The sequence below is a fragment of the Theobroma cacao genome, chromosome 5, assembly GCF_053813885.1.
Source record: "Theobroma cacao isolate CCN51 chromosome 5, ASM5381388v1, whole genome shotgun sequence".
In the NCBI taxonomy this organism is placed as follows: domain Eukaryota; kingdom Viridiplantae; phylum Streptophyta; class Magnoliopsida; order Malvales; family Malvaceae; genus Theobroma; species Theobroma cacao.
The window spans coordinates 34,557,102-34,626,791 of NC_142643.1; the positions used below are offsets into that span (position 1 = coordinate 34,557,102).

The window sequence follows — 69,690 nt, forward strand, 5'->3', positions numbered from 1 at the left end:
AACCAAACTAAAAGTACATTGTTAAAATCATTACACTTGTCCAAATTTAGACTTCATTAATTGAAAAAATAAAGAGTAATAAGATTTGCATATAAAAACGGAGTCGTATGGCTTTTATGTTGGTGCATAGTAAATTTTGTCAAGGCTTGCTACACGTAAGATAGGATGATAATTAAAGGACGGTTAGGCCAGTGACCCAACAAATACAATATCGAAAACGATCACTAAAAAGGGCATTCCCATTTTATTAGCGGAACTATATCTTTTCTCCATTTGCGTTTTTAATTCCTTTAGCTTAGTTCCTATCTATGACATCCTATTAACTTTCAACATTTTTAGGTAATTTGATCATTAATAGTGATGTACACATTGTTTAATAAATAAAAAATAGATTATATAATACTTAAAAAAATTTTAAACTATTTTAAAAAATTTAAATAAGTTTAATTTTTTTACCTTATAACAATGATTAATTATATATTATTAATTAAAATATTATTTATCATTTTTATATTATGTAACGTCGACGAGTCATGCTGACACGTTATAGTGGATGAAGATGTTGCATGTTAATGTAACATAATAATATGATCACATTTAATATCATGTCAATGTCATATGAGTATAAAATTATAAGTGACATTTGAACTAATTATTTTTAATCAACTATTAATTATGAAGATCTATTTAATGTAATATAAAAATATATAAGTTCGATTGAACGTAATTAAGAAATAAAGATTTATATGATTTTTTTGAATAGTTTAAGAATTTTTTAAAATATTATGTCAAAATAGGTTAGTGAATATAAAATAAAAGCAGGTCGTCGCAACCACTAAGAACATAATTTTGCAATAAAATTAAGAAGAAGATATCAAAATTAGGAAAGAAAAAGGAAAAAAAGAAAGAAGATTTGTAATTGCAAAGGAAGAAATGGGACAGAGAAGGAAGTGCCGGCCATTTGGTATGGTAGGCGAAAAAAGTGGTGAGGACCCCGAAAAAGGTCGGTCGCAGGCTTTACATGCTCATCCACACCTTTCGCAATAGAGCAAATCCAGCCTGAACATGGACAACCAAAAGTCTTTCTTATTTATTTACTTTTTGATTTTTTAAATAAGAAAAAGATTCTTTTAATCAATTAGAATGTTCTTTTTTTTTTTTTTATCAATTAGTGATGACAGCTTATTTTTACTTATGCATATAAAATCGCCAACTAATTAAGTATTTGACTTGACAGGATTTCAGGATGCAAGGATTTGGACCGGAGACCATTTTCAATAAATTATCAATATTCATTCGCGCAAGTCATCTAATTTTAAGAAATAAATACAGTTTTGAATATTTTTATAATTATTATTCTATACATATCAATAATTGAGATTTTGAGCTCTACAAATGAGTTTACTAGATTATCAAGTATCATTTAATAATTATATTAATTGATTATAAAAAAATAAAATAAAATTGTGACATAAATTTAAATAAGCAAATATTTAATAATTTAAGAAGGAAAATATGCGCTATTCAAACAATAGTGGCAGCACAGCTACTCTACGAGTCTAAATGAAAAACTAGAATTGATTCAATTGAAGTTGGGCTGGAGTTGAAGCCTCACCAATCCAAAATAAAGATACATGTGGGTCATTTCAACTGCTTAACTTAAACCTGTGTCTGGCTTTCCTACTTCTGCTAGGTTGCCTGCCACCTTGCAGCTAGGAGGTTGGAAGCCCGAGTTGAACACCAAATGTAACACTAATTATCTTGCTGATGCTAGATGTGGCATCAGAAATGGAATTATTTCTTGTGTAGATATTGGATTAAAATGTTGTACCATTCATAAGCACGTAAAAAGGGGTTGATCCCAATGACTCATCTCAATTGATGGAACCGAGTCTTCAACTAGTCAATCAAAACGTGAGCAATTTGGCCCCAGTTATATATATATTCATTTTATCTTCTGAGCCAAGTTGTCCCCCCGTGATCACTCGTCCTTGTACCACTGCATTTTGTATTTCTCTTTCTTGGCAATAATCCCATTTCATGGTTTCTCAATACTAAGCTGAAGCTGAGAGTGTGGTGCTCAGGCTGTAACTAACGGCTGGGGAAATTCTTTGCATCGTCCTACTTCATTCTACTGTGATGGTTTGTCGTGTTATTTAATAACTTGTATGCTTAAATTCATCTCTTTAATTCTTACTCTAGAAAGATGCATGGAATGGATTAAGGCCAATGCCGATATGTAGAAATAAGGTATAGGAAAGGAATATGAAGAACCTTTTATGGGATAATTAAACTTGTAAGAATTCTTAACCCCTTTTGCTGCTTTAGGAAGCATACTTAAAGCAGCAAAAGGGGTAGGGAATTAATACTCTACGTCATCTGGTTTCATGCCTCCCATGGAAGAAACACCCAAAGGTATCGATTTAAGTCATTTTTCATAGTTGGTTTCATTCCAACCTCACAATCAAGAAATCAAACACAAAAGTTGAACAGAGATATAATAACCCACAGTCGTGTTTCCCTCTGCCTAAAAGACAAATGGCTGAATCCCTCGCATTTACCATCGGTGAACAACTCTTGGAGAAACTACTAAATCTCCCGGAAAAATTAGGCACCGCCGCCTACCAAGAAATCTGCCTAGCATGGGGCATCAAAAGCGACTTGGAAAAGCTTAAAGGCACCTTAAGCACTGTCAAAGCGGTGCTCTTGGACGCCGAAGAAAAACAGACTCACAATCATGAGCTGCGGGAGTGGCTAGCAAAGCTCAAGAATGCCTATTATGATGCAGAAGATGTGTTGGATGAATTCGAGGTTGAAGCATTGCGGAGGCAAGTCCTGAAACAGAGGAGCCTTGGAAGAAAGGTATGCCATTTCTTTTCACGCTCAAACCCTGTTGCATCTGCTTTTAGGATGGGCCATAAGATCAAAAGCATTAGAGAAAGGTTTGACGAAATTGCAGCTTTGAAAGTTAAATTTCATCTCGTCGAAAGAGATGGCCCTGATCATGAGGACAGCAGGAGTCTCCTGCAGATGAGGGAGAGCGACTCTTCGCTTGAACCGAATGTCGTTGGTCGAAATGAGGACAAAGAAAAAATAATAGAAATGTTAATGCATCCTACTGATGGGATTGGGGAGGCAGTCCCCGTCCTTCCCATCGTTGGAATCGCAGGTCTTGGGAAGACTGTCCTTGCAAAGTTGGTGTTCAACGATGAAAGGATCGATAAACATTTTCGACTGAAAATATGGGTGTGTGTATCAGAGGATTTTGATTTTAAGCAATTGATGATGAAAACCATTAGATCTGCTACAGGTGAAAATTGTAGTGACATGACTAAGGAACAATTGTATAAAGTTTTACGACGTTGTCTGGGTGGGAAAAGGTATTTGCTCATACTGGATGACGTCTGGAACGAAGAAATCAGAGATTGGATTGATCAAGCTTTGTTAATGGACAGAGTCAATGGAAGCAAAATCATAGTCACTACACGTAGTAACCGAGTTGCTGCAATTACAGGCACACTTCCCCAATACAACTTAAAAGATCTTCCTTACGAGGAATCATTGTCTTTGTTTCTCCAACACGCCTTCAAAAAGGGCAGTGAGAAACAACCTTTGAACCTCGTAAAAATTGGGGAGGAAATTGTTAAAAAATGCAAAGGGATTCCTTTAGCCGTGAAGACGCTAGCAAGCCAACTTTGCTTTGAAACTGCAGAGGATGAATGGAAACGAGTTAGAGACAATGAGATATGGGAGTTGGAGCAAGAGGGAAAGGGCATCTTTCCAGCCCTAAGGCTAAGCTATGACCGACTGCCTCCACATCTGAAGCGGTGCTTCGCTTATTGTTCTGTGTTTACAAAGGACTATGTAATTTCCAATATTCAAATGGTTTCATTTTGGGTGGCACTAGGTCTTCTTAAATCTTCAAAGGAGAATGAAGGGCTAGAAGCTGTTGGGAAACGATACTTGAGAGAGTTGTGGGCTAGATCTTTGTTTCAAGAATTCCAGGAAACACCTTTCTTGATTAGATTTAAAATGCATGACCTTTTACATGATTTTGCACAAAGGCTGGCAAAAGATGAGTGCTCCGTTGTGAAATCATGTAGCCAAGATTTGAGCCAAACAGTTAGACATTTGTCAATTGTTAACCCACATCTATTGCACCAAGGTGCTCCTAGGTTCTTAGATAAAGCTGGTCGTGTGCAAACACTTTTCTTTCCAAATATGGAAAAATTCAATAGTGTGTCATTCATTGAAGAATGTGTCTCAAGATGTTCTCGACTACGAGTGCTAGATTTGAGTGTGTCTAGCTTTGAGATACTGCCAAGAAATATAGGTAAGTGGAAGCATCTAAGGTATCTCAATCTAAGTGACAATATCAGCATCAAGAGACTTCCGAATTCTATCAGCAAGTTGCAGAGTTTGCAAACGTTGTTTCTTGCTGGATGCACGGCAATCGAAGAGCTGCCCCGAGGTATAAGGTACATGATTAGTCTCAGAATGTTGTTCATAACTACAAAACAGAGGGTTTTGCCAGAGAATGAAATAGGATGCCTCAAGTCTCTTCAGTTTTTGTCATTTTCTGAATGTGACAACTTGGAGTATTTGTTCCAAGGGATGCAAAATCTCACATCCCTTCGAACTATGTTGATTTTGTTGTGCCCAAGCTTGGTTTCATTGCCGCATGGCATCAAGTACCTGACTGCATTACAAGGTCTGGTGATTTGGGGCTGTGAAAAGCTCAGTCTTGATATGGAGTTGGAATTCGAAGGGAAACAAGATGGCAGCCTTCAGTCATTAGCAATCGGAGAACTACCAAAGTTAGTGGCATTGCCCAAGTGGCTTCTTCTAGGATCCACCAAGACTTTGCAGCAGTTGATCATCATGGGATGCGAGAATTTGACAGCATTACCAGACTGGTTCCAAGATGTCGCAGCCCTTCAATTGCTGAAGATTGCGGGATGCCCCAAACTATCATCCCTGCCAGATGGAATACAACACTTGACTTTCCTCAACCAATTGGCGATTCAAGCTTGTCCTACGTTGAGCAAAAGATGCAAACCAGGAATAGGTGAAGATTGGCCCAAGATTGCTCATGTTACTAAGATTGTGCTTGACGGCATTGAGATTTCACCTGCAAATGACCATTGTTAGGAGGTTAAAGTCAATCTTTCTCCATTTTGGGGTAGATATTATATGATTTTTTTTTCTTAATTTGGGTTTGAATTATATAAATGGAGGTAATTGTTTCTGATGTTTTCAGTTTAAGCATATATGTTTATACTATTCCATGCAACGTAAGTCTTTCTCCTTTTGTCTGTGCATAGACTACTAGTTCATCCATATATGTTTTTCAAACTCAAGTTAGGTTTCAAGCAATATTGTTTGTTTTATTAATTGGCAGGGGCAGGAGAGCTTGTTGTTCTGGAGTTCCCCGAGGAAGGGCGTGGACCCAAATATTTAATGTAATTTAATTACAATTTTACCTTTATATTTGAAAAAATGTTGGTGTATTACAATTTGTATTAACCAGTATGAATAAAACGTACAGGATATCTGTGTGCCTTTGTAAATTTTATGTACCCCGATATAACATTTCACGAAGGGTATCCGAGCACTCACACCATGTTGTTGTCAGTAGTCCGTCTGATTTCATCCACTTGGCTTTTACAAAGAGCAGGATGCTTCTGTGGTCTGTTTTATTAAAATGTAATGTAAGATTTAATCTTTCTATTATAATTCACATAAATTGAGTAATTGTACTGTTAACTTTTAAAAATCCAACAAATTTCACATGAACACTAGTTAACGTCACATGTCAATGATCAATTCCTACCTCATCATCATTAATTAATGTCGCATAAAAAATTTAATGATAAAAACGATTAACAAATTCTAGATCTATACGAATTATAATAAAAACATTACATTTTATAACAACATTTTTTCTTGTCACTTCTCTGTAATTCTACGACGACAAAGAATTATAGACCATATACTCGAAATGCTCAATAAATGGTTAAGTGCTTACAGTTTGCATCAGTATCCTCTTTGATCTTTCACTCCTCTGGATATCGATGGAACTGCAGAATACCGATGATTTCCAACAACCTTTTTATTACAATTTTGAAGAAAAACAAAATTAAAACATAGCATAACAATTTGGAACATGGATGAGGGATAATAAAGTAGTAGAATGAGAAAAAGATCATTCCAAACTACAGTACCAAATTGCCTAATTGAATCATCCTTTCATATAACATAAGATTGCAATGGAAAATAATACTACTTGACACTGGAAGATTCAGTAAGGGAAAAGAGATTAGCATGCCATTTGTTTGATTTTCTTTCTTTCACTTCCAAAGTATGATCAACAACAACAACTACTACACACAAATAGCAAACCCAAATTATGAGCAGAAATTCAAAGCCTTTTATTTTTCTTTACTGATTTGAGGCTTTGCTTGGTTGGGAGGATGGGAAGGAGGAAGGAAAAACTGAAAAAGTTTTAATCCAATGGCTAAGCTACCAAATAGGAAGGTAATTATGAAACCTAACCATTATAGTAAAAACTATTCCATCCTTCCCCCTTTCCAGCCCTCCTTCGAAAAAGCTGTTCAACTGCAACACAAAAATAGACATGTATTTCAAGAGAACATTGTCAACAAATATAAAATTATTTATTGAAAAAGAAACAAGGGATACTTTGCTTAGCTCATATTACCCAATGGAATTTCTTATTATCAAACTTTATAACCACCTACATTGCAAGATTTGTAATTTGCATCCATTGTCCATACCATTTCTTAAGAGCTGGACATAACAAAACTATCTAATTCTCACAATAATTTTGTTTTTTTACAAATTATAGCATGAACTTGATGGAATTAGCTTTGAAAAATAGTATCAAGTCAGATAAGAGACATCCACTAACCTCTCTGTGTAAGTCCTATGGCCAGATATCCAAGAGAAAACCTTAGACCTTAACAAAACATTGAGAGATTGAGACATGAGGAACATCGCGCATGCACAAGATCACACATGACACATTTTTTTATAGAAAATTAAAGAAATTGTAACATATTTCTAGATGTTGTGTGCAGAGAGCAAATGTGGTTCCAGAATTCTAAAGAATGCTTTTAAACCTCTGTGCAATCATTGCATTTTAGCAGTTTAGACCCACAACCAACTGTTTTCTCACGGCTTTTCTTATTTACTATGAATAAAATGCTATTCATTCAAAGTGCTCTTGTCATGTGCCATGTTGGTTCTCCAACATCCATTAGAATTACCCTCATTAAAAGTTTTTTAATAAAATTCCCATATGTACATGACACCAAAATTCTTGTAGCGCCAACAAAGCATAGCTTTATATGACCTTAAGTGCAAGGTATGGGGCCAAAACGTTGAAATCAAATCTACTAACCCAGTGACTGCAAAGTCTCATTCATCTTCTCTTTCTGCTGACACTTCTTCGACAATATAAGTATTCATTTTGGCTCAGAAAACCTCAGCCATGTAATAAAAGTATTCACCAAGTAGCAGAGATGAGGTTCATAACTGGAAGATATTCCAACACAGTTGTCCAAAACAACAGCTTGCAATCAAAGTTGAGAAGCATATAAGCTTTTCGCTCACATTTGCAGTGACTTCTAGTCTGCATTCATGAAAATGTGACATCAGATTAAGAAATGAACGCTAGCCATTCTATCCGGGTAAAATATTAGCAACTTTTCAATAGTCAATACCAATAAACCAGTAACATTACATAACAATCCTTTTATTTCTCATTTGAGGAAGTTTTAGCATGAATCATAGACAAAGTGATAACAGTACAGTTCATTTATAAGCATGGTGTTACCATAAGAGTTAACTTTTGCTAGGATTGTACTTTGACTACAAATATTTAAAAAGCAGTTCCCACTACAGGAAGTTAGGCACTTGATTAGATTGACTCATTGCAATTTAACAATATGATTTTACCTGTTACCTTCATGTCAGTCCTCAATTTTAGCACATGATTATATTTATAGCACTTTGGAAATTCAAATGAAGAATCAACTTTCTCATACAACTACTGATTTATTATCGATCAGGTCTCTTCATTCAAGATCATCCAAAATGAACAAACCATTCAATGCAAGCTACATTAGATTATCCAATCAAGATCTCCAAGTAAATTAATAAGGCTCCATTTAATTGTTACTTTCTTTACAACATGTTTTTTGTATCCTCAAAATGCGAGTAAACAAGAAGTAAATTATGTATATTTACCTTTTACCTCTGGAATAAAAAGAGTAAGTATCAAACTCAAAAACCAAACAAACAATCAGAACCAGAGCATAAAGAAAAGACAAAATCCACTAACCAATCTTACTGTTCCCCTCTTCTTTGTGCTTGTTCTTCTTCAACATCTTAGTCCTAGGCTTAACAGGCTTCAAAAACCCAGCTTGCAATCTCACCATCTCCCTCAATATCCCAATCAGAACCCCTTGAACCTCATTTCCATTAGGCTCAATGACCCCCAAGCACCTAGCCACAGCCTCCAAAGTGGTAACACACCCACCAAAGGGCTCTTTTCTTAAAATTAATTCACTATCATAAATACTCCCGCCCACCACACTCTCATCAACTCCATCTAAACAAACCCGTAGAGCAAAACCCTTCAAAACCCCTTCACTGGCCCCCACCATCTCCTTAGCATGCTTCCACGTGGCATCAAAAACAATTAAGAGGAGAGGGGTAGTTTGGTAATTGAGGAGGTTGGTGGATTTGAGTTGGGACAGTGTGACGGCGGGCGTGGAAGGGGAAGGAGGGAAGAGGTAGATGGCGGGGGGGGATTGGTTGGCAAGGTGGTGAGGGAGGAGGCGACGGGAAGAGATGGTAGTGGCGTTGAGGAGGGTTTTGGAGAGGAGTGGGGTTGTGTTGAGCTTGTGGCGGGACTCGTGAGGGTGGCGGATGATTAAAATTTTGGTTTTGGTTTGAAGTGGGGTGGTGGGCAGAACATGGCAGAGGCAGACTGGAAGTGGGCGGTCACACTGGGTGCATAGTTGGCGGCGTTTCGGCGGCGGTGACAGTGGTGGTGAGTTGGTTGCGATGATTGGGTTGGTGTCGTGTTCTGGTTCTTCCATGAGCTGGCCGTGGAGTTGTCAACTTGGGATGCCTTCACGCAAAGACAAGAGAAATTCTTCTGTGACTAATGGGCGGGCGACCCACCAAGGCCTTCTAGCCTGGCCCATTGATTCGGTCTAGTTTTGGTTCATGAAGTAAATTTCCTGGCAGGCCGACTAAATGAAGTAATTCTTATTCCGATGAAATTTAAATTCAAATACTTACTATATGAATTTTATTATTTTCAAATAAAAATTAAAAACCTTGAAACCTTTGAAACAACGGAAAATGAGCATAAATATATCCTAAATAACATTAAATTATTCAATACCAAATTAAAAGAAAATAATACTAATGATTGAAATTAAATAGTTACTATTTGTCGCATTTTGATAAACAATTTTTAAACTTTAAACTTCATTGGAAGATGCTAAGTGGCCTCCTTTGCTAGTTAGAGAAAATGAAGCCGGTAGGATAAAGTCGGTCTAGCCCACGGCTACTCCTGGCCCGAAATGCTCAAACGATGTCAAGAGAGACTCAGCTCTAACTAGATATGGGTGAAGCTCTAGGTTAGGGAAGTAAGGTAGGAAAGAGGAAGAAGATAACCTGCGTTAGCCCTTGCCACCCAAGGGCGGCTGGCTGTCGGCAGCACAAGTTAGAACAGAAGAATGAGTATGTGAAGGAAGAAAGGTTTGAATCCCACTATCAGCAAATTTTGTCAACACTATATATAATATTAATATATTACGTATAATCAGGTTTAAGATATCGAAAGAAATTAATATAATCAAGTTCGGAAAATAGTTATTCTAAAAGTGATGTCGGAAACTTACCCGAATTCAAAATAAGTACTCAACTCCTATGTTATACATCCCCACTTGTCACCGATTAAAGTGGGCTCCAAGCCTTGGGTTTAAATGGGAGTCTGAGGCCACTCAAAGTGGGTTAAGTGTTTTGGACTGGAATTGGATTTTTATTCCTTAAGGATTCGTAGTATGAGATTTTGGCCCAGTAATGGCTCGTTTATCAAAATACAAATGCGACCTGCCTATGGCCTAGTGCTTTGGGCTTTGACAAAATTAACATATTCTCATATTGTTTATTATTTTATATTAATCATTGACAAAAATATACTAAAATATTCTAAAAAAACTCTAAATGAAATAATTTTTAAATATATATATATATATATATATATTTATAGAACTTAATTAACTAAAATATTGAGAATTATATATCCAAATCCAAATAAAAAACCATGCGTATAGAGTATAGCATACCCTCTTAGATGGCAATTCATGGTCAAAAGAAGAGAGAGTAGGAGAGACCATCAAACAGAGCGAGATGACGACTTTGGAATTACAGCAGCTAAATAGCTTGGACGCTTCTGACTTCAATCACACTCCCTGTTACTGGTTGTTTTTTCTCCCTGTGTTTCTTGCTTCCATTACTGAAACTCTTTCAATGTTTTGTGACTCATCCCTGGAAATTCAACTGACTGTGTTTTTTTTTTTTTTTTAGTGAGGAGAATGTGTATTTTCTTTGCAAGAAACTTTGCTCTAATGGGATAGCCGATGCTCAAGGGTCTGATCTTTTCGTCGTTTTCATTTCCAATGACAATAAACAGGCATGTATGTTTTCCATTTCCTTTTTGGGTTTTCATTTTTTCTTAGTTTTTTCGCTTGCGTTGGGATTGTTTCTTTAATTCAGATAATGGGATTTTCTTTTTCCTTTTGAAAAGCTCGAAATTTTATATCATACCCTGTTGAAGTTTCAAGGTGTTTCCTTGAAGAAAGAATGGGAAACCCATCTCTTATACTTTACAAAATTTATGATTATTGAACAATCTGTAAAGTGTATTCTTGTAAATAATGCATTTTATTGTTGAGTAATAATTATTCCTTTCCTTTGTGAATCGGGGGCATTTTATGAAATGGCCTTTCAACAAATTGACAAGTGACCTTTTTGTTACAAGTCTAATTTGTAGTAGATTGGTTTCAGCGAAGAATTCTCTGGTTTATAGTTTTGGCAAATATTGTTGTGATGTTTTTGATAAAACTTTGTAGATTCCACTGTGGCATCAAAAGGCTAGCAATAGGGCAGATGGTGTAATCCTCTGGGATTACCATGCTATTTGCATTCAGGTGAGAGCTGAATCTTCAGTATTGCGAAATCAGTTGGCTTAACTGGTAAATTTGTTTCCATTCTCCTGAGCTCTTGGATCAGTTGATGAGTTGACTTATAATTCATGGTTGCCATTTGTCTCCTTTTAGAGAAAAAGAGATGGTGACACTCATTTAGTATGGGACTTGGATTCAAGTCTTCCCTTTCCTTGTCCTTTAGCTACGTATGTGTCTGAAACTGTCCGGCCATCTTTTCAGCTCTTTTCAGAATTTCAGAGGTAATGCTTAGTTTTTTGCTGCTAATGTTTGTATAGAATTACCTGTTGTTGTTGAGTACCTGGATTCGGCTTAAAAGTATTTGCTAATATTTTGTATTTGTGGAACACATATAAAGTTACCTGTGCTTTTTTGTCTTCTTTTGCCTTTTCAGCAAGAAATAATGTGATGATGAAACTGTTAAATCCATGCCTTTCCTTGTAAAACCTCCCATGGTTAATTGATATGCGCCTGAAGTATATAGGTTCTTCAATATATTTGGTGTTAGGATGATGTGCTTATAAAGAATTTGAAGCAAATTATCACACAGTATATATGCAGTTTTAGGAAATTCCTAGGAAGCTTCCTTAGACATATGACATCAAATAAAGGAGGCTCTCGGTCATCCCCAGCAGGGTGTAGATGAAATTTCAAATATAACTTAAACTTAAGAATGTTGATGTCACCAAGTTTTCTCTATGCCTATAGTTGCTTTGATTGATATTATTTTCATTATATCATTATCTTTACCATTGTAATATAATGTGTTTCCAGTAATTAGATACTCTTCTAATTGTATAAGAAACATGCAAGTTGTCATTGGTAGTTCAAAGTCCTGTCTAACTCAACATGAAATGAAAACATTACCGTTTGTAAATTGTCTTGCATTGAACTATAGAAGCATTCTGGTGAAGCTTTAAACTCTTCATTTATTGTGTAATTGCCCAATGTTGGAGCTTTTTGCAACATCATTAGAAACACATCTCATTTCTACCCTTTTCCAATTTGTTGTTCTAAATGAGCACAGAAAAATTGATGCCTCATGTGTTCATTGACGTAGGATGTTCACAGTCTAAGCATGAATTCATGCATTTCTTCTGAGAAACTTCCCTTTTTTGTTACCCTCTTTTTTTTTTTCCTATCATCAGGTTTTTCCGGGTTGTGCATGCTCCAATATTCCTTTGTCACTTTGCATCTGATAGAAGACACATGAAAGATTCTGAAGGGAATTGGACCGCTCAACCTCCTACATATGAAACCATAGTTGCTGAAGGTACGGTGCTGGCAACCATATGCCAAGTATATACCTATCAATTGCACATCTGTTCTACTCCTATTGGGTTAACACTGCATAATTATCAAAATTTCCTCAGATCTTGTCTATAATGTCTTATCTGGTTTTGGGGCATGTAGAAGATTAATTAGTCTCAGAGAGTAATCACTTTTGTCACAATATTTTACCAAGCTAAATCCCAAAGAGATTGGCTGCTTGTTGAGCCTTTTATCTGCTGTATTTTTCTTTTTGTTTTGCTCTTAGTCTCTTCCTATTTGTCTGTCTGCAGTTTTCGCTCTTGTAGTTCTGTATTTGTGAACTCCTTTCCCGTTGTTAGCAAATAATAATAAACTGCTAGTTGGGTACAATGGATTGACTGTGTTTAAACTGTAACTTTTTTAATGACCAGAAGAAATTCCTATGGGCTGGAAAGTGAGTTAATAAGTAAACTGAGAATGCCTTTCTGCAAATTTTAGAGGTTTTGAAGACTTCAGATTCCAAACTTCTGTAAGCATGAGTGCATTGAGAGCTATTAGACTTCTGCTAGAGGAGTTTTCTGTTGGATCATACCAAAAATCAAATCACTTCTTACCTTTTAATGGATTATCCGAGGAAGAAAGATAATACACAAATTTCTGTAAATTGTTTACTGGCGTATACCTTGTTGACTCCATGTTCTCTGCAGTCCTTTCTTTCTCATGCATAGTTACTATTGTTGATGTTAGACTCTACACTGTTGATTAAAATTTTGATGTAGGATTAAACTCCGCTTTAAGGTATTGGAAGAATATGATTTATTCTAAGCAATTTCTATAAGGCTTTTGCTTTAGGTTTTGTTTAACTCTTGTTGGCGATGTGCTTATGTAGATGGATCTGTGCACAACTTAAATGAGTACATTGAGATCCATGCTGCAGATGTGGGAAAAAACCTACCAGCTGATTTGACCAGTGCTGTTTATAGTCAGAAGCATGGTGTGGTTATTGGTGAAGCACAGCTTGAGGAATTCTTTTCTCAAATTTCTTGATTTGGTGGATATTTTTAGCTAGTAGAAGCCAACAACTGGCACGTTTGATGCATCATCTTCAATACTTAGAACAGCCACTGTACGAATGTGTTTTGATAGCTGTATGTGTTGTTTGCACCAGACTGCAAAAATGACGGCAAGCAAACTTGATGGAATATTGTTCATATATATTATATACAAGATGGAGTAATCTTACTTCATTTCATTTTCCATTGGAATGAAATAATTTTTGGTCTTTGGTAAGTGCATTTTTAACTCTTTGTTTGACAGTCTAATAGTTGTTCTTCCTTCGGCTCTTTCCCAGCGAATCTATCCTTGCCCCATGGCATTATTATTATTTGCAACTCCAATGGGTGGATAGGATTCAAGAAGGCTAGGTAGAATCGAGTATCCTGAGCTCTATGGCTTCCCACCTCGGGGGTATTTGACTCTTAGTCATAAGCCTTGAGGTTTACTTGTGAATTGTGATGTTTCTTGATGGCTGATGGGGTATGATAGCAATAATAAGGATTAATGAATTTAACATAAAGAAATTCTACAACAATTTTGTGCCTGATGCACGTTCTAGTTAGATGGATCATCAACACGAAGATGCACAAGTCCTACATGTTAGAAACCTCTCAACCAAATAGTTTAGATCAAATCAATATCTTCCCATTTCTATAATACATGGGACGTTCATTTTTATTTAGTCAATACTTGAAAAAATGAATAATGCATAATAATTATTATTATCCTCAACACATCAAACAATGATGCAGGCCTAGTCCTTGCATACATATTTCACATCACAAATGAAATATGAAAGGCATGTACCTAATGCCGTTAACTGGCAAGTAGTCTTAGTTGGTGGTTCTTGCCAGCAAAGGCTGTATCCCCGTGGGACTGCCTAGCCATTCCCATTCAAATAGCAGCAGTAATCCAAACACCAGTAGTGAAGAACTTCTGAAAAAAGATGGTGACTACCCTGTGCACGGGCAGGCCTGATTTAGATTTCATCCTCGCCATCTGAAAGCAAAAATTCTTGTATTTGCTCCCTAGAAACAGGAACGGAGAAAAGGAAAGTTAAAAAATTTAAAGAGGTAATATGATGCTACCTTGTATAACTGCATAAAAACTATTTGTACATGCACCATGAACAGGAAAGCCATGATTTCTGGCAACTATTACAGAAAAGTTTTTGCAGTAGAATAGTACAAGTAAACATGTGCACGATAGACAATGTTTGCGTACACATTGGACACATATATGTGTACATTAGTTGAAGATGATGGATCAATAATCTGATATTTGTATGAAATGTATGTATTTATGAATATTTAAGTTCTCACCTTAACAAACTAAAATCCCCTCGATCACCATGCTTTGCTCTGGTAATCAAAGGCTGGGGTAGGAGGGAAACAAATTGCTCCATCAATGAGGGTTCTTTAGGAATTATCTGAAACTGGCAACTTGAACAAGCAGCAGCAGCAAAAATATCTGAATTTTCGTTACTTTGAAGACTTCTCAAACTTGATGAGAAGTTTGATTTATTGAGTGGACTATTGCAAATAGGACAAAATGACTCTGAAGAGAGAGATCCATTAGGCTTGATACTATGTCTCTTTTGACGTCTACGAGTTGCCAACGGAACACTAGAGTCATGGATATCTGGAATCCTATTAAAGTGAAATGGAGTGAGCTTTCCAGCTGTTCGTACAATCGTGCACTCTCGAGAAGGATTTTCTTCCTGAAAAAAAGCATTTTAAATAAGGAACTTGCAGGAACTTCAAGAAAAAAAAAACTGGCAGCTGGCCACACTTTTTTAATGTCTAACAATTACCAACAGGAAGTTTCTTTCCAAGCAAAATAAGCTCCTGTATAGCATACAACTTAAACAGGTTAAAAGAACACCTCCTTCGTGGTTTGAAGAGCAAAGGTGAGATTGAACTGCTCAATGAGGCACAGCACCTTGCCTACCCACAAGCCCTCCCAACCCCAAGGAGGAAGACAACAGCAAGACTCCCTATGCACAGAATATGCCCCCAAAAGACACTAAAAGTAGCAAATACTGAATAAAAGAATGTGAAAACTCCAAGAAATTCTACCTGCAGTACTTTAACAAATGATGATACCAAGCCATTGATACTGGAGCATGGACCATTAAGCAACTCCACTATCTTGAGACTGCCCTGCCAGAATGAGTTCAGGCCAGTCATTCAGTTATAGAGAAACTGATTAGTCAGGTGTATCATAGATATATTTCCATGAAACTATATGGTTGCCACATAATGGATAAATAAAAAGAATAAATCAGATTAATTCAGAACGTTCAACTAATAGTTATATATGCACAAAAGAAATTCATTTATGAAAGTAAAAGATGAGATTACAAACCCATCAAGGCTGCAAAGGGTGTTGAGCTCTTGTGCAGGACAATCACGGAGAGGAAGCACAACAGGGACCTGCCATCTTGAATCAACGTACTGTATGTCTGCAGATAAAGAATAGCCCTGACCCTGAAAAGGCCAAGGTGATCAAATAAGATAGGTAGTGAATTATAATGAGAACTTAAAGAGCAAGAAATTATGAATAAATATCAAGGATAACCAATGAGGGGGGAGGGGTGGGCTATGCGACTAGGGCTCCCTGGTATGCTTATTTCACCCCTGGGTAACTGCACTAAGATATATTATTTTTACTAACCATATAAAGTACAAAATTAATTTATTAGGAAGAGAAAATGGCCCTTCAAACCTCTTCAAGTTATATTTTTGTTTGCAGTTCCTAGCACAATGACCTCTATCTCATGCATGTTTCTCACTCTAACCTCATAAAACTAGCACAGATGACTAATGAGTTAGGAATAAAAGCACAAAAACTTCTAATTTCTAAAATATGTTCAAAGATGAACAATTACACTTGTTGTGTTAGACGTTGCTCCAATTGAAAGCAACTCCTCTAGTCTACCTAGCAAATTGCCACTTCACATTCTACATCACAATGTGTTACCAGTTTAAGATTTTGACCTGGGACCAACCTCAAAACTCCTTCAGACAACAGACAACCCCTTCACAACTTGAGCTGAAGACCAACAGCTAAATGTTATCATATTGATAGAATGAATGAGTTGTTTTCACCATAGACAATAGAACTAGCTTTTTTCCAATAAAAGACCAATTTACCTTCACCGTGGCAGAAATGACATGGCAAGCAATCCTCGATGTGCACGATCCTAGCACAACTCTAGTGTACCTATTTTGAGAAGCAACCTACAACAAATACATTAATCAATCCTCCATCTCTTTCTCCCCATATTCACAGTTCAAACATAAAATTTAGAGCCAAACCCTTTGCAAGGACAACATCCGTAGATGTATGAGAAGATCTTCTTTCCCAGTAACATCACTGACAGCATCTAATAACTTCTTCATTCTCTCCTTACCATCAATATTATCTGAAGAGAAAATATTCTCAATTGGAACAACATACAACTCCTTTTCCGGTGGGGCTAAATTCGACACAATTGATCTAATATCCTCAATTGCCTTCTCAGCGTCTTGAGAAGCAAATGAATGAATAGAACTTTCATCAATAAATGCAACTCCAACACCAAAAACTGGCAATGACCTATCTTTACTTGCATCAAAATTCTTCTGTGCTCTACATTGCATCTCATGTACAAATTGCAAAACCACCCTAAAATCCCAACAAACATAAATAAACATTCTTAGAAAACATGTTCCAAATTGTTAACACATATATATTAAAAAAAAAAACAGAGAGAAAAACCTGGAGGAAGGGCCACCAGAGAAAGCGACGAGAACTTTGTCTGAAGGAGTAATCATAGCGTTATAACTAACAGCCTGCTTGAACTTTCCGTACAAATTGGTCTTAAAGCAATCCTTGCAAAATCTGGCATCATCCCCACCGATGCCGCAGCAAACGGGTTCGTTGGACTTGCACTTCACGCACAGATTTTGGTGAGTGGTGGCGCTTCCATTTATTCCTCCTCTTGTCGTTGGTTGTCGCTGTTCCTCCTCAACCTCGTACTCTTTGTAGCAACCGGACGAATTGCACGTCGCCGAATTGCACGCCATCACTCACTTTTTTGTTCTGCCCTGTTTTCGTCAATCACCGTAGCTTTGTCCTTGGTAGGGTTTAAGGACTTCGCTTAAGTATAAAAAATAAAAAAAAAAATTAATTTTGTACTTTCAGCTGGTTCTAATTACCGAACTACCCTTATTTCGCTGTAAAAAAAAAAAAAAAAAAAGGGAACTTTCTAGCACTAAGCCCTCGCTGTTCAGCCACTTTCGCTCCTCGAACGAAAACTATCGCTTCTCTGGTGGAACGTATCGCCGTCGTGGCCGGCCACCGCTTTGATAAGGTACCGGAAGCCATCTTTTTTTTTTTTTTTTTCATTCTTTCATGATGACTTTATATTAGTTTTTGTGTTTTTTTTTACCTCAAGTTCAAGAGGGCTTTTTTTTTTTTTCTTTTTTAAGAATCACTCCGACAAGAACACAACCGAAACCACACCTAACTATTTAATCCCCTCCACCGTTTTGGAGACCCCTTTCTCAAGTTTCAGTGGGTTTTAACGGGGTATTTCATCTTTTGCTTCTTTGTGTGGTGGGTCTTTGTTTCTACTTTGTTTATTGCTTTCATTCTCATTTGCATGAATGTATATTCAAATGTTGAGTCTGAGTATTACATTTTACCGATTATGCTAATTTAATAGAACTTAGAATTATTTTTATAGAAAATTATGGTAAAATTAGAACAAATATTCCCGGTGTTTCATATTCTCTTTTTTGCATAAAGCTGTTTTTTTGGCTTGTTGTTTTGTAATGAAGAACGTTTTGTGTAGAAAACTATGGGAAACAACATTTGATAATTATCCTAAATGTTTCTCCCCTTTTTTGATCAAAAGCAAATACAGTGAGGATGGGATTACCAAATGCAAGTGGGGACTTGTCAACGGAAGTGGAGGTAGATGCTTTCAGACGCCTCTTTCCTCTTCGTTTCTATGAGAAACATCTTTCAGAATCTATACGCCCTGATGCTCGGCCACTTGGAAGAGCAAGAGATACCACTATTGCCCTTGGTTAGTCAAGAAAAAGAAAAACCGTCTTTGAACTGGTCTGTGGCATGATTTTTCTTCATACTTGAATCTGATTTCTTTAAATCTCTAGGGGCTGTGGCATCTGCTAATGGTTCAGCACTTGCAAAGATTGGCTCAACTGTAAGTTTCTCACTTTCTCTCGATACATACAGCTTTAGATTGGCGAGCAGTCAAAGCCTGGAGTTTAATGATTTGTTCCTTGCAATCCATAGACAATGTTGGCTGCTATCAAAATGGAGGTCATGACCCCCTCAACAGAAACACCAGACGAGGGTTGTGTAGGTTAGTTGCCATAAGCGGCATGCTTTCTTGTCTCTCTTTCTCTTTCTTAAAACATATCTCTTCTCTTTCACTTTTTATTGTAATATTTCTTTTTCTCAATTTTCAGCTATTGATTTCCACATGCCTCCAATTTGTTCTCCAATTGTTAGGCCTGGCAGACCGGCTGAGGCAGCACCAGTTGTGTCAAAGCAGTTATCTGACACTATTTTAAGGCATGCCAATTTATTTTTTTTAATTGTGTATCGCTGCTGAGGTGCACTCTACTTAAGTCTTTTCAATTTATATTTAGTTGTGATTTTTGTTTGTTCTCTAAATTATCTCAAATGAAGAGGCTATAATTTACTATTTTCCCCTTCTATAACTTATTTTCTTCTTCACATACATATTTACATTTGATTATTTATGTAGTTAACTAGGTATCAGCCTTGAATTTGAAACTCGAGTTCTCCTTTGTGTGGCTTTGTACTTGCTGAAGCACGCTGCTCAATTATTTATCTTGATTTGTTGGTGGTTTCTTTTTCGTTGATGCTCCATACTCTTAAACTATGTTCTGTTTCAAAATCTTCCACCTTGATTCGATGCTTGACACTTATGTTCTCAAACAACTCCTCACACGTGTAATTTCAGTTCTGGCATGATTAGTCTGAAGGAACTTTGCTTGGTTAGTGGAAAAGCTGCTTGGATGGCATATTTGGTAGGTGGTTGTGGTTTAAAATGTCTTCATTGTCCATCTTAGGACTTTCAAATTTATTTAAGACCTCAGTCTGGCATCTGGTGTTATACAAGTTAATGTCAAAATTCAGGCAGTGTCATAGTGCCTTTGTTCTCCTTGAATAAAAAAGTGACAGAGTCTTCTGCTCTTGCAGGACATATACTGCTTGGATGCTGATGGTGCTCTTTTTGACACTGCATTACTCTCAGCAGTTGCTGCTTTTTCTCATTGTAAGAATTTCGCACTTTTCCGTCATATATTTCAATAGCAACCAACTAATGGCTCTAAACATAACAATACTTGCTCAAAACAGCCAACCCTTCCCAAGGAAATAAAATTGAAACATAAGGCAAAGAAAGTTTGCACTGGTGAAAGGCCTTTATTAAAGATGAAAAAGTTATGCATCACATGAGGAATTCCTCCAAGGTAAGGTGAAATAAAAGTAGCATATGAGCCTTTATTTATCAAGAGTGCACGGTTCTGGGCTGACAGAACACTCTTGAAACAGAAGGCTCCTTTTCTGCCTGTTCTTGTTAAGGATTTTTGTGATAAATTACAAAAAAGCTACATCCACCAGATGAATTAGCATAAGTCCCCAAAATGTTGCTTGATTTTGTTTCAGGGCCAACATTTGGAGCATCATACATTGTTCATTAGTGTGTTTGAGGATCTTGTGTTCTATATACAAATTACTTTCTATGGTTGTGACATAGGATGGGCTTTCTACAATTTTTAGATCAGATGATTTGGAAATGAATTTCATTTATTAGCAGAAAATGTTCAAGTTGGCTTCTGAGGGGAATATTTTACAGATGTGTCAATTGGGCCAATATTCTATTACAAGGCTTGTCATCTAAAAAACTCTTTCTAGTGGTAGTTTATATTTTATTGACAAATGTTTTACTTAATGATTAATTAATGTATTCAATAATTTTTTCTATTGGCATTTCCCTATGTGTTTCTGTATAGACAAACAGGGAGGTTTAATAATGTTTCTATTGAATTAGCCCCACTCTTTGATCTTTACATTTCTAAGCCATTTTAAATCAAAACTTGGTGAATCCATATCCATCTGCAGAATCTGGGGAAAAAGAATATGCTTGCTGACAATTTGCTTCCCGCATGAATAGGTGCATTAGCAGGGTGACTGTCTGTAAACCTTGCCGCAAAACAAGGGTAATTAAGACTTCAGGATTTAAAATATGAAGCAAGGTCAACTATCTGCTAGGCCTGCAATTTTCAATCCATTTAATTAGAAGTTTCAAACTTGACACTTTTTTTTTTTTGAAAAGCAAATTTGACACTTATATAATTCTTGCCCATCTTGATATCCCATGCAAAGCTTTTCTATATCTTCAGATCTTGATATTCTCTTTGCAGCTACACTGTTGGCGAATAGATTGGTTTTGGAGTGTCTAATACTTTGGTTTTTTTTCCTTACTCTCTGTATTTACTTATTATTCTAGAGCGAGGTGTATTCTGTTTTTGTGTTGGACTCTGATATACTTTTGATTCAACTCGGGCTCTTATAAACAATTATTCTGTAACTATATTCTAATTGCTTTATTTTTATGAAAATTTTCTATCTTACAGTGGAAATCCCAGTAGTTTCTCTCAATGATGATGGAAAAATAGTTCTTTTGTCTGAGGAACAAGAAGGAATGTCAGAAAGGGAGCCAGTCAATAAGGAGAAGAGAAAACTTACTCTATGCAGCATTCCATTCTCATTGACATGTATACTTCACAAGAATTACATTCTGGCAGATCCGACTGCAGAGGAAGAATCTATCATGGAAACTCTTGTAACTATAGTCTTAGATTCATCTAGTCAACTTGTGTCGCTCTATAAACCGGGTGGACCAGTTCTTGCATATACATCAGCTATCCAGGTCAGTTCAATTTTAAGTCGTGGTGGCACTAAAATGTTTAATTAAATGCAAATTATTTGGCAATGCTTTAGCAGCATAAGGAATTTAAGTTTGTGTTTTTATGATGGGATAGCTTTAACAGAAATGTTAGACCTAAAGGACATTTCTTTATATGAGGAAAATAGTGTATATGAATGTGGGTTGACATGTTCATGGTTGTAATAAAGCTTTTGGCTTCTGTCAGTATTTCAAGCCCTTGGAGAGCAATTCTCTTAATAATAGAAAAAAAATTTCAGATTTGTTGGTGTTCTGAAGCATTTTCAGTATGATATGCATCTGCATACCCTATTGAAATTCTAACAAATTTATGGGCTAAAAGCTGGTATGGAAATTGCTTCTGTTGTTGCAGGATTGCATTGCCATAACACGGCAAAGAGTGAAGGAACTTCAGAAGATTCTAGAGGAAGCCATTACTGTAATGGAGGTTGACTAATCTTGGTTTTTACTCATTTAAGGGTTTTGTCAGTCAATTTGTGCAGTTTAATGGTAGTGATTCTCATTTTAAATTATCATTGTTCATTCTATTGTGTTTGTTTAGTGACATTACTGGTTCAGGACAGATTTTGGGAGAGAGAGTGTAATGAATCAATTCTGATACGTAAGTGGAAAATTTTGTTTATTGCCTTTTGATATCTATTGATACGCTTTCCGAGAGGGATAGAACATGACTAGTGGACTGATGCTTTGATAACTTTAGTGCTGTGAATGAAGGCCACCCTGATCTTGTGGTAATTGTAACAGTGTACCCTATGTGACTTAACGCAGACCCTTTGCAAACTTGCAATTAATTTTTTTGTATATAGTTAGAATTGTTTTTTTATGTTGATTAAATCTCCTTCAACGGAAAGGTCCAAACTGTTTGGTTTGGCTTAATGGAATGTGTCTCAGAGAGCCGTTTCTGACTAGATTCCAACTGGATTCTCTCAACCTTGAACTGACAAGTTGTGCGCCAGCCGTGTTTCAATTTTTGGTCGGGGACGAGGTAGCTCTGGACTCTGGTGGCGGCTGCAAGGGCTGCCATTCCAACCTCAGTTTTCTTTGTCCCTCTGAAGTAACCTTTTCTCCTCATAAGGAAATCAATGGAGAACAGAACCTAAAATCCAGCTTGCTATGGCAATCCCGAGGGCCCCAAAAATCTCTTTCCCCTGGACTTGTTGTCAAAGAATTTCGTATCTTTTTCTTAGTGGGTTCTGTTGTTTTATTAACAAGCAACAATTAAAGGTGCCTCTTTAATTTACGGTATTGGGAATGATCACATTACTTACCATCCACTATTACATCTAATGTGAGGATATTGTCATGAACACTATCATAGCTAGTGCCCTAACCCTGAGGATATTGTTATGAATACCTAGGGGGAGGGGTCGTGGTTTCCTCACTCTAGGGGCTTTGATGTTTGAGGAACAACTTGTTGAATCTTGGCTTGTGTTATTGGATTGGTTGCGTTCAGTTAGAAGAAAATGTAAGTTTGTGTAACCTGAGAGATTGATTAACAGGGCACTCACAGAATAATAATTTTTCATGCTGCGTGAATAGGGGGAGAGATTACTCCAACTCCAATGGTGGGAATATTTTTATATAAGGTAAAATAGCTTCACTTTTTTAAATTTTAGTTAAAATTTTAAACGAATTTATTAATTTTTTTAATGAATATTTCATTTCAAAAATACAAACACCCAGGTAATAAAAATTTAAAAAATACTAAAATATCATTTTATATTAATTTTAAAAATTATTATTATATTTTTTAAAAAAATTAAAAAAAGAACACCAATTCCAAGAAAAGGAAGCACCAGGGGCTCTCTTATCGAGGCTCCCTAGGGAAGCTTCGATGCTCCCTTGCTGAGGAATTTTTTTTAATTAATAAAAAAAATTATATAATAATAATTACAAAAATTAATTAAAAATAAAATTATCTTTTCATTTGTAACATATCAGTAAATTGATAGAAATATTAACAAATTTATATGTTTAACGAAAAATATTTTGTTAAAATAAAATATTTATTTTAAAAATTAATAATTTTTTTGTAATTATTTTAAAAATTTAGGGTAAGATATTTTACCCTTTTATATATGGTTATCAATACGGATGAGTTGAAATCGTTCATCGATATCTGATTGACAATCGCTAGTGAAGTTTGACAATAAAAGCAAGGTGAAACGTAGGTTGGAGGTGTGGCCTGTTGTAGGCCATAAATACATCTGGAGAAAACAGCGACGGGTGACGGGACCACACCCTTTACGTACGGACCTCTGGGCTTATGCTCTAGGTGTTAATGTAAGTGTTGTCCTTCCATGTTCATTGATTTTTGCATTTTAAAAGATTCAAGGATGTTACAAGTGCTATTCATACAAATCCATATTTTCCATTTATAAAAACAAAATTATCACTTTGTAAATTCAAGATATCTTTAACTGTGCAACGAATATTATGTCTGAGTCTAACAGTATGTACCTGTTGCAGGAAAATAATGATCATTTCTCTTTACTCGAAACTTATTAAAATATAATGCCAAATAGAATAAAAATTATAATAAATTAATTTTTAATCACAAAACCAAAAATCATGCTTGAATGGTAATTTTAAAGCACAATCACACCTTTAAATCTGGACATAATTCTTATTTTTCATTGCTTTTCCCGATGACCAGAGCCCAAAAATTAAGAATTTAAATGGTTTGGATTGTTGATATTTCTGCTGAAAGGCTACATATTATTATTAGTGAATTGAAGGGCCTTCTTTTCTTTTTTTAGTTTAATTAAGACATTGATGGGAGACTTAGCGTTGAATGAAGAAGTGCAGATAGGACCAGAAGTAGGTACATGTCACTTGGCTAAAAGCTGTGAGACCTGGTCCCATTCACATCACCACATAAAAAGAAAAAAAAATCAGTTGCTTTTCACTGAGAATCACAAGCTCAATTATGAAAATCTTTTCACAAGCCAGGAAGAGGAAGACATTCTGAGAAAAATCTTGTCAATATCTCTTCTCTCTCGTTATCCACCCTCGGCCTTCCCTTGTAGCACTTTTCGAAATCCAACTCAACCAATCACAATTCAGGAAACTCCATCACCGCAACCCCAAAAGATAGATAAGTTAGACACCCCCATTTTCTCTCTCTGTCCCCCTCCCTCCTTGCTGAGAACCGACCTCGAAACAAACTCATCCTCACAAATAGCTCCAATTGCAACCCCTCGTAAACCCACATGCCACGTGTTCCTTTCTCCCACCACTAACCATAAAAACTAACCATATTTCAATTCTCAAAATTCCCCTGTCCACAGAAAAAAATATAAAACCAGCGAAGCTTTCAGCACCCAAACGAAAGAAACAGGGAGAAGAGGCAGAAGCTGAAGCGGCAACACCCCAAAATCCCAAACAGAAACAGGAGCAGAGAGACAGCCTGAGAAATTCATATGTTTTGTTCACTATTCTCTTCTCTGTCTTGTCGTTGCTCTTTTTCTTCTTCGTTTCTCCTAGTAAAGCAGATTGCTCTGTTTTAGTTGCTACAGAGTATCCCCAACAATGGCTTCTTTAGTGTCTTCACCCTTCACTCTGCCGTCTTCCAAGCCTGACCAAATTTCTTCTCTTTCTCAAAAACACTTCTTTCTTCACTCATTTCTTCCCAAGAAAACCAACAACCAGCCCAACTCAAAATCTTCCTTGAAAGTAAAATGTGCAGTAACTGGCAATGGCCTTTTCACTCAAACAACACCAGAAGTTCGTAGAATTGTGCCAGAAAAGAAAGACAATCTCCCCACTGTCAAAATTGTCTACGTTGTCCTGGAAGCTCAGTACCAGTCTTCCCTTTCGAATGCAGTCCAGTCCTTGAACCAAACTTCCAACTTTGCTTTATTTGAAGTTGTTGGTTACTTGGTTGAGGAGCTTAGAGATGAAAGTACTTATAAAACCTTCTGTAAAGATCTCGAAGATGCGAATATCTTTATTGGGTCTTTGATTTTTGTTGAGGAGCTTGCATTGAAAGTAAAGGCTGCTGTGGAGAAAGAAAGGGATAGGCTTGATGCTGTTTTGGTGTTCCCTTCAATGCCTGAAGTAATGAGGCTAAACAAGTTGGGTTCTTTTAGTATGTCACAGCTTGGTCAATCAAAGAGTCCATTTTTTAAGTTATTCAAGAGAAAGAAGCAAGGAGCAGGTTTTGCTGATAGTATGTTGAAGCTTGTAAGGACATTGCCTAAGGTTTTGAAATACTTGCCTAGTGATAAGGCACAAGATGCTAGGCTTTACATATTGAGTCTTCAGTTTTGGCTTGGTGGTTCACCTGATAATCTTCAGAATTTCTTGAAAATGATATCAGGCTCTTATGTGCCAGCACTCAAAGGGACAAAGATTGACTATTCAGATCCAGTTTTGTTCTTGGACAGTGGGATTTGGCACCCAATAGCTCCTTCTATGTATGATGACGTGAAGGAGTATTTGAATTGGTATGGTACCAGGAGGGATGTTAATGAGAAGCTTAGGGGGCCTAATGCACCAGTAATTGGATTGGTTTTGCAAAGGAGTCATATTGTTACTGGTGATGAGAGCCACTATGTAGCTGCGATTATGGAGTTAGAGGCAAGAGGGGCAAAAGTGATACCAATTTTTGCTGGTGGACTTGATTTTTCTGGACCAGTTGAGAGGTTCTTGATCGATCCAGTTACCAAGAAGCCAATGGTGAATTCGGTGGTGTCATTAACCGGCTTTGCTCTCGTTGGGGGACCTGCTAGGCAGGACCATCCAAGGGCTGTTGAGGCACTGATGAAGCTGGATGTTCCTTACATTGTTGCACTGCCTTTGGTTTTTCAAACAACGGAGGAGTGGCTAAACAGTACTTTGGGGCTACATCCCATTCAAGTAGCTCTGCAAGTGGCACTTCCAGAGTTGGATGGAGGCATGGAGCCTATCGTTTTTGCCGGCCGTGACCCTAGAACAGGCAAGTGAAGTGACCCACTTTAGAATGACTCTTATTTAATGATTTATTTTGCCTTTTTTTTAATTGTCATAACTTGTTTGGTTTGTGTACTTAAATTCTTGTTGATACCGTACAATACATTTAGATGAAGATAAAAAGAGGATTTTTTCCTCCTTTTGGAATTTAGACAAGTGCCTAAAATATGGTGTTCGAGCTATGCCTTTATCTGCTATGCTTTTATTACACTAGTTGTGCCATGTTGTCTGTTGCTTTATCTTAGGAGGCCTCTTTGTTGCTGTCGCATCCTCCACTTACAGTTATTTTCTGTCTCATATATGGCTTTGGACTCAAGTAAATATTGCTTTCAGAGTTCAAGTAAAATCGTGTTTTAACTGCAGGGAAATCACACGCTCTTCACAAGAGGGTGGAGCAGCTCTGCACCCGAGCAATCAAGTGGGCTGAACTGAAAAGGAAATCCAAGGTATTTGCTTTTACGCTACATAAATTTCCAATCTATACACATTATATGGCTTCTATTGTTTTCCAAGAGATCATAGATGTAAAATAATTAACCAAAAGGCTTAAATTAACAGCAAAAGTTTTGAGTCTACAGAACATATATGTGTAATGACTGATGATAATGTCTATGTAATCTATTTTAGATAATACAGAACATATATGTGTAATGACTAATGATGATGTCTATGTAATCTATTTAAGATACTATCGCTTACTAGTTAAATCTACTTGTCAAACCTTTAATAATGGAGTTTTTTTCTCACATTTACCTAAAAATGACCTTCAATAAACAATATAGGTGTATAAAATCTTAAATTAGTCATGATTGCCATTTCATCAATCACTTGTTTACAATATGTGTTTGATGGTGATTATGATGATTGAAACTAAAATATCCTTTTTCTTTCTCCACATTCTATGACACACAACTTTATAAAACTTGAGAATATGCTGTTGATTTATTTGATTGGCCTTCTAGACCTTATTAATGTTGCTGGTTTCCTTATATTTCTGTTTAGCACATCCCTGCTCTTTTTGGAGTTTTTATGATAAGTGTATGATCGTTGCAGACTCAGAAGAAGTTGGCAATCACTGTATTCAGCTTCCCTCCCGACAAAGGAAATGTTGGCACAGCTGCCTACCTTAATGTTTTTGCCTCCATCTATTCAGTTCTGAAAGACCTAGAGAAAGATGGTTACAATGTTGAAGGCCTTCCAGAGACTGCTGAAGCTTTAATTGAAGATGTAATACATGACAAGGAGGCACAATTTAACAGCCCTAATCTGAACGTTGCTTATAAAATGAGTGTCCGCGAGTACCAAGGCCTTACTCCCTATGCTACTGCTTTGGAGGAAAACTGGGGTAAACCTCCTGGAAATTTGAATTCTGATGGAGAGAATCTTTTGGTATATGGAAAGCAGTATGGTAATGTCTTCATTGGAGTCCAGCCTACTTTTGGTTATGAGGGTGATCCTATGCGGCTGCTTTTCTCCAAATCAGCTAGCCCACATCATGGATTTGCAGCATATTACTCCTTTGTTGAGAAGATTTTCAAAGCTGATGCTGTTCTTCATTTTGGTACTCATGGATCACTTGAATTTATGCCTGGAAAACAGGTGGGAATGAGTGATGTTTGTTACCCTGATAGTCTTATTGGGAATATTCCCAATGTTTATTACTATGCTGCTAACAACCCATCTGAAGCTACCATAGCCAAGCGCCGTAGTTATGCTAATACCATTAGCTATCTGACTCCTCCAGCTGAAAATGCTGGGCTTTACAAGGGACTCAAGCAATTAAGTGAACTCATCTCCTCATACCAGTCCCTTAAAGACTCAGGTCGTGGGCAACAAATAGTTAATTCAATTATCAGCACAGCTAAACAATGCAATCTTGACAAAGATGTGCAACTTCCTGACGAGGGAGAGGAAATTTCAGCAAAAGAACGGGATCTTGTGGTTGGAAAAGTATATTCCAAGATCATGGAGATTGAGTCCCGACTTTTGCCATGCGGGCTTCATGTCATTGGTGAGCCGCCATCTGCCATGGAAGCAGTTGCAACATTGGTCAACATTGCTGCGTTGGACCGTCCTGAAGATGCAATTATATCACTGCCAGCTATATTAGCTGGGTCTGTTGGAAGAAACATAGAGGATGTGTACAGAGGAAGTGATAAAGGAATCTTGAAGGATGTAGAGCTTCTGCGGCAAATTACTGAGGCCTCACGTGGTGCAATTTCTGCTTTTGTGGAGCGAACGACCAACAAGAAGGGTCAAGTTGTTGATGTGGCTGATAAGTTGAGCTCTATCCTCGGGTTTGGTATCAATGAACCCTGGATTCAGTACTTGTCAAGCACGAAATTCTACCGTGCAGATAGGGAAAATCTTAGAGTATTGTTTGAGTTCCTAGGAGAGTGTTTGAAGCTGGTTGTTGCTGATAATGAGTTGGGCAGTTTAAAACAAGCATTGGAGGGGAAATATGTTGAACCTGGGCCGGGTGGTGACCCAATTAGAAATCCTAAAGTGTTGCCAACAGGAAAGAACATTCATGCATTGGATCCACAAGCTATTCCAACAGCAGCTGCAATGCAGAGTGCAAAAATTGTGGTAGATAGGTTAATTGAAAGACAGAAGGTTGACAATGGGGGAAAGTATCCAGAGACCATTGCACTTGTATTATGGGGAACAGATAATATTAAAACTTACGGTGAGTCACTGGGTCAAGTCTTGTGGATGATTGGAGTGAGGCCAGTGGCTGATACATTTGGTAGAGTCAACAGGGTGGAAGCAGTTAGTCTTGAAGAGCTTGGCAGGCCCAGGATTGATGTTGTTGTTAATTGCTCTGGAGTTTTCAGAGATCTATTCATAAATCAGGTATTAGTCCTACTATCTAAAAAAAAAGGAAATGTCATACACTAATCCATGCATAGAGATTGCATTTTTCTAACAGTCTCAGAGTTATCTTAAAAACAGGATTTAAACCAGTGGTGTGTCAATTATTTTTGGCGTCAAACTGTTTAAGCTTCATTTCTGTCTCATCATTTTTTCTGTCTTTCCTTATGATTTTGCGTTCTAATTTCTAATTTTTGGTTGACAGATGAACCTCCTTGATCGAGCTGTGAAGATGGTAGCTGAATTGGATGAACCAGTGGAGCAGAACTATGTAAGGAAGCATGCATTTGAGCAAGCCCAAGCCTTGGGGATTGAGGTTAGAGAAGCTGCAACACGGGTCTTCTCCAACGCCTCAGGATCCTACTCCTCCAATGTCAACCTGGCTGTTGAAAACTCCTCATGGAATGATGAGAAGCAGCTCCAAGATATGTACTTGAGCCGGAAATCTTTTGCTTTTGACTGTGATGCCCCTGGTGCAGGCATGACTGAGAAAAGGAAAGTCTTCGAGATGGCTTTAAGCACAGCAGATGCCACATTCCAAAATCTTGATTCATCAGAAATTTCACTCACTGATGTGAGTCACTACTTTGACTCCGATCCAACAAATCTAGTACAGAACCTACGGAAGGATGGAAAGAAGCCTAGTGCATACATTGCAGACACTACCACAGCTAATGCCCAGGTGTGCACGGTTACATTTTCCTCTGAATGTTAGACAACATATAGGATTGTATCCGAGACTTGCAACATTTTATGCTGATCCTGCAACTCTAATTACCATGAATACACGTTTCACTGTGCCTACTACGCTCCAATTTGCAGGTTCGAACTCTTTCTGAAACCGTGAGACTAGATGCACGAACCAAGTTGTTGAACCCCAAGTGGTACGAAGGAATGATGTCAAGTGGCTATGAAGGAGTCCGTGAAATTGAGAAGCGCCTTACTAATACTGTAGGGTGGAGTGCAACTTCTGGACAGGTCGATAACTGGGTGTACGAAGAGGCTAATTCAACGTTCATTCAAGATGAGAATATGTTGAATAGGCTCATGAGCACCAATCCAAACTCATTCCGGAAGTTGGTGCAAACATTCCTGGAGGCCAATGGACGTGGTTATTGGGAAACTTCGGAGGACAATATTGAGAGGTTGAGGCAGTTGTATTCTGAAGTTGAAGACAAGATCGAAGGCATTGACCGATGAACTGTAAACAAATAGGTTCAGGAGTTGCAAATATGTATTCACACTGATTATTTACTTGGGCCCTTCCCTAGGGGATGAGCTGAAACAACCGTCAGGAACTTATGGAATGTCAAATTGTTAATTATAAAAAACTTTGCTCTGTGATGATGTCAATTTCATGAGTCATCTCATCCTCCATTTGCTATAACTTGCATTTTCAAATCTATAGGACAATTTGCATAAGCAGGTTTTGGTCTTTAGTATATTGTGAAATAAAAGGTTATTTCAGAAATAATGTAGTTCAAAAATCAAATGAATCTGTTAAGTAGATGGTAGTGTAACAAGTAAAACAATATAAAGAAGATATAAATCAGTTGGAAATTTTAGGTTGGAGGCCACAACTTTAGGGAAACTAGAAAGATTTGGGATATTGAATATGCTGAACTACTCTACATCGAAGAAAACAAATAAATAAATGTAATTTTTCCAAATAAGTAAATTTTTTTGAAGTGAAAATTTTGAATTTTTAAAAAAATTTTGATGAATATTTGGAGTCACATTGATTTGATATTTATAATTAAAGTTTTAATTTGATTTTAAATTTTATTTTTTTTATAATTTATAACCAAAATTTTAATGTAATTTTTTATTTTTTATTTTTTATGTTATTTTTTTAATTTTTAATTTAATTTAATTTTTTAATGTAAAAGAGAGAGAGAGGAAAAGGAAAACATTAATATGTTCAGATTTAATTTTATTTATTATAAGGTAGTAATTTTTAGGGTATTTTTATTTCAACTTCAGGAAACAGGATTCCAGATGTCTGTCTAGGAAGACCACAGTCAGAAAAGGCGAAGAATCCAAGAAAATGGATCTGCAATTCCTGAATGAAAATCATTAAAATCAGCAAAGCAGGATTGGCAATGGACATTTTCCACTCATATATTCATGAGCTCAAAAGAACAGGATGAACACATTTTCTCTTTGGAGGGAATCTCCAACCAGTAAATGAATCATACAAAGGTAAATCTACAGAGAAGTTACAAAAAGAACACCCCTTCCCCTGAAAAAATTAAGGAAATAAAAAGAAAAAAAAAAACAAAAAACAGTATTTGGTATTACAGTTACAAATGTAGGTACATGTTTCTTTCCTCCTCACTACTGCACTTCTTCCACCTTCAAACTAACTCCATTAGGAGAGGATCACCTTCAGCCATTATTCTGATTAGCTTTATGAATTCCTGTTCACTTGACACCTTCCATGGATGCACCGCAGCTGCTTGTGCAGAATAATGTGTTGAAGAAGAATTAGTTGAAGGTAGGTCCTGCTTATACACCATTTTACTAAGCACTGAATCAAAATTCTGAGGCAAATCCATTGACAAAAAGAACATGGGTATGGCAACCTTTTGATGGATTTCTAGATGCCCAACCAGATTAACAAGATCAACAAAGTCTGCTACAAAGCGCCTAGGAATGTAGAATATCTCAGAACTGCAAATTGTGAGGCTCTGATCACTCCTTACAACTTCTTTATAATTCACTTGGAAGTGAACTGGCATTGTACTAACAACTTTCTTTACCATGTCCGCTTGCTTTGAATACCAATCTGAATTTCCATTGGTTGATGCAGTAGTCCAAGACATGGATACCTTATTCCCATGAAATTGAGAGGAAAAGTAAAACAGTGACTTTGTAGTTACTCAAAATAAACAATTTTCGTCTTTTTGGAACATAGTGCTTCATATTGTGTAAATATTGTGTAAGATTATATTGTTATTTACATGCATAAACAGACATAACAATTCAAACTGTTCCCTTCAAATAAATGGCAAATGAAAAACTATTGCAAGAAACAAATAAGTGCTAGAACAATTAATAATCATGTGAATGGTTAAAGAAACATAGCCAAGTAGGTCTCAAAAGGCTTACCCAACTAGTTTTTTAAATATTTAAAATAACATGTCAAGAGTCAAAAGAAAATAAATGCTAAGAGAAAAGGCAGAGCTTTGGTACCTTATCTGCAATCCATAGCTTAGTCTTGTCTGCCTGTAGTAGATTCCAGTAATTAAGAATGGTATCATCTTCAAGGAATAAAAAGCCGTCTGCACTAGAAAACCGATCAAATATCTTGGGCAGATGCCTAAAACAAATGTTAAGAGATAATTAGTAAAAAATGAAAGATGCCCTGTACAAGTAATTCTGGTTTAACATGACTACAGGATGACTCAATACAAATAAAACAGGTAGGTTATCACTTAACTGCTATAGTTTCCATGATTATCAACCATCAATTGACCACATAACAACAATTTGCTGCCTTTAGGAAGACTTTACTCAGAAGAAAGGAACACACGAACAACTTAATTGACATATTACCAAACCTAACTTACACTTTAACAAAAATAAGTAAACAGAAACACATTGTATTGCAATATAATTAATAAAACTCCAATTGCAGTATAAGATAACTTCTTCAAAGAGATGATTAATTGTTTATACAACTAATTTATTCAGAAAATAATATTGATGGGCATTAAATTTTTCTAAGGCTTTGAGTAGGGACGATGAGAAAAATTCTAAATCCGATGGTTATGCTATAAAATAGGACAGTAATTATGAATATTGGGCCTTAGATTGAAAAGTTTTCCACTCAATCCTTCCTACCAAGCAAAGCCTTAGTGACGGTAGAAGAGGGAGCCTGGCTATGATTTAGCAAGGGAAAGCACAGGTAGTACTTTGAATTAAAAGGAGATGTGGCTTGGCAAGAAAGGAACAGATTGTCAAGGATCATGGGAGAAATCAGAAAAGATGGCCATTTTCGAGATTTTAAAATGTCTAATGATACTATCAGGAATCAGCAAGGACCAATTACAATGTAGCAAATCCCAGCTTCAAATAATACATCTACTTCATGCAAGGACTCTTTATAGTATAACTTCCATTCCCCTAAGGCTAAAAAAAGGCCATTTGCAAAAACTTCAAGTCAAATCCAACTTAAAAAGTACATCCAGTATATTTTGAGTTAATAGCTTCCAATGAATGGTCATATCAAAAACAAAACCCTGCCTGAATATGGAAACTGCTAATCAGAGTAGGGGCCACCCAATTGGCAATTAGTATGTTATGGATCAATCATCTACCATAAAGAGACTCATTTTTCATTTTCAAATTCAAATAAAATGATTCTCAGTATAAAAGTTGCTTCATACAACAAACAAAAAAAATTCAATATCAACCTCCACTACCTAATATATGACAGCCTCTTATTTAGTAGTCTCTAAATTGCACTACATTTGCACCTCCAATTTTACAATATAATTAAAAGAATCAAGATCAACAGAAAATCAAAGGTTAAGACATTCAATATGAAGAATAATCCAAGTATAAAACGAAATTAATCAATTTTTACACGACTTCATCTTCTGTAAAACACAATATCATTTGCTTCACTATCTCATGCATGCATTTACTGCCAACTATGTTTCTGTAAAAGGCACATGAAAGAAAATCAAGACACTTTCATATTAGTTTTCCATGGATCAAGTGCATTTATGAAAACTGGATGTCCCAATTCACTGCAACTAATAATTGTTCTCTACAAATAATATTGCAATTAATAATTGATAACCAGATTCAGTTTGTCCAACGTTTTAAACAACAATTTATCTGGAGGTATTTTGCAAAAATCTCCCTGCCCAGCTAAGGACAAAAGAAACTCAGGCGAATCAATGCTCTAATGGCCAGGAAAGGTATCTAGTAAACCAGAATATAACTTTGTTCCCCAAAAATACAAAAGAGAAGAAAAGTAAGACAAATTCAACAATTGAAATGATAAGCAAGAAGCATCATAGACAACTAAAGTGATAAAACAAAAGTATTATGTCAAGGGTAAGAAATGATTCTTGTGGCAACTTACTTGTAAATTTCATCTAATTGACCTTCTTCGACAGCAAGATCTGAATTCTTCTGTGCAGACAAAATAACCACAGTTTTAAATATTCGCCCATAAAGCAATCTCCACTCCAAGGCAGTACGTTCCACAGGACCACTGCAGAACATGATAAGCACAACATTTCCAAAGTTCTTCCTCCAATGAATCAAATTCCCAATCTCATAACTAACTGTCCCTGTTTCCTCCACCGCTAGATGAACAGATGGCAATTTCTGAGGAATAAAGTCTTTTCGATCCCCATGACCAATATTTGCCCGTGGCCTGTCCAATTCCAATGACATCAACCTTGGCTGCTGATAACCCACAGCAAGCAAGTCCTGAAGCCAAGCAGCAGTAAACCTTACGTCCTGCTCGGTCCAAAACCCCTCTTCTGCCATAGCATAACTCAATTCCAATATCTTCTCAAACAACCTATGCTTATTTGATCTCCACGACACCAAGAATTTAATCAAACGACCCACATTCACATGAAGATCCTTCTCCTCTGAAAAGGGGTATGCCTCAATTCTGTCATACCGGTGAACTGTAGCTGGATACACAACAACATAACCACCAATCTCCCACAAAAGCCTCTGTCCCCAATAACCCCTCAACACATCTGAAGCCATTGTACTAACAGAAACAGGGAGCATCAAGGCCCAAAATGCCGATGAATGATATATCGTATTAAATGAATTTAATGGCACCATCATACCTTGAGGCAATGCCACTTTCGGTGCATGCTCATCAAACCTAATATCAAAAGCTTCCAAACGTGACTTCCTAGTAAAATAAAACACAGAATCAACATCCGGTAACCCATTTGAAATCCCTTGTTGTATAAACTGTTTCCCACCAAAAACCTCAGTGTAAAATTCCTCATGTCCAATTTCACCCACATTTTCCAATGGTAATCCCCTAGGCCAAACTGACCGTTGCCCGAAATGAATAAAAGGGTTGATTACAGTCCTGTTAGGATTATCATGACTATACTGCAATATAACTTCTTGCCTAGCTCCTTCCCCTACTAATTCCACGTCAAAATGTTTCCCTAAATCATTATCAATTATTTCCCCCCGATCATCAGCATCAAAGATCTTTTTAGCACCATGTTGAATCGCAAACAAATAACCAACACTTTTTCTAACATAAGAATCATAAGGCAAATGATCCACAACACGAAAACCCAAATTAGCTTGCATATCTAATGACAGAAAAATAGCACCTTTTAAGCTCCAATCTCTGGGTGTCCTCGAATTCCCGATTGCCAAAACCTGCCACCCTTTAACCTTCACCATCTTTTTCAACGCGTCAGACGGGTAATTTGAAACGGAGACAACCACCCATTGCTCTGATCTGAAATTAGCGTACGGCGACGTTTTGTCAGCAATGGGTTTGATTGAATTCCATTTGAGTTGAGGGAGAGATATGGAATCGATGGCGTGTTGGGTCTGAGATTGGAGGCAAAGGAGGGAAGCCGTGTTGGTGGAGGTGTAGAGGAAGAAAACGGCGGCAATGGTGGAAATTAGCACAAAGATTGTGATGATTCTGTAAAAATTCTCAGAAACCCATGTGGAGAAATCGAGGTTTTTGGGTTCAGCGAACCTGCCTTGTTGAAGTGTAGGGAGGGTTCTGATCTGGGGACGTTTCGGAGATTTCGGAACTGTACGGTCTTGGACCAACATTTGATCTTCTGCCTAGAAATTTCAAAGCTAAATTCTTGCGTAGATCTTCACTTCTGTTCCTCAGTGTCAGCTTGACTCATTGCTTGACTCTAAAAATGGAGCCAGCTGCTTCACTATTTTGAACTCTCTTTTTGTTTTCGTTTCCGTTTTCGTTTGGGTTTGCTTTTATGCTCTGTGAAAGACTAAAAGGACCAGAGAGACGGACACGCTCTCGTGTGGCTGCCGACAGGTACAAGCGAAGAGAGGGGTGGTTTCGTAGGCTTCAATGTAAATGTAACGCAACTGCTACTAGTTTGGTGGGTCGTTGTTCTGTCTTCTTCTGGAAAATTTTTTTTATTATTTTCTCTTCATGCATTTATTATTGTTATTAGCATTTTCTTTTCCTTTCTGTGGTTGGAATGATTGAGCGTTTGAGCTAAAGCCTTTAATTTAATTTAGGAAAGGTAAGCGAGCCCTTGCGGTGGCGGCAGATAAATCAGATGCTGCTACTCTGTACTGTGGGGCCACCCATTCGCCCTAAACATGACTGGTTTGGTTTGAGATCGATAAAAGCTCCCTCTTAACAGCGATGGCAACCCGTGAAGCAACTTGCATTTTTTGCTTTTTGCTCCAAGAAAGCGAAAATTTTTATTCAATTTCAAAATATCACGTCTAAAATTAATAAATTTACAAGTCGGATAATGTAACCATGTGTATTTGAAATCGTCATAAAATAATTAATTATTAGTTAAATTATCTCAAAAATATATAATTAAAACAATTAAAATTTACTTATTGATTATCAAATTTATCTCTAAACAAATCAACATAATTTAGAGACAATATTTAAATTTTGATTAATTGAAATTTACTTTTTACCTTTTAGTCATTTAATTTATCTCTAAAAATTAAGATAATTTGAAAATAAGATGTAAATTCGATCAATCAAAACTCAAGATTTCAAAGTTTGACCAATCAAAAGACTATCTATGATTCATCATAATTTATCTCTAACCAAATTAATATAATTTTGAAGTAAATTCAAAGAAATTAAATTTAAGATTAAGCCGTAGATCCTTGACACACGAAGAATCAGACCAAGTCATAGATTATCAAAGAATATCAAAGATTGTAGACTCTACGTATGATAAATATTTGTTATTTGTCTTAGAATTTCTAATCTAATTTTTGATACAAAATTTGTGTATATAAATTTCTAACACACTCAATGGGACAATCTTTACCTGTCATGTCTTTTCTTCAAAATCTCAAATTTCCAAATTGCAATGGCTCTCAAAGAAGAACCTCGTTAGCAAACTAGCTGTCAAAACTGCTCAAGCAAATCTTGCAATTTCTCAAGATTCATCATCAAGCACAAATATTCCATTTCATCCATATGGTATTATGAAAAGGACAAAAGCTCTTACTGAATTGTATAAGCAAACTTCTGTAGTGCTGAACCAAAATCTTTTATTTGATGCTTCTTCTCCAAGTTTAGAAGAAATCTTTGCTCTGCAACTTGCTTCCTCCAAAGGATCAAGTACAAATCTTTAACTCTCATGCAAGGAACAAGATGATTATTCAAATAGTAGCTTTGTTCTTTCATTCCCTCGACACAGTTCCTCTTCAAAAGCAAATTTTAGAGTGATGGCTGTTATGACAACTGGCACGACATCTCTAGAAAAACATGTTGCACTTCTTGCGAAGACTTTAAAATCTTTGACGACAAGCATTAGAGAAAATGATGAGCAAGTTGCCTTGATGATAGCAAAAATTAACAACTTTATTGGAAAGACATAGGTTGCTCTTAGCCAAAATCAATGCCAAAATATTCAAGAAAATGATGAGAATTCCATTACAGAAGTGGAAAACAATCCTCAACAAAAAGCCAATAAAGTGGTCACGGCAAACCAATTGAAGGAATTCATCAACGAATTGGTGGAAAGTGTTGTTCAATTTTTTACCCATGCAAGAATACGTATTGCAAAGATAATATAGTGATAAGTAGAGTGTCGATCTCACAGAGAATTGAATTAATTCTTATTGTTAACTACTAAAATTAACACACCCTAATTTTATATAAACAATTAAAATTAAACTTAAAACTAATAAACTAATAACTAAAGTAATCTAAAATATATTAGCAAAATTATTTTATTAACTTCTAGAGATTACTAGAACAAAAATTATAATGTCCCTCAATACTTCATTTGAATATTGTCTTTTTCTCTTAACTCAGTTTAATGGATTAAGTTGTTAACCTAGAGTCCTAATTTATTTACAAATCTTTATCGAGTTTCTCATAAAAATACCTCTCTCAATTAATTTACTATATATTTATACAAATTAAATTTAAGAAAGATTCATTAAGTTTGCACTTTAATTTAAGCTACGTATGGCTTATAAGTGTATGTCTATCTTATATGCAAATCAAACCATCTAATCAACTAAGTGCATTCGATCATACGTTATTTTATTCAAGGTCTACCTAAATCTCTTTCGTCAAAGTTTAACCTAGGTTTTCAATTCAATCTAATTGGTGGTCAGTCAACTAGAAGTATTAAGAACATAATAAAATAAACAACTTAAATCTATTAAAGGTAAGCAAAAAAGAAATAAATAAATCAGATTACATATTGAGTTCAATCATAATCTTAGATAAACAATTTAGTTCTCCATCAAGTCACACATCATCATCAAATAAAATTTAAACATTAAAAACAAACCAAGAAAATAAGAGAATAACAAAAAGATAGAAAAACCCAAGAATTGTATTCTTGATTTCCAAATCTCTTTGAATTTTTCAAATTCTTCTTAACTTTAATGACTTTGTGGCTTGACTCTCAGTTGTCAATCTGGTATTTTTTTCCCTTTTAAAAGTCCTTCGAAAAGTTATTTTTATAGGGCTTTAAAGTTAGGCCAAGTTCGATAAAGAAAAAAGTCAAATCCAATCAAGATTTCCTTATCAAACTCCGTGGGCCACGGCCTACTACCTCCAAAGTCGCGGCCTTGACAATTTAAATAGCAAAAATTGTAATTGTTCTAGGACTACTACAGTACTCCAATTTCGAAAAGATTTTTGACCACTTTTTAGGCTGAACTAGGCAAAGTGGTAAACATAAAAGTTGTAGCTTTTTCTCTTATATTTCCAATGACAAAAGAATCATCTAATTTAGAGCTCTGTAGAGAGAGTTATGATTAAAATACCAAAATATGTGCAGTGAAAGTCTGCACTTTGAAATTGCTTTCCTTTTTTCATTAAAATTCTTCTTTCATTAAACCTACAAAAGTACAAATAAATCAATAACAACCTATCTTATTCACATTAACACAGAATTAAGTATAAAATTAAGTAAAATTAGATTGACTCACCTAAATTAACTAACCTAAAATAATTTAAATAAAATATACTAATTTTTATGCATTACTACAAGAATCAAGCTAAATTACTATCAAAATTAATTCCAAATAACTCTATATTAGAGAGTTATCAGAAAGTGTCACCTAATTTTCTTACACTTATGCGAAACCATACTTTTAAAGGATTGATTGCATGAGGATGTTATAGAACTATCAACCACTAAAGTTCCAATAGTTTGATAGCAAAGGAAATCCTCATCAACATGTTGCACATTTTGTGGAAACTTGCAACAATGTTAGCATCGATGGAAATCTTATGGTAAGTAGTTCTTTTGCTCTCTAAAAGGCAACACCTTCAATTGGTACACTAATTTGAAGCTTGGGGCCATTGATAGTTGATAGCAACTAGAATGTGAGTTCCTTAATTGCTTCTATAGCACTCGACGTGTATTAAGTATGATTGAACTCACAACTCCAAATCAATGAAAAAAATGAACCTGTGATTAATTACATCCATAGGTGGAGAAATCTTAGTCTTAACTACAAGGAGCGATTGTTCAAGTCATCAGCCCTTGATATGTGCATTTAGTGGATGAATTAGGGATGATGCTACATTTTTCAAGGCATTAAGCCTAAAACTTTTGAACAATTAGTTACTCGTGTACATGTCATGGAGTTAAGCATGTTAACAGCTAGAAATCAAAGACCTCTAGTGCAAGAACCAAAGAAGGGCAAGTAAGATGTTTGTAAAAGGGGCAAAACTTTGACAGATAAAGGTGAAGGAAAATAGTTTATGATTGTGAACACCAAACCCATCAAGATGACTACCAACTCAAAAAAAAACCTAGGAGATAAAGTTTGGCTTTTTGCAAGATAAAAAGAAATTGTCTTTAAAGGAAAGGAAAGATAAGCAGTACATTTCCCTAACTTAGATGTTGTAGAAATCTTGGAAGAATTTCTAAAGTCAAAGCTTACTCAATTGTTAAAGATGAAGTGACTTGAAAAAGCTGATCTAGTAAATGACCCTAACTATTGCAAGTACCATCATTTGATTAGTCACCCTATAGAAAAATATTCTGTCATGAAAGACAAAATCATGGGGCTATACAAGGATGGGAAAGTCAAGTTTGAAGAAGAAATGGTGTCATCATATTTGGCATTAGTGATGAGCATGGTTTCTCAACCAAATGTGTTAAATACAACCATAAAATTTGTATCTTTCGACTACATCACATCAACCCCAAATACAAAAGAAGCATCCAATCTTCAAGTTATTAGACATTTTCAAATAAATATGGGACACAATCCTATGCTGCAATAAAAGGAAAAATTATGTTGATTAAAAATTAGAAAATAAAGAAAGGGTCATGTTTGTTATTAATAAGAAAATAAGGGAAGTGTCATGTATGTTGGAGCAAACCAATAGTTGTGATTGTTTGAAATAAAACAATTGTGTTTGTTAGGAATAGGCACCTAAGCTTATAAAAATAACTTGTTAGGAATAGGCACCTAAGCTTATAAAAATAACCCTTTTTTAAGTAATAGAACGTACAACAGAAAACAATAACAACAATCTCTCATTTCTTTCTTAAGATTCTCCAAGTTTTTTTCTATATCATTTTGTCGTAGAAAAATCTTATAGAAATTTGATAATTTTGACATACTCTAATGAGTGCTTAGTGTATTGATTTTGTCAGTATAAAATGCAGTCAATCACTGGGTTTCATTATATTTTTGAGGTTTATACACTAGTAACTCTTTTACACACTACAAATGTGGGTGAATAAAACCTTAAAGGCCGTGGCATTGATAAATGTCTTAAAGCTTTTTTGACATTTTTTAGTTTAGTGTTCTAACAATCTTAAGGTTTTATTTCGTTTTAAATAGTTGCTATAAGTGGAACACTGAAGGAATTGGCTTCTAATTTTGAGGTTTGGTATGACCAGGTTAGGTCGTTAACTTGTTTTGATAAAATGGAAGTTTAAATGAATCGTAGTACTATGCTAATTTTTACTCATAGAATCTACCCCTGATTAAAATTCTAAATCTTTTGTTGTTGCCATTCTTTCTATTGAGAGTCGCGTTATGCAACAATTGACAGAAGAAACTGAAAAGCACATGCCTAATTTGGCTCTTTGGCTATAGTAAACCATTGTTACAATGCAGTGTGGTAGGTTAATTTTTTAGTTGGTGAATATACGCAATGAAGTTTCTTAAATGGCCAAGTGAGCAATCAAAATTTCTTCACTTAAGCAATGGTTGACGAGTTTGTTTTCCTTTTTACATTGCTTTAGATTTTAATAGATGGTTGTGGATTGGATAAGAATTCTCTTGTTCATTGGGTCTAATTTTGTATCACTAGTTTAATAGCAAGCTTTACGGATTAATAATTAATTTCTAAAATCATAAAATTAAACAGTGAATTCTACATGGGGTTTGCAACTAGATTAACAAATGGGCAAGGTATGCATCCTCTATTTTCCTTTGGCGTTATTTTTTATGTCTAGTATGCTGATGTCCCTAACGGCCACTTATTCATTGAGGTTCTTTGCTATTATCGATGTAGTATTCTTATTTTGCAAAAAGCAGTGAAGAGTTAGAACAACCTAAAGAATCTTAATTTTATTATTAATTTTCGAGATATAGTTGATGGACATTTTCCCAAGGATCAATCTCTAAATGCTGTGAATAAAGTAGTCGGTGAGTTTGAAAAAAAATTTAATGGTTTTGTCTATCACATGATTAGAAATCATTGTCTTTACAATCTCCCACGAGATAAGCTGCTTCCATTATTGATGACCTAATTATTAGTGGTGGTGGTCATGGCTACTATGAATTTTCACCAACACCAGAATACAGATTTGTTGTATTAGATGGCTATGATATCAGTATAATCGGATGGCCTTATGATCATCCAAATACATTGAAGGCCTTGAAATTCCTAAAAAAAAAAGTCTGAATTTAGATAAAAATAGCCTAGAAGGATTAGAAGGCCTTGATAGAAGGTTCCTTATGTTCAACGAAGTTGTTGGAAAAGAACAAATGGAATGGTTGGATGGTGAACTTCAAGATACAACAAACTTGAAACAAAAAGTAATTGTATATTGTCATTTACCTTTGGATCCAGGTGCATCAAATCAAAAAGTGCTTTTATAGAATTATGACCAAGTAATGAATTTGATTCATTGTTACAAATGTGTGAAGGTATGTCTAGCTGGGCATGATCATGAAGAAGGACATTGAATTGATTCTAATCTATGGATGGTACCACCCAACAAAGATAAGTCAATAGCACAAGTGGAATGTGTAAAGGTAATTAAATGCCTAATGTATGTAACAACGTGAACAAAGCCAAAAATAACATTTGTTGTTAGAAAATTAAGTCAATACACAAGTAATCCAAGTATTTTGCATTAGCAAGCATAAATAAAATACTAAGGTATTTAAGAAAACAATCAATTGTGGACTTTGCTATAATGGATATCCATTAGTACTAAAAAGATATTCAGATGCTAGTTGGATTACAGCTTTAGAAAATCATGCTTCCACAAGCAAATATATCTTCATGTTTAGTGGAGGTGCCATTTCTTGGAGGTCTAAGAAACAAATGTGTATAACAGATTTTACCATAGCAATCGAATTTATTGCATTAGTTGCCACCACTAAGGAAGTCGAATGACTAAGAAATTTACTTTATAGTGTGCCTTTATGGGCTAAACCAGTTTCTCCATTTTTTATCCGTTGTGGTAGTGAAGTAACTCTAGCAAAAGCACATAGCCAAGTGTATAATGGAAAATCTAGACATATTGGATTAAGACATAGCTATGTCAGATAATTAATTTCTGATGAAGTGATCACTATAACTTTTGTAAGGTTTAGTGAAAACTTGGCAGATCCTTTAACAAAAAATTACTAGAGATCTTGTAAATAAAGACCTCAAAAGGGATGGGGCTCAAACTCATAAATTGAAAGTCACCCATGGTGGAAACTCGACTTAATGCTTGGTATAATGTCAAGTCTTGAGTTCAACGAGACAAAGTACATCAACTACATGTGGCTGCTAGCACTATAATATAATATATTATATCTTATCCCAAATAAAGTGCTAGGTACCTGTAATAGTAAAGAAAGAATAAGTTATACACTCTTAATAGATCCATACCATAAAGTTTGTTAGAATGCTTTAGTTGTGGGGGCATTCTTGATAGGATCTACTTATGTGAGTGTAAAGTGTGGCTACTTCTGTCACGGCCCGGAACTCCCATCGAGCCCGTGACAACCGCCGCGACGTTTCGATCGACATTCATTACTCGGAATGTCAACCGAAACCCCGCAAGGCTTTAATATCAGCTTCTCATTTTCCCTGTGGGTAACTGTTTCCAAATACCACATTCTAAAAGATTTTAAACTGTTTCCAACTTAAACAAATAAAATAATATTTTTCGTCTCACAGGGGTATATTGGTCATTTATCCCAAAAATCTCAAAATCATCTAAAAATATAGTATGTAAGTGGAAAACACATATTTCATAATCAAAAATAATTTTGGATGTCTAAAACATTCGTTTAAAATGGAATTATGACTGTTAAAATAAAATAAAAATATTAAATAAAATATTCAATTTTCACATAAAAAGATATTTTAAGAACACTGTATAAATAATTTTTATATCGTAAAAGCAAAGTAAATTCTTACATACCATAATACAGATAACCAAAGGATAGAATTTAATTTACAGTGACACGTGGGCCCACGAATGACCAAAAGTAGCAAAAGAAATGAACCTACAATCTTTGGATGTGGCAAGTTCAACTGTAATCCTCGCCGATATCAGTTATCTACAATCTATTCTGAGCCTGAAATGGGTGGAAATGAGGGTGGTGAGATTATAAAATCCCAGTGAGTAAACAAATATCACTCAAAATATCTAAAGTCGAGTAAAAGGAGACTATTAAAACATTTCATCAAACTGTAATTTATCATCTTTCAACTTATTTCAACCAAATGAAATCAATTTATTTAAAGCAAGTAACCAGTATGGCTTATGAATTTCTTAAAAAGCTTGGCTCATGCCAAAAATTATTATCATACTCAGTTATTTGGGATACCTTGGCCGAGGGCTATCCCAACTGAGTCCGCCAAGGCTATTAGAAAGTCATGTTTTTATTTTGAAAACATAGCCATTCCTTGGCGTTGGCCGAGTTCCCCTTCACGAGGTGGTTTGGCGTGAAGTGAACTCTAAAAGTTATACCTCAGGAGTTACCCTACTCGCCTCTCCAACCGAGGTAAAAATATAACAGGATTCCGTGCCCCTCTAATAGGCTAGTCCACAGAATCCAGCCCACTGCAGCAGGTCAAACCCACCATACAATAAAATTTTGACAGCATGACAGGGCTAATATATTACTACCCAGCCTGCAAGGGTAAAATAAAGCAATTCATATAATTCATAAAAAACACAGCCCAACCAGTCATGCCAATACAATAACATAAGCCATTAATTCAATTTTAAATTTACAACATATCAGTGGTCTCCAATTACTCTATTTTCAAAATCGTTATTTCGTTTCAAGATAATTTATAAAATATTTTCATTTAAACTCATTTTGTTTACAAAACATAAAAATTTACCATTTGAACTCATTTTCATAAAATTCACCAAAACCGAATAAAAACATACTTTAGATAATTAAAATGATGGTAAGGTTACTCACCGTGTCTAGAGTGAGGATTTTCAAAATACTCAGACTATTGGTCCTCGGGTGCAATTCTCTTGCCTTTATCAGAGGACTCACCACCTTGACACAGTACAAAATCGAGAAATTCACCACATTGGTACTAAATTGAAATTAAACTAATTTAGACTACTAATGCTTGATATGGAATGCAAAAATGTCTAAATTTTTGTCGAAATGCGGTGTTAGCCTATTTTGGTCTTATACCCGATAAATCGATATACGCGTCCGTTTAAACTCCAAATTAATTTTTTTCAGTTTCTATACCTCAATTGCACCCAAATTGACTTAATGTCCCTCAGTGTGGTGCAAATTATCAGTCCCGATAGCAAATTACAAAAATACCCCTAGTGGGTAAAAATTTGTATTTTTGCTCCAAAAATTCCCATTATTTTTCTAGGCTCATAATTCATCATTATTCATCATAATTCCTCAGATAAACATCAAGATCAGCAGCCAATATTTCCCTAGAAAATTCAGCATAATGGGTTTCAATGGGAGAAAATTATATCTTTAGCTTATTTTTGCTATATTTCAATATAACTTAACTAAAATCACTTAATTCAATTATAATCAACCAAAAATCAAGCTCAAAACTCATCCATGGAGGTTTGGCCAGCATGGGTGTCCATACCCACTTTCTAATTTTGCATAGAAATGAGAAAAAAATGCATGGGTAGTGAAAATCACAAGGAAAATCAATGAAATTTACCTTTTTAATGCTTGATTTCTTGATTTCTCTTGATTTTCCCCAAATTTTTCAGGTAGGATTCTTGTTTTTGTTTTTCCCCTTTTCTCCCCTGGTTTGGACAGCTGAAGAAGATGAGAATTCCGGAATTTTTACCTTTTTAAAGGCTAAAATAATATAATATTATTTTATTCATTTTTTTAATATTTTATTAATTCCTTAAATTCTAGCCATCCATTTGTTTCCAAATTTTCACCATACACTTGTCCCACATATCCATAGCTTAGGTAAAATTCTCAGACTTATCCAAAGTCTTGGTGGAGTAATTTTTGAAATTTACACTTTTACCCCCGTAAAAGTCAAAAATTACATTTTTGCCCCAAAAATTGAAAAATTGCCCATAGACATATTTTTCATCCCTTATACTCATACCATTCTCCAATTTGTCAAATTTGATCTAAATTGTCTCAAAATCTCAAATTTTGTTCGCGGGTGGCAAAATTACGATTTTGCCCCTACACTCTAGAAATCACTGGAATTAAACTTTTTCACTGCCAAACCCTCAAATTATACTCCAATACTCAAATCATACTCCAATAAGTCAAATGGGGCTAAAAAATTTCTTTTCTAAAAATTCCCATTGTGTCCTTGGGTGGCAAATGACCATTTTGCCCCTAGACAGTAAAAATTCTAGTTTGACTTCAAATTGATCCTCGAACTCCAAATCACCATATTAAACCATTCTGGGACTTTAATATTCTTAATTTCATTTTAAATTCTCTATTTGATCTAGTTCGAGACTTAAATTAACTTAATTGTACCATTTGGTACATTGTCGTCTTTTAACGATTTTTCTTTCAAGGCTTTCCAAGTATACAAGCATATTGTCAATCATATGAATGACATGGAAAGTATTTTATAAGGTCGGGCTTGACAACTTCTAAGAGCTCAAGAGCTTGGCTATAACAGGACGCATGAAAAGAGGATGCATACGCATGGCTATAAAAGCATCGTTGGATATTGTGCATTCATTAGTGTTGTAATAATTGTGTGAGATGTGTTCGGTTAATCAAATGGAATAACTGGTTCAAAGCATAATCTACCATGCAATTTTAATTAACTTTAACATGTTTTCACTAAGTGAAGGTTTAAACGAAAAACACCTTCATTTATACAATTGATTTCCAAGATTATCGAAAATTTGGATTAATTTGAAAATGATGGAGGATTGTTGGACATTTTCAAATAAATATGGGGACAAAATCCCATGTTGCAATAAAAGAAAAAAATCATGTCATTTGAAAATTAGAAAATAAAGGAAGGGGTCATGTTTGTTGAAAATAAGAAAATAAAGGAAGAGTCATGTCTATTGGAAAACACTAATAGTTGTGACTATTTGAAACAGACACAACTATGTCTGTTAGGAATTAACACCTAAGCCTAAAAAAATAATCCCTCATTTAGGCAATAGAACATACAACCACAAAAAAAAAAAAAAACAACAACGTCTCCTTCCTTTCTCAAAATTTTTCAAGTTTTCTTCTATATTATTTTACTGCAGAAAACCTTATAGAAGTTTGATAATCTTGTCATACTCCAGTGAGTGCTTAGTGTATTGATTTTGTCAATGCAAAACATCATCAATCAGTAGGCTTCATTGTATTTTCGAGGTTTATACGCTGATAACTTTTTTGCACACTACAAGTGGGGTAAATAAAACCTTAGGGACAGTGACATTGATACACGTCTTGAAGCCCTTTTAGTATTTTTTTAGTTTGATGTTTAACATAAGTGAATAGGGCAGTGCTTGTGGCCTTACAATTAAGGATCTAGACAATGAAGGATAGATCCTAATTACCCATCAAAGAGTGATAACTCTATGATATAGAGTTATTTAGGCTTAATTTTAATAGTAATTTAGCTTAGTTCTTATAGTAGTGCATAGAAGTTAGTAGGTTTTATTTAAATAAATTTAAATTAGATAATTTAGGTGAGTCAATCTAATCTTATTTAATTTTGTGCTTAATTTGGTGTTAATGTGATTAAGATATGTTGTTATTGATTTATTTTGCTTTTGTAGGTGTTTAATGAGGGAAGAATTTGAATGGAAGAAGGAAAGCAATTTTAAGGTGTAGATTTTCATTGCACATATTTCGGCATTTCAACCATAACTCTCTTTACAGAGCCCTAAATGAGATGATTCTTAGACCATTGGAAAGCTAAGAGAAAACGCTATAACTTTCATGTTTACCATTTCACCAATTCGATTAGGAAACTAGTTAAAAATCTTATCGAAGTTGAAGCACTGTAACAAGCCTAGAGCAATTACGATTTCTACTAATTAATTGTTCAAGGCCGCGGCCCACGTAGTCTAATGAAGAAATCCTAGCTGAAATTGACTTCTTTCTTCATCCAACTTAGCCTAACTTCAAAATCTTATAAAACCAATCTTTCGGAAGACTTTTAGAGGGGAACAAAACACCATACTTAGAGTTGAGAATCTAGCCACAAAGTCATCGAAGTTGAGGAGAAATCAAGGGGATTCAAGAAAATTTGAAGATCAAGAATTCAATTTTTGTGTTCTGTTATCTTTTTGTTATTCTTTTCTTAGTTTTTGTTTTTAATGTTTAAACTTAATTTGATGATGATGTGTGACTTGATTAGGAGTTAAATAATTTATTTAAGATTATGATTAAACTCAATACGTAATCTGATTTATTTATCTCTTTTTTGCTTATATTTGATGGATTTAAGTTGTTTATTTTATTCTGTTCTTAATGCTTCTAGTTGATTGACCATCAATTAGATAGAATTGAAAATCTAAGTTAAACCTTGACGAAAGAGATTTAAGTAAACATTGAATAGAATAGTATATGATTGAATACACTTAGTTAATTATGTGGTTTGATTTGCATATAGAGTAGACATACACCTATAAGCCATAAATAGTCAAAATTAGAGCATAAACTTAATAAATCTTTCTTCTATTTAATTTGCATAGAAATATAGTAAATTAATTGGGAGAGATTATTTTATGAGAAACTCGATAGAGACTTGTAAATAATTTAGGATTCTAGATTAGTAACTTAATTCATTAAATTGAGTTAAGAAAAAGATACAATAATTAGATGAAGTATTGAGGGATATCATAATCTTAGGTCTAGTAGTCACTCGAATTTAATAAACTTACTAATAAATTTTAGATTAGTTTTATTTTTAGTTTATTAGTTTTAATTTTAATTTAAATTGTTTGGATAAGATTAATGTATGTCAATTTTAGTACTTAACAATAAGAATTAAAATAATTATCTGTGAGAACGATACTCTGTTTTATCACTATATTACTTGTTAACAATATGTGCACTTGCGTGAGAAATCAACAATAAAGAGGTTGAAAGAAAAATCCTCCCAAGTATAAGAAACCACCAAGAAAATCCAAAATAGTGAAACAACCACCCAAGGAACTGATGCCAAAGACAATGCAAAGGTAAACAAGTCCATGCAAGCGTGAGAATTTCATTGTGTGAAGGTCTAGACAGCTAATCACCTTGAATGAGTTCAAGCCAATTTAGTTTAGAAATGAAAGGTCAATTCCCACATTTTGTTTCCAAGTTGATGAAGATGTTGGGAATGAAGAAAAAGTTAACTTTGAATATAATTTGTCTTATCGTTCAAAAATTAGTTTTTCTGAAGAAGACTTATTATTAAGATTTATCCTTCATAATCAACCTCTTTTTGTTGTGAGATATATTCGTGAACAAAAAATCAATCGATTCTAGATAAATGATGGATCTGCTGTTAATATACTCTTATTGAAAATAATGAAATATCATTTTTTTTCTTTTTTTTTTAATTTTTTAATCTCGTGAAAGTCAATAAATAACAAGATAAGAGAGACAAGATGTAAATTGGATTCTTGTTCTAAGAAGAGGAAGCATTAAATACAAGTAAAAGAGATGTATTGGAAACGATGGAGAGGAAGATTAGAGCAGTTCTTGAAGTACTCAGTGTTGTGGTGATTAAGGATAAGTAAAGAATAAGTGAGTAGTAGAGTGAAGTTGAGAAACACTAAGTAGAAGAGTGCTAGAAAGAAGCTCTAAGTAAGAATGAGGTTTCTTCGAAAAAATGAAGATCTGTTAAATGAATTATGAAGGTGCTATATATAATGCTAGAAGTGGCAATTACTCAAGAATAAGTTTTACTATATAATGAATAACATTATTATGAAGAGTTTTAATGTAAGTAATCGTTACTGTAACCCATCATGTAGATATTAAAATGATGATTTTATTGTACATAATGAGTAATGATTAGTAGCTCATTATGTGACCGTTGAAGTAATTGAATGTAATAAGACTAGTTATTGAGTAAAAGGTAATAAAGAAAAGGTATATATAAAAAGCTATACGAGAACAAGTTAAGAGAAAAAGGTATACATGAACAAGTACAAGAGAATAAGGAGTATGTGAATAGGTACAAGAGAATAAGGTAAGAGAAGGAAACACTTGTACTTTAGAAAAAGGTTAAAAAGAAGACCTTATGACTATCTCTATATCTAAGTCACCAAACCAAACTCTCTGAAACATCTTAAGATGAAAGTAATCCGTGAACTCTGCCATTTTTTCTAGGTTGCTTTCAGTACCATCTATGTGAAATAGTTATTCTGTGCGAGGTAATTGCTCTACCTGTATTAGTTGTTTTGCGTGAAGTAATGCTTCACTTATTCTAGTCTTCTTATTATCATATTACTACGTTGTAAAACAACTCTTAAAGAGAATAAGTAGTAACCAAAATCAACTATTTACATTTTGCTTCTTGCATAAGAATTCTAATTTAAGTTCTTATGTATTGTTTTAAGGAAAAGTTGTGTTTTGTATTGTAACTTATTGTAGTGTAATACTTTGTGTAGTAACGCCTTATATTATGATGTTTTGTTATGTAACACTTTGGGCTATAACGCCTTAAGAAGTAACACTTTAAATAGTAATACATTAGACGGCAACACCCTAGACAGTAATGTTATAGGTAGTAACACCTGAGGTTGTAATGCTGTAGATAGTAGTGCCTTAGGCACTAACACGTTGCTGTCTTATGTAATAATTGATTGATTGTATAATTTCAAATTGTTTTCTTTTTTATCCAAAATCATTTTTATATATTTCTCATTTGTTGCCCCTTGCATTAATTTTTTTTATTAAAAAAATTCATGTATAAGATAAAATTTTCATGTTGAAAGGAAACGAATGTTTTTATTATATTTCTTACTTGTATTTTTCTTTCTTTTTAAAAAAATTGTATTTTTCTTTTTTGTCACTCCTTGTATGAAATTTTTTTATATTGAAAGATAATATAAAATTTTCATGCATAAGATGAAATTTTCTAATTGAAAGAAATGTTTTTTTTATATGCTCAAACAAATTGATACTTTTAAATTTTGGATACTATAACTACATTGAGGCCAAAGAGAAAAACAATTGATAATTTTATCAACACTTTACATCTTTAGTTTTTTCTTTTTTTAGCTTTTGGTGGACAATCATAGGTATTGTGGCATAGATTATAATGAACACTTGTAATATTGCAGTGACTAAGGATGACAAAAAAGGCATTTATAATCATGCTAATGGTTGCAACAAATGGATGAAAAAAAAGTCCTCAAAGTAATGATGAAGAATTAAATAATAGAAAGTAGAATATGTAAAACCCGACCCTATAAATACATGTCATGACATACATGCACTGAGTGGCATGTTATTATGCTAGGAAAGCACATAAGAAAAGACGAAACCCGATATCGTACCTAACGGTACACTTGAGTTGATTTAACCTCGAACTAGTTCAAATAGGAATTGTAGGATAAAATTTAATATTTTATAGTCCAGGAATGACAAAAATGATTGTTCGGAGTTCGAGGGTTCATTTAGGGTAAAATTGGAAATTTTGATGTTCAAGGGCAAAATCGTCATTTTGCCACCTAAGATAATAATTTGATCATGGAGTGAAATTTTTTGACCAAGATTAACTATTTGGAGTATAATTTAATGATAGGAAGTGAAAAAGTTTAATTCTGGTGATTTTTGGAGTGTAGGGGCAAAATCGTAATTTTGCCACCCAAGGACAAAATTTGGGATTTTGAGAGAATTTAGATCAAATTTGACAAATTGGAGAATGGTATGAGAATAAGGGATGAAAAATATGTCTATGGGCAATTTTTCAGTTTTTGGGGCAAAAATGTAATTTTTGACTTTTACGGGGGCAAAAGTGTAAATTTTAAAAAATTACTCCACCGAGACTTTGGATGAGTCTGAGAATTTTATCTAAGCTATGAATATATGAGACAAGTGTATGGTGAAAATTTGGAAACAAATGGATGAAATTTTAAAAATGGGCCAATGGGAAAGTGACACATGGCATTTTTTTAATGAAATAATATTATTTTAATGAAAAGTCAGCCATTTAAACCCAAATTTTGAGTGCTGGCCGGCCATAAGGAAGAACAAGAGAGGAAATAGAGAGGAAAGGAAGAAAAAAAGAAAAACCAAAGAGAAACAGGAAAATTCAGAGGGAAATTCGCGGTTTTCGACCGTTTACGCGTCTAACGGTAAGATTTTTCGATTTTAGCTTGATTTCTACCTTTCCTATGCCTTTATTTCCATTTAGCATGCTTGAGGAGAGAGATCAAAAAGTGATATCAAGGGCTGGACGAAATTCTAGGAGAGAGAAATTGAAATTTTTAGGTTTTGATTTTTAGTTAAATTGATAGTTTTAGTTAGTTAAATGTGTTTAGAAATTAAATTGGGTAAGAAATCAGTAAATTTTCACAATAGCCACTCTTGGCTGGATGCTCAATGTTGTACAATGATGATGAATTGATTTTATTCTAAGGAAAATGAAGAGAAAATGATGAAAAACGATTAAACGTGATAGAAAAACAAAGTAGAAAATTAACCGACTTAATGTCTCATTTTTGGCCGAATTTTCCAAGGAAGGGAGTGAGCTGATTTTGTTGTTTTTAGAAGATTATTGGCTGATATTTAATGGTTAGAAATGTTGGAGAGAGAATGGGATGATTTAGAGCTAAAATGGAGCGCGTTAGCAATTTATCGGGCAAAGTGCCAAAAATAGGTTAATACCGCATTTAAGCCGTTTTAGGCTATTGCATTTCATATCATGCATTAGTATATGATTTAAGTTAATTATATAGTGATTTAGCATCAATGTGATGAATTGTGTAAATTTTTATAATGTGTCTAGGAGGAGAGCCTTCCGAAAAAGGCAAAGAAGTCGTACCCAACGAGTAGTGATCGGGGCGCTTAGAAAGCTTTTAGTTAGTACAAACGGTGAGTAAACTTATTATTATTGTAAATTATCTAGAGTTTATTTTAAATGCCCTTTATGTATTTTATGAAATGAGAACGAGATTAAAACGAGATTTTTGATGTTTTAGGAATAAATGTGACAAATAAAAATATATTGTATTGATTATGAAATTGAGTAATTGGAGGCTACAAATTGACTTGAAAAATATATATTTTCCTAGGAATGGCTTATGAGAAATGAGTATATGTGGCTATATTTTGTGAATGCATTGAGAAATTTATGTAAGTTGTTTTACTATGCAGGCTGGATAAATAAATAAAAGTCACGTTATACTGTCGAAATTTTATTAAAATTGGTGGGTTAGTCATTGCAGTGACGGGTTTCCGTGGACTGCCTATTAGAGGGGCACGGTAAACCCAGTTATATAGTTACTCCGGTTGTAGAGGCGAGGAGGGTAACTCCCGGGGTAGTATTAGAGCTCACTTCACGTCGAACCCCCACGTGAATGTGTAACTCGGCCAACGTCAAGGAACGACTGGTTTTAAAAATAAAAAATGTGTTTCACGTGTGAATATTTTAACACCCTTGGCGGACTCGGTTAGATGCCTCGGCCAAGGTATCCCCGAGGATTAGTTTTGGCTTGAGCCTTGTTTTAATAAAAGACATAAGCCTTAACAATTGTTTTGGTAAATTACAAATATTTTATGGTTTAAGAAATAAATTGAAAACATTATGAAATGGGTTGAAATTTATTGTTTAAACTTGCCTCCATTTTACTCGCCTTTAGATATTTATGATAATGTCTGTTTACTCATTGGGATTGCAAAATCTCACCCAACTTCTTTCCACCCATTTTAGGTTCAGTATAGACTGTAGATAGCTGATCTCATCGAGGACTACCATTGGATCTGCATTTTTCAAACCGTAGGTTCACAGTCCTCTTTACTTTTGTTTATTCGGGGGCCCTCTTGTTATTGTAAATTAAATTAAATATTTTGGCTTATTGTATTTCAGTATGTATAAATTTATTTAGCTTTTACACTATAAAAATTATTCACGTATAACTCTGTAAAGATTGTTTTATAAGAAAATAGAATATTTCCCTTAATATTTCTTTTATTTTCTTATTATATTCAAATAACCGTAATTTCGTTTTAAATGAAGATTTTAGACTTTTAAACTCATTTTGAATATGAATTATGTGTTTTGTACTTGTATATTACGTTTTAGCCAGTTTTGAAATTTTTGAGAAAAAAATGACCAAAATACCCCTGTGTGGCGAAAATTTTATTTTGATTGTTTTTTATCTAAAATAGTATATATTCTCTAAAAACTCGATATTTAACAATGATTGCTTACAGGAAAGGAAAGAAACTGATATGTAAGCCTTGCGGGGTTCCGATTGGCATTCCGGATAATGAGTGTCAATCGGGACGTCGCGACGATTGTCATGGGCCTGAGGGAGGTTCCGGGTCGTGACAGAATACCTAGGTCAAAAATTCACAGAATATCGTACACAGGAATTAGAGAATAGGCACATATATTCTTTTATTTAAGGCCTTATTTGAGGCTTGTAGCATTAGTTTACTGGAGGCTTGTAGCACAAGCTGCAAGCTATTTTACTTGAGGCTCGCAGCATGTGCCGTGAGCTTTTCTGTTTGAAGCTTGGGGCCATTTTTTTTGGGGTAAAATACCTTCATACTTTTAAATTTTAATTGAAATTCCAAACGAATCTATTAATTTTCAAAATGGATACTTTGCCCCAAAAGTGTAAACATTGTTAAAAGATGTTATGAAAGAATTAAAATACCATTTTCTATTAATTTATAAAATTATTATGATATTTTAAAAAAAATAAAAAAAGAGCACCGACCAGTGCTCCCTAGCTCCCTAAGAAAGGGGAGCACCGATCTCCATTAAGGATCATCGGTCAGTGTTTCTTTTTTTAATTAAAAAAAATTAAAAATTAATAAAAATTATATAATAGTAATTTTTAAAATTAATAAGGGTAAAATTGTCATTTCAATATGCCACATCATCAAGCTAACGGAAATACTAACGATTGACTAACGGTTAAATCTATATGTCCAGTGAAAGATAGTTTTTGGGATGGAGTGTCCATTTCAAAAACTAATGGACTAGTTTAGAATTTCGATTAAAACTTAAGAGGGTGAGGGTATTTTACCCTTTTTTATTTGTTCCTCGTAGTACTTATGCTACGTTCTATTTTGCAAAATTTTTTTGAATTTTTATTTATATTTATATTTTTTAAAAAATAAATCAATAATACAAAAAATATTAAAATGATAATAAAAATTATAATAAAATTTGATATCTCTTTAGATAATATATTTTTTATGTAATAAAATCTCAAAAATGTAGTTATTTAATCTTTTTGATAGCATTCTTATAGTAATATAAAAATGTAGTCTTTGTTATTGTATGCATTCTTTATAATGTTAATGCCCTAAAAAAGTGACTAATAATATTTTTTTTGGCACATTTTAGAAACGTGTAGTTTTATGTCAAATTTGTAATAATGTGCATAAAGAAATAAAGATAATAATACTGCATATGAGGACTTATCTCATTTTTGGCATGATGTTTGCACAATTGGTGAAATTCCTCATATTTCATATAAAGTAGTCCATCAATTTGAGTCTGATAACCTCACGAGCCTTTTTCTCTTGGCCACTTTTCCTCTTGTGTTTCAGTGTTTCTTTTTGAGAGACTTTACGTACTCTTGGCTAAACTTAAGAGTTGTACTCATATGATTTTTAGTATTTAAACTATTTTTTACTAGGATTGCTTCTAGTCCTTATGTAACACATATGTAATAAAAGAATTAAAAAGTTAACTTGTGATTGCCAATATTCCATGAGCAAGTATTTTTCCAAAAATGGGAATTGATGCTACAGTCCTTATATGATGCTAGCAAAGCTGAGATTAAAGTTGAGAGGAATTACAACAAAGATTGTTATATTAAAGAATCGTGAAAAGGAGTTGTGAAGATGATTAGATACTTCCTCCAATAGTGGTTTTTCTCGAGAATAATTAGATACGTCAAGAGAGATTGCAACAAAGATTATTTTACTAAAGAATTGTGAAAAGGATTAGATGTTTCCTCTAATAACAACTCTTCTTAAGAATAATTATATGTTTTATCCATCATAAAAAATAATGACTTTTTTCTATGGAACTCTGTAAGTGGTTACTCCTTTATTAGCTTTATAGACTTATCACAGTAATGTTATTCATATGAATGTTGCACGCTTACAACTCATATTATTGTATGTGATCAAAAGGGAATCTCAACTTTACATCAAAGAGGTTCACTCTTAACTTAATGTGAAGAAGATTAATTCAACCCTTTAAATAAGCAAAATTGTTGTGGCTAATTTGTGAGTAATAAGCTAGGGCCAATAGATGAGCGATAAAGTTTGCGGCCAATAGTATAACATCATTACAACCAAATCACGAGCAATAAAGCTAGTAGCTGAAATATGAATGATAAATTATGGTCAACGAATGAGTGATAAAGCTTGTGACCAATAGAAATAAATATCATTGTGGCAAAAATATGAGCGATAAAGCTTGTGGTTGAAGTAAGAGTGATGAGCTATGGTCAAAGAATGAGCAATAAAGCTTTTAACCAGCTGCATAATGTAATTGTAGCCAAAGTATGAGCGATAAAACTGGCATTTGAAATATGAATTTATTTTCTTTCTAAATGTCAAATTTCAATACATAAAGTAATGAAGAGTCAAAGTCATAGAAGTATCATATATGAGCGAGAAGCGAGTTGTTCTGAACCCTGTTGTTCTTAATCAATAATTTTCCAACTTGCTTACTTTTGTGGAATATTCTACTAAAGTCTCTACATTCAAGAAGTGAATGACAAAATGTTCTATGATAGTCATAATTTCTTGGGTTGGATTTTTCTTTTGTTGTTGGTGGTCGCGTAGCATAAGGCAAGTCCTACTGTTCATCCCTACCATTCATGAAGAAGCACTTTCACTCCACTTAGTGGAATTGAGAATGGTGGAGAAAAATCGTTCTCATTATATGGCCTTCTTCTTAGATCATCTTTTCTAAGACGTAAATTTGATTGTAAGAGACCTTTTCTTTCTTTGTGTTTTCCTTGAATAGCATTCACTGTTGAGGTATTCCTTCCATCAAAATGAGTAGCTCCTTTTTGTCTAACAACAGTATTATTGGTTCTTTGTGTAGCTTCTACCAAGGTAGCAAAGGTTGGACGAGGTAAGTTCTCCATGTGTAGCTTATACTCATCGAACATCCCTTGAATGCAAAGCTTCACCAATTCCTTCTTATCATGAGACTTTTGTATGTCCAACACTTTTCTTTGAAAGTATTGGATGTATTTCATAAGGTTTTCTCTATACTTTTGATATTTTTTCCCAAATCAATAAGAGAAACCTTCTCTTAAGTAGAAAAAAATTTCTCCTCAAACATCCTACACATTTAAACCCAAGATTCAACAGAGCCAAGGGTGAGATTAATATACCATGCATAGGCTTTTTTATTGAGAGATTTAGATAACTCCTTCAACTTCAAGTCATCATATAATCCAACTACTTCGAGTGTTTCCACAAACTTCATAACATACTTTTATGCATCACTAGTCTTACTATTGAATTGCTTGAATTTAAAACTAGTGTAGTCCTTAGGATATGGCTTAACAACTATACTTGCTAGGTAAGGAAACTTAAGATAAAATATGAAAAAGCTGAAGCTCTTATCCTTCTGATCTAGTAACTTTTAAAGCTCTTCCATTGTCATAAAGCTTTGAGTAGTGACTGGTGGAATTATTGGAGTAGAGGTAGTTGTTGGTGTAACTATAGTAGTGGAGTTAATTGGATTGGGGTTTGCAACAACTACTACATCAACTGCACTTTCTCCATTTCCTCCATGCCCATCAGTATTTGCAACTAAGGGAGTGGCTTCATTAGGTGCACTCTCATTAAGGCATTCATGTTGGGCTTGAGAAGTGGCAGTAGAAGACGCAAGTTAAGATATAGTTTCCATCATCAGATCTTGAGAAACTTGAATCATTCTCATCAGATTCTGAACGTAAGATGAAACAAGTGCATTTTGGTTGCTAGTGGAACTCTCCATCTCTTCTAGTAAGACAAAGTTGTGGTAGTAAGAGTTTTACTTAATGCAATCACTCCTTTCTAATGTAGTTGTCAAAATGTAGAGGAGGTTCTTGTGATAGGGAGAGGAAATGTTGCAAACAATTAAAAGGGACCGGAAGTGATAAAGAGGAAATTTGGAGTAGTTCTTGAAGTACTAAGTGTGGTGGTAGGAGGAAGAGGAAAGATGAATAGTAGAGTAATGATTGAGGATACGTAAAGAATAGGTGAGTAGTAAAGTGAAGCTAAGAAACACTAAGTAGAAGAATGCTAGAAAGCGAAGCTTTGAGTAAAAATGAGGTAGCTTTGAAAAAGTGAAGATCCCTCCAATGAATTGTGAAGGTGCTATATATAGTGCCAGAAATGGCAGTTACTAAATAATAGGTTTTAATGCATATAATGAATGGCATTAATATGAAAAGTTTTAATATGGGTAATCATTACTGTAACCTATTATGTGAATATTAAAATGATGATTTTATTGCACATAATGAGTAATGATTAAAAACTCATGATTATTGAAGTAATTAAGTGTAATAAGATTTGTTCTTAAGTAGAAGGTAATAGAGAATATTATTCCAAGTTGGTTTTACTACCATCTGTGTGAAATAGTTATTTTATACAAGGTAGTTGCTCTATTTATATTAGTTGTTCCGCGTAAGATAATGTTTCACATATTCTAGTTATTCTCATTATTATAACATTACGTTGTAAAACAACTTTTAAAGAGAATAAGTAGTATCCAAAATCAACTATCAACAAAAGGACGTATAGAAAAAATTTAATAAAATTGTTTCTTTTAAATTAGTACTGGATTGGAAAAGGAAAGCAATTTGTACAAATGAAATGAATGCTCGGCATCATTTGAGGCTTATGAAAACAGGCTTAAAAATTATGATGAAGGGTGAAATTGCCTTTTCTTTTTCTTTTCCCTTTTTTTTTAATTAAAGGGGTGTATTGCTTATTTCAAGAGTAGCTTTGATTGTGGTTAATGAGAAGCGGCCACACTTTTGGTGGGATTACGGTTTTGTTTGATAATCGAAAAATAAATTATTAAATATAATTTTTTGTGTGTAAAAATTTTATTTTGTATTGTTCGAATAAACTATCAAAAATGTTCTCAGTTAGTTAGATTATCTTGTATAAAATATTTTTTATTATTAATTATTTTGAAAATAAATTTTATCAGGGTCACCTTTTTATCCTGATATTATAAAAATAAAAAATAAAATCAGACCACCGTTTAATTATCCTGATATTAGGGGCTGAGGTTAAGTCTCCGGGCCCAACTTTTCAACTTGATAAAAGTAGCTGAAAATCAAGCTTGGGCTCACTAGCTGGACCGCAAAACAGGTCCTACAGTCCCAGTTTTTTTTCAGACAGTCTGAGGCCCGTTTGAAGTTGATTATCAACTCCTTTTTTTCATTTTTCAAAATATATAGAATAAAAAATTATGCTATTGGTCGAGAATGCAACAGTTCTAGCATGACGGGCTGACAACCCAAAGTGACTCGAAGCAATTGCCGGGAGTGGCATCTCTTCTACATACTTGCTCGTGTGAGATTATACTTTCCCCTCTTGAAAGAGGAAATCCTTTGCATTTGCAACAAAACGATCCGTGCTGAGAGAAATTCAAACATTTAAACAAGCCCCGCCAACTTTCAAACATATGGCTTCCTTTCCATCTCCTCTCGAACGAACCGTGGCTTCAGCTCTTCTCCTTCTCTCCACTCCACCTACCAAGTAAATTAAAGCTCAATCCATCTCTTTTCGTATTTCAGTCGAACGAAACTTTGATGTTCCTTTTTTTTTTTTTTTTTTGGTTTTGGTAAGGTTGATGATCAGTTGTTGTGACGGCGAGAGGCGAGGAAAGATCATGAGCGAAGAGAGGTTGAGCTTGATGTCGTCGAGTGAATCCAAATCCTGCACTTCCTCTCTCACCACTGATCAGTTGTCATCTCGAAAGCAAAAGCTTAGGATCATTGCCGCTGTGGCTCGCTGCCATGAAATTAAGCTCAAGGTTGCCATGCCTTACTCTGTCTCTTTTCCTTTTAAGAGCTTTTTGAATTTCTGTTTGTTTTGCTTGAATTTCTCAAGTATTTATGTATTTTCTTCAACAAAACTGTTCGTGATTTCTTCTTTTGCTTCGACACTTGTACCTGATTATTTTTTTCTTAGTGCTAGTATTTGCTTAAATACTCTGTTGGATTTGTGTTTGGCTTATATCTGATGGATAATTTGGCCGCTAACATCTAACGTGATGGTTTAGCTTGATTTTAGAGGTAAGATCACTCATTTTGAGATGATAATTTAAAATTCAACCAAGTTAAATCGCAGACTTCTTTGAATTTGTCTCAAAATTCAAAACGCGATCGAGCTGATCTAATTTCTTCATTGTTCACTTCAACTTTGCTCGTTTTGCACTAGCTTCACAGCAATTATTTTGAATTTTCTATCTGAGCATTGAAACAAGCCTTTAGATGATTCATGTTATTACATTTTTGCTTGCACTAATATTAAAATCAATTTAATTTTGCTTATGTGCCTTTGATTTAAAGTTTCGCTCAAATTTCAATCTCTTATTGGATGTTGAAATTTAAAGTTGGATTCAAGTATCCCTTATAGCAATCAAAACCAAGATATTTCTACAAGCGCATTATCTGTTCAAGTTTTTTCGTAATTGTTCAAGTTTTCATTTTCATTGTTTGGAATTTAAATGTTTTGGAACTTTCACAGGTGGTGAAGAAGAGGCGATCAAAGATCTACCGGAGCTCCAATAACCGGAAAATCCCATCCTTCAAGTCATTAATCTCATCCAATATGGCCACGGAGATGTCGTGCTTGTCGAGCGGTTCCAGCGGCATCTCTAGCGCGCGAATCCAACGGAAAACAACCAAAGCCGAGAAAATGCAGGCCGCCAAGCAAAGGAAGAGGCGCAGCGGCGGCTCGACTCACATGCGGCGCCGAGCCGAAGCCATTTTGAAATTGCTTTCTGGCGGTTGCTTCTCTGAGGTCAACATTCGTCGAGTCCTAGGTGACAGTCCTGACACAAGCAAGGCCCTTCGAATGTACTCTCTTACTCTCTGCTATGTGTCACCTGAATTATGAACGTAGTCTTTTTTTGTAAGTTCGTTAGATGCACAGAAAATCAGTGCGGTTATGTACATCTCGGCCGTTGGAGTGTAGAAAGTTCTTTGAGATCCTACGGTTTGAAATGCATCCAGACAAACTGTTGACTAGGGAATGTAATATGAAATCTGGCTGGTCAATGGATCAACTTAGGCAAATCCTTTGCTGTTGATCAAGCATACTTAATAGAACTCTGAAGATATAACGGTGGAGGATGGTGCTAATAGTATATGATTTTGCGCAGGTTGTTAAAGCAGGAAGAAGTGAAGAGATCAGGGACAGGAGGGCAAAAAGACCCTTATATTTACACGGTAATTAATTTTGATGCTACTTTTAATTGCCTTTTTTTTATTAGATTCGAATTAAGAAATAACATTTCTATTGTGCCTAGTTAGTTTCACGTAGATATTATTTTATAACAATTCGAATGACTCTATTTTCACCTATGCGTTGAGTTGTGCAATGCCAATATTGATCTTTATATGAATAAGCAAGTGGAGCATACTGTATACATGTAACTAAACGTGTCTCAAAATTAGGTTGACATAATCTTATATTGTTAGCAAAGATCAGTTAGTATTATTGGGATTATGATCAAATTTGTCATTATTTCGTGAATTAATATTGGATTTTGTCATTGTATTTTTATTTCACTGGCTTTTGTCATTTTTAGACAAAAATTGAACAAAATTGATAAAATTTAATAATTTACATCAATAGATTATAAACATAGTAACAAAATTCAATAAAATTAAGATATTATGATAAAATTTAATATTGAGTGAGGGTATAATTGCAAATTTGGCCATCTTCCCAAGTTTAAAAAATTTGGTTTCTAAAAGGATACATATTGTTTGTTGCAGATAGCATGAGGATGAGCATACAAGGACGGTATACCTGGCAATTCATGAGGCCAGGTGACGTGTAGATTGGCAAAGATTCCATTCCCACTAGCTATCAGGGAAATTCTAATCTAACGGATAGGTAAAATCTATAAGAGAACAGCACAAAAACGAATTGATTAATTTCTTGATATGGCAGTAGAGATACTAGAGCTAATCCTATACCTTAATTTGTTCTTAATATCCTAGCTATTTGCAAGATGTAAATGGATAGACATATACGGTAAACACAAGGCATGGTATACATGTGCTGCATATATCACAGAGTTTACAGTATTAAAATTTCAATAAGTCGTTTATCTTATTTTGCGTTGCTCAATAGTTTTATATTTGGCATGTCCGTAGTCGTTTCAGGCAAGCTATATTTGGTTGCAAGTCTTTTAAGTTGGTAGCCATTTATTAGCGTAAACGGCCATCATTATTGGACTTCTTTGCAGTAGTATATCCAGGCAGGCAAGAAACCTTAGACGAGGCCGAAAAGGCAACAAATGTTTGAGGGAGTGCTTCTAGAGGGGAGAAAAAATGAAACCCAACTTTAAAATCTGTTTGAGAAACTTGAATTCAACATCAAATGACTTGAATCTGGAAGATCTGAAATTAAAATGATTCAAATTTAAAATCGATTGATTTAAACTTAAAATAATTCGATCCGAACATATCTGTTTGTCACTTCTAAAAGTTTTAAGCTATTACTTAAACAATCCAAATATATATATATATATTTTTTTTGTGTGTTAATTGCTAACACTATATTTATTTATTTTTGAATTGCAGCAGTATATTTATTAGAAAAGGAAAAACTTACTTTGACTAAATAACTTAATACTCGTGTAAATATATTCAACTCTTTTTTTGAAAAGTAAATATTTTTAACCTTATAATAACATTTTACTAGAATTGGCAAGTGGATTCGAACTTGAAAGGTCTATTCAACCCGTTCAAACTTGATTAAAAGCAGTCAACAACTCGAATTCATTTAAACTCAAAATAACACAAATTTAATAATTAAATCAAAATAATTTGATTCAAATAACGTGTCAAAAATTAATTTAATTTGATTTTTAAAATATGAACAAATTTAAATTAAAAATAATCTAAAACCGAATGATCGGAGTTTGAATACTCAAATGTCAAACTCAAATTACTCCAATTTAAAATGATTCGAATTCAAAAAATAACTTGAATTTTTTTCAACCAAAATTGATCCGATCGAACTTGCTTAATTGACACCCATATATTTTATATTATACATATCGTACCATTGAACAAAAGGAATTCTATGAAACTCTTTTTACTTTCTATAGTCCACTGAACCCTATTATGTTCATCATGCCATATTTCCCATCATAAATAAAAATATTTATCTCTATTTTATATGGACTGTTGGATATATGTTTTTTATACTGTAAAATTTTCCTTGAAAAAATTGACAAGAAATTGCATTGTTAGTTGACAATAAATTTGTATGAGCAACAATGACAAGCAAATTGCATTTCAAGTCGAATTCCAAAATGGTTAGACTCAAACCATTTCCTTTGTGTCCTAGAAACTGGTTTGTTTGCCATAGTCAAGGACTATGATAGTTAGGAAGCAAAATTCCTAGGAATGGGCTAACTTTAGAGACGAACAACATGTAGTTGGTTTGTGTGGAGTAGAGCGCCGTCAAAGTCACGCGGCGAATGTTTAACGCGTACAGCCAAAGCTGACGCAGTCTTCCTGGTGGACTACAGTGCCATCTAGGAAAGAGAGCATATTCCTCCGTCCAGGCTCTACCTTTTGACTGTGCAGTTGGACATATTAAAAGTATTTAATTTTAATTAATAATTGGATGCTTCCACTAAGAGAGGCGAGAGGAGGGGGCGGGGTTGGAATAAGTGAAGGGAGCCGTCCATTTGACCAAGTTTGCAAGTGGATCATAACTTTTATTTTACTTGTTAAAATGCTTACTTGGTGAGCACGTGAGATTGTGTTTTCTTTTCTTCACGTAATTGGTAATGTTATAATATAAAGACTAATTTATACGTGCAACCAAATCAACAACCTAATATGACATTAGGAAATACAAACATTTTTATTCTTTTTTTACAAAAAAATATTTATTGTAATATGGAATTATAAATGTTAAAAGAAAATATAAAAAATGTGCTATGAAATGTTTCTTGGTTAATTTTGGTAAGCTCTTAAAATTCCATGAACAACAATAAAAAGCATCTTTCCATAAATTGTGACATGCACAACTACAAAAATCAATAAATAGGAGCAGTAAATTACAATGAATGCAATAGAAAGGAAGGAAACAAATATGGGGTCTTAAATACAAAAGGCAAGAGAATAGAATAGTCAAAGGGCAGGAAAGAGTCTATAAAAGCAATAGTCCCTCCCATACTCTTCCGCCAAACACTAATTTTTCTAGCAGAAATCCAGCAGCATCAATTTTTCTCCTCCTTCTCTCTTTCCTTCTCGTTTCAAATTCTGTATTCCAGAAACGAAGGAAGAGATTAGAGAGCTGCAGATCCTTATAAATCAAATAGTTGTAGAAGAGACAAGAGACAGGAAGATTGAAATGGGGAAGTACATGGAGTTGTTGGATGCAGGGGTGAGGATAGCAGCGAGGTTCCATTCTCATTGCCCGCAAACTGCACGCCTATACTACCATCCTCCTTCTAACCCTGAAGGCCATCATGACTACCACCATGAAGCCAGGGCTGGCAGTGGCTCTACCGGTCAGGTTCAAGACCCAACCCTCGTGCTCAGCTGTGGTGCCAAGGCAGCCAAGGGGCTTGAATCTACCGAGCTCATCTTTTATTCTGTTGTGTGAAGAAATTGATACCCGGCACAACTTTTGACCACACAGATGATTAACACAGTTTTGATATTATATTTACAATTTCAGAATCGGAGATGCTGTTAGTTCATATACTCAATTAAAATTCTTTTAATTCTCTCTCTCTCTCTGTATCTACATATATATGTTTGTGTAAAAATCGTTGATTTCGGTTATTTTATTTGCTTGTCCTTAGTTAATTCAAGAGGGAGTACGATTATATATCTTATTTGAGAACTTGGTTGAAGGAGGGTTATCGTATGTGAAGCAGTGACAAACCAAGGGGCTATTCAATTCCAACCTTCACTTTAATTCACATCATTATATATGTTACACATTCGTAGTAGATATTAATTGATTTTGAAGGGATTCAAATCATATTATACTAAGACAGATCATAGGCAATGAAATATTGAAATTTTAATCCCCTAAACCATGGATTATTTTAATTGGATTTAGTTTAGGAAAAATCACAAGAGAAAGATTTGAATGTTAATACATGCCCTTGAACCAATTGGATTGGTCAAGGAATGTATATTGTCATTTAATGCATACTTAATTGCATAACTATATGTAATAGGGGTTTTTTTTTCATGTTAGTGCAATAATAAGAAGTTATTAAGTGTTAATTGGATGAAGCTCATGAAACATAAATGCCTTGTAAGAGAGTTGTAAAGTTATTACAATTATGAGATTACTATGCATCAAAGCCATGTTTCTAAAATTGTTCTTTATCATTGCATTGTCAAGATAGGGCATTGAAAATGCTCAAGGACTAATATATATTAAGTCTCCTTACTTGAAAGTAAGCAATTTCATAAATTGAAGTATATAGGATACTTGAGAATAATATGTGGATGCTTGTTAAAAAACAAATTCACTAAACATGATCTGTTATGAGAATTTTATTTGGTATTTCACTTAAGTGTTTATGGAATATGTTCTCATGTGATAGTCGTGCAACTAGTTCTCGAACTTGAGACATCAGGTCATCTTATATGGGGAATGACATTTTGATTTCACTTTTACAGGTCTGAAGATGACCAGATACCTAAATAGGGTGTTTTTGAGTATGCCATCAAGCATACGAAAATAGATGAATGGTCAAGAGAGGATTCATCAGCCCAAGTGATACGAGGGGATGAATCTCACTTGTTATCAATTCTTCATTTACTTATATAAAGCCTTTGGCTAAAGCATGATGAATTTGAGAAAAGGTAGTTTTCTAAATTCATAAAGTTAATCATGAATTATGAGAACCAATATGGAATATCATAAGTAGACATTGAGCCATGATTTATGACATATCCGAGATATTTGATGAAAGGATAGTATTGCACTGAGAGACTTACCACTAGAGGGTTTTTTAATTGACTCTTTAACATTTAAGTGGTCATGATGTATTGTTAGATGCCGCTCATGATTTATAAATATAAATCAATTATCAAATTGATATTTAATTAGGATTTATATTTATTGCCAACATATTAGAAGCCTAATAGGTCACACACGTTAAGTGACATGATTAAGATTAAATAAGGATAATCAATTAAATTGGATTTAATTGAAACGGATCAAAATAAAATGGAAAAATTAATTAAGTTCATAAGGACTTAATTGAAAAAAAATACAACTATTGTATTTAGGGTTATAGTTTAGTTTGACTATATAAATATGTTATGTTAGTCAATTAAAACTCTAAGTCTTTAGCCACTTCTTGACCATTTCATAAAAAAAATAAGAAAAGAAAAAATAATTTTATTTGTCTAATAAAAATAAGATTCGACAATAACTTTTGATCTTTTTGTTATAGAAACAAAACTTGCTAACATAAGTAAAATTTTACTTTTCAGAAGGTCTTATTCGGTCACTGTATGGATTATTGTTAGATGCCAAACACTTGGATGATTGAAGATTTGACAAATTCTAAAGGTGAAGATGTAAAAATTTCTGTTGCAGGATTTTAGACTAACTTATTCTCTTTTGGTGATTCTTGCTTCATCATAAGCCTTTTGGATTTAATTGGCTTTTGATTATGATATCTAGAGTAAGGTATGTAACTGTTAAACTTATGAATGTTCATAATTAATTTGAAAATTACATGAAAAAATACAAACATTGATCTTGTGGGATTTGGCTATTTCTTTGATTACATGCTATTTTATTTTATTTTTTCGCTACGTTATATTTTTAATTTCTTGATTATTTTCATGTTTAAACATGAGACTGAATCCCAGCATGAGACATACTTGAAAGTTTGATGTTTTCTTTCTTTGGTGGAGCTTTCCTTAGTTTTTTTTTTTTTTACTTTTATACACCAACTAGGACTTATCAAACCATAGCAGCACAATTGTCTTGCCTCTAATGGTGATCCACACTATGATTTACCGAAATCTCTTCACTAAGAATGTGTAAATCCCTAAGCTTGTGTTTTTATCTTAACACATGAGAAAATAAAATAAAACTCTTCGTACATTCAAGAGGCAGCTAAAGGATTCTTTTATAGAGTGAATTGACATATTTCATATCCAATAAGGATTATAAAATGAATTGGGCTAATTGGGGCTTTTGTTTAATACTCTATTAAATCAGATTTGATTTAGCCCAACACTTAATCGGATTAAGCTTCTATAAAATCAATTAGATAACATCTAATTGAACTTAAATTAATTTTGACAATTCACTTTATGTGTGTGACCATTAAGTGCCCAACATGTTAGTAATAAATATAAATTAATTCAATTAAGAATTTATATTTATAAATCATGAGGGGCATCTAACAATTCATCACGACCACCTCAATGTCAAGAGAATCAATTCAACGTACAGTATCTCAATGTAATTTGATCTTTTCATGATATATTTTGGATAAATAGAAAACCTAGCTCGATGTCTTCTTTCTAACTTATTGATATTAATCTTACAGCTTCCATATTGATTTATCAAGATTGCCTTGGCTAAGGACTTTTAATTAATATAAGCTAGGAGCAAATCAGATATATCCCCTTCGAATCACTTGGGGTGATGAATCCTCTCCGGACTACTTATTCATTTTTACATGCTTCATGCCACACTCAAAAACACTCTTTTTAGGTATCTGGTCACCTCCAGACCTGTAGAGGTAAAATCAAAGCATGACAATTCACATATTAGATGATCTGGTATCACAAGTCTAAGGATTACTTATACTATTGATACATGAGAGTATTTCTGTGGACACTTGAGTGAAATACCAAATGGAACTCTTATAACGAGTCATGTTCAGTGAGCTTGTTCCTTAACAAGCACCCACATACTATCCCTAAGTATTTCTCATACTTCAACTTATGAGATTAATTGCTTACTTCTAAAGTAAATAAGCTTAGCATGTACCAGTCATTGAGCATTGTCAATGTCTTTTTTCTTGTCAATACAATGACCAAGAACATATTTAGGAATAAGGCTTTGATGTGTAAGAATATCATATAATAACCTTCATAATTTCTTTTCAAAGCCATTATGTTCCAAGGATTTTATCTACATAAGTCTCTCATAATTCATTATAAATAAACTCATGGATAAAAGAATATCTCACACATTATATAAAATATCCATAATATATTTAACATGAAATATGACTAATTAATGTAGTGTTTTACAAGCATAAAATCGATTTGCTTGTAGGGCATACACTAACAATCTCCCATTAGCACCAAAGCCAATCACCAATGTATCTAATACCAAAGCCTTCAAAATGACTATCATGTTTCTGCTGGGACAAAACTTTAGTGAGAGGCTCAATTAAGTTGTCCTCTGTGGATACTCTATTTATATTAATATCACCTAGACCAATGATCTCCTTGATTAGGTGATAATGCCGCAATACATGTTTGGACTGTTGATGAGACCTTGGTTCCTTAGCTTGTGCAATTGCTCCATTGTTGTCACAGTACAATGTTACAGGATCAACAATGCTAGGAACCACTCTAAGTTCAGTTATGAATTTCTTGATCTAAACTCCCTTATTCACTACCTTTAACGTGGAGATATATTCAGCATAGGTAGTAGAATCTGCAGTCGTTGCTTGCTAGAACTTTTCTAACTGATTGCACCACCATTTAAGGTAAATGTGAATCCACTTTGTGATTTGCTGTCATCTTTATCGGTTTGAAATGCAACATCTCTATATCCTTTAACTTGGAGTTCAACATCTCCATAAACCAAGAAAACAACCTTAGTTCTGCGTAAGTACTTAAAATATTTTTCACAGCAATTTAATGATTCTCACCTGGATTTGATTGGTATTTGCTTGTTACACTCAGAGCGTACACCACATTTGGTCTAGCACATAACTTGGCATACATGATGGACCCAATAGTCTAGGCATATGGTATTTTTTCCTTTTTC

At 34.5% G+C, this 69,690-nt stretch overlaps 9 protein-coding genes, 1 long non-coding RNA gene and 1 pseudogene across 13 annotated transcripts; 6 read left to right on the forward strand and 5 right to left on the reverse strand.

Annotated features, from left to right (window-relative positions):
- The first annotated feature begins 2,361 nt into the window (after nt 1-2,361).
- Nucleotides 2,362-5,570, forward strand: LOC18598922 (putative disease resistance protein RGA3). The gene is made up of 2 exons (XM_018122113.2): nt 2,362-5,154; nt 5,402-5,570. Exon 1 carries the CDS (start codon nt 2,539-2,541, stop codon nt 5,149-5,151), a length of 2,613 nt encoding a protein of 870 aa, XP_017977602.2. The 5' UTR covers nt 2,362-2,538; the 3' UTR covers nt 5,152-5,154; nt 5,402-5,570.
- LOC18598923 (uncharacterized) lies at nt 4,463-7,650 on the reverse strand. Of its 3 annotated transcripts, XM_088806802.1 has the most exons (6): nt 7,424-7,650; nt 6,932-6,979; nt 6,556-6,618; nt 6,029-6,108; nt 5,620-5,691; nt 4,463-5,131 (listed from the first exon to the last, which is right to left on the reverse strand). In XM_088806802.1, the coding sequence occupies exons 1-5, from the start codon at nt 7,446-7,448 to the stop codon at nt 5,665-5,667; spliced, it is 243 nt and encodes an 80-aa protein (XP_088662928.1). In that variant the 5' UTR covers nt 7,449-7,650; the 3' UTR covers nt 4,463-5,131; nt 5,620-5,664. The 3 variants fall into 3 exon arrangements, with proteins under 3 accessions (XP_088662928.1, XP_017977604.2, XP_088662927.1); XM_018122115.2 differs by lacking the exon at nt 5,620-5,691; XM_088806801.1 differs by lacking the exon at nt 4,463-5,131 and having other exon boundaries at nt 5,367-5,691.
- A 710-nt stretch (nt 7,651-8,360) lies between these two features.
- LOC148762809 (DTW domain-containing protein) lies at nt 8,361-9,192 on the reverse strand. The gene has a single exon (XM_088806800.1). The coding sequence runs from the start codon at nt 9,126-9,128 to the stop codon at nt 8,361-8,363; it is 768 nt and encodes a 255-aa protein (XP_088662926.1). The 5' UTR covers nt 9,129-9,192.
- Nucleotides 9,193-10,341: 1,149 nt separating this feature from the next.
- Nucleotides 10,342-13,808, forward strand: LOC18598924 (amino-terminal glutamine amidohydrolase). Of its 2 annotated transcripts, XM_007028666.3 has the most exons (6): nt 10,342-10,523; nt 10,630-10,735; nt 11,175-11,252; nt 11,382-11,509; nt 12,416-12,540; nt 13,408-13,808. In XM_007028666.3, the coding sequence occupies exons 1-6, from the start codon at nt 10,453-10,455 to the stop codon at nt 13,563-13,565; spliced, it is 666 nt and encodes a 221-aa protein (XP_007028728.3). In that variant the 5' UTR covers nt 10,342-10,452; the 3' UTR covers nt 13,566-13,808. The 2 variants fall into 2 exon arrangements, with proteins under 2 accessions (XP_007028728.3, XP_017976855.2); XM_018121366.2 differs by lacking the exon at nt 10,342-10,523 and having other exon boundaries at nt 10,630-10,739.
- Nucleotides 13,809-14,197: 389 nt separating this feature from the next.
- Nucleotides 14,198-17,726, reverse strand: LOC18598925 (Adenine nucleotide alpha hydrolases-like superfamily protein). The gene is made up of 7 exons (XM_007028668.3): nt 17,337-17,726; nt 16,895-17,243; nt 16,730-16,816; nt 15,942-16,063; nt 15,653-15,731; nt 14,897-15,294; nt 14,198-14,602 (listed from the first exon to the last, which is right to left on the reverse strand). The coding sequence occupies exons 1-7, from the start codon at nt 17,642-17,644 to the stop codon at nt 14,554-14,556; spliced, it is 1,392 nt and encodes a 463-aa protein (XP_007028730.3). The 5' UTR covers nt 17,645-17,726; the 3' UTR covers nt 14,198-14,553.
- Nucleotides 17,727-17,799: 73 nt separating this feature from the next.
- LOC18598926 (3'-5'-exoribonuclease family protein) lies at nt 17,800-22,221 on the forward strand. The gene is made up of 9 exons (XM_007028669.3): nt 17,800-17,931; nt 18,478-18,651; nt 18,740-18,789; nt 18,882-18,951; nt 19,058-19,163; nt 19,579-19,645; nt 19,818-19,893; nt 21,257-21,552; nt 21,941-22,221. Exons 2-9 carry the CDS (start codon nt 18,492-18,494, stop codon nt 22,022-22,024), a joined length of 909 nt encoding a protein of 302 aa, XP_007028731.3. The 5' UTR covers nt 17,800-17,931; nt 18,478-18,491; the 3' UTR covers nt 22,025-22,221.
- A 2,711-nt stretch (nt 22,222-24,932) lies between these two features.
- On the forward strand, nt 24,933-30,768 carry GUN5 (magnesium-chelatase subunit chlH, chloroplast, putative / Mg-protoporphyrin IX chelatase, putative (CHLH)). The gene is made up of 5 exons (XM_018121364.2): nt 24,933-26,527; nt 26,905-26,987; nt 27,595-29,397; nt 29,621-30,097; nt 30,238-30,768. Exons 1-5 carry the CDS (start codon nt 25,120-25,122, stop codon nt 30,613-30,615), a joined length of 4,149 nt encoding a protein of 1,382 aa, XP_017976853.2. The 5' UTR covers nt 24,933-25,119; the 3' UTR covers nt 30,616-30,768.
- Nucleotides 30,769-31,511: 743 nt separating this feature from the next.
- Nucleotides 31,512-36,541, reverse strand: LOC18598929 (putative glycosyltransferase STELLO2). Its single transcript, XM_007028673.3, has 3 exons — nt 34,514-36,541; nt 32,611-32,737; nt 31,512-32,246 (listed from the first exon to the last, which is right to left on the reverse strand). Exons 1-3 carry the CDS (start codon nt 36,211-36,213, stop codon nt 31,773-31,775), a joined length of 2,301 nt encoding a protein of 766 aa, XP_007028735.3. The 5' UTR covers nt 36,214-36,541; the 3' UTR covers nt 31,512-31,772.
- Nucleotides 36,542-41,981: 5,440 nt separating this feature from the next.
- On the forward strand, nt 41,982-42,897 carry LOC108661983 (manganese-dependent ADP-ribose/CDP-alcohol diphosphatase-like; annotated as a pseudogene).
- Nucleotides 42,898-44,266: 1,369 nt separating this feature from the next.
- LOC148762810 (uncharacterized) lies at nt 44,267-46,124 on the reverse strand. Its single transcript, XR_016026171.1, has 3 exons — nt 46,001-46,124; nt 45,268-45,351; nt 44,267-44,409 (listed from the first exon to the last, which is right to left on the reverse strand). It is a non-coding gene; the product is annotated as an uncharacterized LOC148762810 (long non-coding RNA).
- A 13,994-nt stretch (nt 46,125-60,118) lies between these two features.
- Nucleotides 60,119-62,450, forward strand: LOC18598930 (uncharacterized). The gene is given in 5 exon segments (XM_088806634.1): nt 60,119-60,247; nt 60,311-60,469; nt 61,186-61,517; nt 61,823-61,889; nt 62,442-62,450. Coding segments are annotated over 5 exon segments (696 nt in total).
- Nucleotides 62,451-69,690: the final 7,240 nt, after the last annotated feature.

Excerpts from the sequence above, each read along its gene's own strand:
- LOC18598922 (XM_018122113.2), top strand. The coding sequence starts at position 2,539 with ATGGCTGAATCCCTCGCATTTACCATCGGTGAACAACTCTTGGAGAAA.
- LOC18598923 (XM_018122115.2), bottom strand. The coding sequence starts at position 7,448 with ATGAATGAGACTTTGCAGTCACTGG. Across the intron at positions 6,980-7,423 it reads TGAGACTTTGCAGTCACTGG|GTCTAAGGTTTTCTCTTGGA; the intron begins GTTAGTAGATTT and ends TGTTTTGTTAAG. Across the intron at positions 6,619-6,931 it reads CATAGGACTTACACAGAGAG|TTGAACAGCTTTTTCGAAGG; the intron begins GTTAGTGGATGT and ends TTTGTGTTGCAG.
- LOC148762809 (XM_088806800.1), bottom strand. The coding sequence starts at position 9,128 with ATGGAAGAACCAGAACACGACACCAACCCAATCATCGCAACCAACTCA.
- LOC18598924 (XM_007028666.3), top strand. The coding sequence starts at position 10,453 with ATGACGACTTTGGAATTACAGCAGCTAAATAGCTTGGACGCTTCTGAC. Across the intron at positions 11,253-11,381 it reads ACCATGCTATTTGCATTCAG|AGAAAAAGAGATGGTGACAC; the intron begins GTGAGAGCTGAA and ends GTCTCCTTTTAG. Across the intron at positions 11,510-12,415 it reads CTCTTTTCAGAATTTCAGAG|GTTTTTCCGGGTTGTGCATG; the intron begins GTAATGCTTAGT and ends TCCTATCATCAG.
- LOC18598925 (XM_007028668.3), bottom strand. The coding sequence starts at position 17,644 with ATGGCGTGCAATTCGGCGACGTGCAATTCGTCCGGTTGCTACAAAGAG. Across the intron at positions 17,244-17,336 it reads TCTGGTGGCCCTTCCTCCAG|GGTGGTTTTGCAATTTGTAC; the intron begins GTTTTTCTCTCT and ends TTGGGATTTTAG. Across the intron at positions 14,603-14,896 it reads GGGGATTTTAGTTTGTTAAG|GGAGCAAATACAAGAATTTT; the intron begins GTGAGAACTTAA and ends TCCTGTTTCTAG.
- LOC18598926 (XM_007028669.3), top strand. The coding sequence starts at position 18,492 with ATGGGATTACCAAATGCAAGTGGGGACTTGTCAACGGAAGTGGAGGTA. Across the intron at positions 18,952-19,057 it reads ACCAGACGAGGGTTGTGTAG|CTATTGATTTCCACATGCCT; the intron begins GTTAGTTGCCAT and ends CTCAATTTTCAG. Across the intron at positions 21,553-21,940 it reads CATATACATCAGCTATCCAG|GATTGCATTGCCATAACACG; the intron begins GTCAGTTCAATT and ends CTGTTGTTGCAG.
- GUN5 (XM_018121364.2), top strand. The coding sequence starts at position 25,120 with ATGGCTTCTTTAGTGTCTTCACCCTTCACTCTGCCGTCTTCCAAGCCT. Across the intron at positions 26,528-26,904 it reads CGGCCGTGACCCTAGAACAG|GGAAATCACACGCTCTTCAC; the intron begins GCAAGTGAAGTG and ends TTTTAACTGCAG. Across the intron at positions 26,988-27,594 it reads AACTGAAAAGGAAATCCAAG|ACTCAGAAGAAGTTGGCAAT; the intron begins GTATTTGCTTTT and ends TGATCGTTGCAG.
- LOC18598929 (XM_007028673.3), bottom strand. The coding sequence starts at position 36,213 with ATGTTGGTCCAAGACCGTACAGTTCCGAAATCTCCGAAACGTCCCCAG. Across the intron at positions 32,738-34,513 it reads CAATTAGATGAAATTTACAA|GCATCTGCCCAAGATATTTG; the intron begins GTAAGTTGCCAC and ends CATTTGTTTTAG. Across the intron at positions 32,247-32,610 it reads AGCTATGGATTGCAGATAAG|GTATCCATGTCTTGGACTAC; the intron begins GTACCAAAGCTC and ends CATGGGAATAAG.